At 42.9% G+C, this 57281-nt stretch overlaps 2 protein-coding genes across 2 annotated transcripts; one reads left to right on the forward strand and one right to left on the reverse strand.

The window, feature by feature from the left end:
* The first annotated feature begins 27693 nt into the window (after nt 1-27693).
* On the forward strand, nt 27694-37709 carry LOC139551124 (rhodopsin kinase grk7a-like). The gene is made up of 4 exons (XM_071362529.1): nt 27694-28290; nt 28810-29253; nt 36610-36890; nt 37370-37709. The coding sequence occupies exons 1-4, from the start codon at nt 27694-27696 to the stop codon at nt 37707-37709; spliced, it is 1662 nt and encodes a 553-aa protein (XP_071218630.1).
* A 2805-nt stretch (nt 37710-40514) lies between these two features.
* Nucleotides 40515-49468, reverse strand: LOC139551125 (sodium/potassium-transporting ATPase subunit beta-3-like). Its single transcript, XM_071362530.1, has 7 exons — nt 49207-49468; nt 46963-47091; nt 46234-46332; nt 44974-45167; nt 44306-44356; nt 42801-42887; nt 40515-42466 (listed from the first exon to the last, which is right to left on the reverse strand). The coding sequence occupies exons 1-7, from the start codon at nt 49322-49324 to the stop codon at nt 42299-42301; spliced, it is 846 nt and encodes a 281-aa protein (XP_071218631.1). The 5' UTR covers nt 49325-49468; the 3' UTR covers nt 40515-42298.
* Between the last annotated feature and the right edge of the window lie 7813 nt (nt 49469-57281).

The raw sequence follows: 57281 nt of genomic DNA on the forward strand, positions 1-57281 counted from the left end.
AAATGTCATCAGGTGGTGAAGCTTTTGTTCTTATGTTTGGTTACAAGAACCTGCAGTATAATGCCAGTACTGTACTGTCACTCAACTATCATCTGCAAAGTATGCTGAGCACAAGTAGTCACCTAGTCAGTCTAGTAAAAGCACTGCAGCAGTCACTCAAATGCCGATTCCAGGGGGTGTTTGTGAATGTCAGAATGGGCACTCGGATGAACAGGCAACAAAACTTCCATTTGGTGACAATGTACACTACCGTTCAAAAGTTTGGGATCACTTAGAAATGTCCTTGTTTTCCATGAAAACATACATGAAATTAATTGCAAAATGAATTGGAAATAATATAGTCAAGACTTTGACCAGGTTATAAATAATGATTTTCAATTGAAGTAATAATTGCGACCTTCAAACTTTGCTTTCGTCAAAGAATCCTCCATCTGCAGCAATTACAGCCCTACAGACCTTTGGCATTCTAGTTGTCAATTAGTTGAGGTAATCTGAAGAATACCAGCTGACTGCTTCTTCCCTAAATAGTTATTGCATAGTTTGGAGCTGTGCTCTGGGTCATTGTCCTGTTGTAGGAGGAAATTGGCTCCAATTAAGCGCCGTCCACAGGGTATGGCATGGCGTTGCAAAATGGAGTGATATCCTTCCTTCTTCAAGATCCCTTTTACCCTGTACAAATCTCCACTTTACCACCAGCAAAGCACCCCCAGACCATCACATTGCCTCCACCATGCTTGGCAGATGGCGTCAATCACTCCTCCAGCATCCTTTCATTTTTTTTGCATCTCACGAATGTTCTTCTTTGTGATCCGAACACCTCAAACTTAGATTTGTCTGTCCGTAACACTTTTTTCCAATCTTCCTCTGTCCAGTGTCTGTGTTCTTTTGCCCATCTTAATCTTTTATTTTTATTGGCCAGGCTGAGATATGGCTTTTTCTTTGCAACTCTGCCTAGAAGGCCAGCTTCCTGGAGTCGCCTCTTCACTGTTGACGTCGTGACTGGTGTTTTGCGGGTACTATTTAATGAAGCTGCCAGGTGAGGACTTGTGAGGCGTCTGTTTCTCAAACTAGACTCTCTAATGTACTTGTTCAGTTGTGCACCGGGGCCTCCCACTCCTCTTTCTATTCTGGTTAGAGCCCGTTTGAGCTGTTCTGTGAAGGGAGTAGTACACAGCGAGGTACGAGATCTTCAGTTTCTTGGAAATTTCTCTTATGGAATAGCCTTCATTTCTCAGAACAAGAATAAACTGACGAGTTTCAGGAGAAAGTTATTTGTTTTTGGTCATTTTGAGCCTGTAATCGAACCCGCAAATGCTGATGCTCCAGATACTCAACTAGTCTAAAAAAGGCCAATTTTTTTGCTTCTTTAATCAGAACAACAGTTTTCAGCTGTGCTAACATAATTGCAAAAAGGGTTTTCTAAAAATCAATTAGCCTTTTAAAATGATCAACTTGGATTAGCTAACACAACGTGCCATTGGAACACAGCAGTGATGGTTGCTGATAATGGGCCTCTGTACGCCTATGTAGATATTCCATAAAAGATCAGCCATTTCCAGCCACAATAGTCATTTACAACATTAACAATGTCTCCACTGTATTTCTGATCAATTTGATGTTCTTTTAATAGACAAAAAATGTGCTTTTCTTTAAAAAGTGGATAGCAGAGAACATGTCGACTTCTGATTCAGGGGGGCTGGTTTAAATGCAGAAGACACATTTCAGTTGAATGCATTCAGTTGTACAACTGACTAGGTATCCCCCTTTCCCATTTACCCTCACGCTTGGCCTTAGATATGCAGTTTACATTGCAACGCAGGAATTTTGCTGGCACACAGGGAAGCAGTGGACAAGAGTAGGGATGGAAAGATCTCCTTTATGGTCAAAGTATTGCATGAATATATCATCGTATTTGCAGGTCTGAGAGAAACTTGCCTTTTTATAAAAATGTCATGCAATTCTATGTAATTTTACATATGAACAGAATATTCATCTTATATTTCTGCAATGCCAAATCAGTGTGTCTTGTCTGCAACAAAACTTTCCCAGTTTGCAAATAATAAAATCTAAGACATCATAAGGAATCGGAGTATGGCGTCAGGCCCACCTTTCCACCCCAGACAGAGTAGGCCTACCAACGCAGAAAAATGTATGCTTTTAACTGCTAGCTAAACTGCTAGCTATTCTTCCTCCATGGCTTAACCCAAAGAGAGAAGATCACAAGTTTTTCCCTTAAAGCTGTCTGGGTTTTAAAATGTTCTATTGTACAGAAAGTGAATAGCGTAATCAATTGATTGTGACAGAATTAGATTACTTCCCAAGCAAATTCAATGTTTTGTCTCCTTGGCTAAAGAAGGTTGTAGCTCAGCCTCAATGTCAAAGAAACCAAATAATGATATCACCATATGCATCGAAGTCACGTCTTTCCCGCGTATTTTACAACTTCTGTCTAGCATAAAGCATCACGGACCAAAGCGTTGTTATAGATACGTTTATATAATGGAATCTGTTGAATTTTCTCCAAAATCTTATGTTAACATGGGGTAGACCTGTGCTTTTAACAATGTCATGTTTTATAAAAGGTAGGCTTATGGCATACCCTCTCACACCCCCTCAAATAACTTAGCCTACCTCCATGTCAGTGACAGGCTGTTATTTCAAGAGCCTTATTTCATCTGTCATACAGGTAGGCCTACCTCTTCTTAAATAGGAAGAAATCGGCTCCAACACAAAGCCCTCTCGTTAGTTAAGTGTAATTAAAATGAAGACGGTTGACATGTTGATTTTCCTACTCAAATTTAGTAGGTGCATTTTTCTTTGACTCTCCTCCCGAACTGCCCCTGTAGACATACACAGCACAGCCATTGGTACAGCAGCACGTGTTTGATCAGCAAGAGCAGAGCAGGCTGTGGCTCAAGGTTGGAATATCCATTGCAGTGTGTAATGCAACCTAGTTGTAGTTACACCATCCCAGCAGCTATCTTAGAAATAGAACTTTGCTCTGTGCTTCTCCAAGCATGCACTTCATAGCCTAGATGCTATGGATCATTTCATTGAGATCACACTAAATAGCATATGGGTGCCCAGCGGAGAATCAGAGATGAGGGGCGGCACACATCGATATACAGTGCCTTTCGGAAAGTATTCAGACCTCGACTTTTTACACATTTTGTTACGTTACAGTGATATTACAAAACAGATTATATCGTTTTTTCCCCTTATCAATCTACACACTACCCTATAATGAAAAAGCAAAAACAAGTTTTTGTTTAAAAAAATAAAAAACAAACAAAAAACAACTGAAATATAACATTTACATAAGTATTCAGACACTTTACTCAGTACTTTCTTGAAGCACATTTAGCAGCGATTACAACCTTGAGTCTTCTTGGGTATGACGTTACAAGCTTGGCACACCTGTATTTGGGGAGTTTCTGCCATTCTTCTCTGCAGATCCTCTCAAGCTCTCTGTCAGGTTGGATGCGGAGCATCGCTGCACAGCAATTTTCAGGTCTCTCCAGAGATGTTTGATTGGGTTTAAGTCCGGGCTCTGGCTGGGCCACCCAAAGACATTCAGAGACTTGTCCCGAAGCCACTCCTGCGTTGTCTTGGTTGTGTGCTTAGAGTCATTGTCCTGTTGGAAGGTGAACCTTCACAACAGTCTGAGATCCTGAGCGTTCTCGAGCAAGTTTTCATGAAGGATCTCTCTGTACATTGCTCAGTTCATCTTTCCCTCCATCCTGACTAGTCTCCCAGTCCCTGCCGCTGAAAAACATCCCCACGATACTGCTAACACCATGCTTCACCGTAAGGATGGTGCCAGGTTTCCTCCAAAGAGTTCAATCTTGGTTTAATCAGACCACAGAATCTTATATATATACCCTCATGGTCTGAGAGTATTTTAGGTGCCTTTTGGCAAATTCTAAGCGGGCTGTCGTGTGCCTTTTACTGAGTGGCTTCCATCTGGCCACTCTACCATAAAGACCTGATTGGTGGAGTGCTGCAGAGATGGTTGTCCTTCTGAAAGGTTTCCCCATCTCTACAGAGGAACTCTGGAGCTCTGTCAGAGTGACAATCGGAATCTTGGTCACCTCCCTGACCAAGGCCCTTCTCACCCGATGCTTAGTTTGGCCGGGAAACCAGCTCTAGGAAGAGTCTTGGTTGTTCCAAATGAATTGCATTTAAGAACGATGGGAGGCCAATGTGTTCTTGGGGATCTTCAATGCTGCAGCCATTTTTTGGTACCCTTCCCCAGATCTGTGCCTCGACACAATCTTGTCTTGGAGCTCTACGGACAATTCCTCCGACCTCATGGCTTGGTTGTTGCTCTGTCATGCACTGTCAACTGTGGGACCTTATATAGACAGGTGTGTGCCTTTCCAAACCATGTCCAATCAATTGAATTTACCACAGGTGGACTCCAATCAAGTTGGAGAAACATCTTAAGGATGTTCAAAGAAAACAGGATGTACCTGAAATCAATTTAAGATCTCATAGCAAAGGGTCTGAGTACTTCTGTAAGTAAATAAAGTATTCCAGTTTTTTATTCGTAACACATTTGCAAAACAATCTTTAAAAAACTGTTTTCGCTTTGTCATTATGGGTTATTGTGTGTAGATTGAGATATTTGTTTTTTAAATCCATTTTAGAATAAGGCTGTAATGTAACAAAATGTGAAAAAGGGAAGGGGTCTGAATACTTTCCAAATTTACGGTATAGTCTAATAAGCAACTAATTCTGAAAACACTGAGAAATATTGACTTTATCAATTACAAATTACATGACCCTCCCCTGGAATAGTTTTAAACTAATTATAAATCCTCCCCTTGACTGGAATGAAAATGTTCTCTAAAGGTGTGGGAATGTTTGTTTTTAGCTGTGTCACTGCCCACCTGCTCACTACTAGCTAGCTAGATGGTAGTGAAATAAGCCTTTGCCCTCGAGTAAAGCGAATTACCATGCTAAAAATGACTGCATTGATTGTAACCCAATCAACCCCTGATTAAATGACTCTATTACAGTCGTCTTAGTCAGGCAGTGTCTGCTTGGTCGGCTAAGTCAGGCAGTGCCAACATGGTTTAGATTCACAGGTGTGTCAGAAGGGCAGTTTCCAGGAGGGCAGAGGTCCTAGAAATGCAATGGTCTAGAGATTGTGTCCATTTATAATGTTTGTACCATGTTTTGTGCTGCTACCATGTTGTCTTCCTACCATGCTGTGTTGTCATATGGGGCTGCCTTGCTATGTTGTTGTCTTAGGTCTCTCTTTATGTAGTGCTGTGTTGTCTCTCTTGTTGCGATGTGTGTTTTGTCCTATATTTATATTGTATTTATTATTAATTTTGAATCCCAGTCCCCTTGCCCCGGGCGCGAACCAGGGACCCTCTGCACACATCAACAACAGTCACCCACGAAGCATCGTTACCCATCGCTCCTCAAAAGCCGCACAATTTTATGAATGATCTTTCAAAGATCACAGATCTTCATTGTAAAGGGTTTAAACACTGTTTCCCATGCTTACCGACGGTAGGCAATTAAGGTCACAGTTATGAAAACGTAGGACACTAAGGAGGCCTTTCTACTGACTCTGAAAAACACCAAAAGAAAGATGCCCAGGGTCCCAGCTCATCTGCGTGAACGTGCCTTAGGCATGCTGCAAGGAGGTATGAGGACTGCAGATGTGGCCAGGGCAATAACTTGCAATGTCCGTACTATGAGACGCCTAAGACAGCGCTACAGGGAGACAGGATGGACAGCTGGTCGTCCTCGCAGTGGCAGACCACGTGTAACAACACCTGCACAGGATCGGTACATCCGAACATCACACATGCGGGACAGGTACAGGATGGCAACAACAACTACCCGAGTTACACCAGGAACGCACATTCTCTCCATCAGTGCTCAGACTGTCCGCAATAGGCTGAGAGAGGCTGGACTGAGGGCTTGTAGGCCTGTTGTAAGGCAGGTCCTCACCAGACATCACCGGCAACAACGTCGCCTATGGGCACAAACCCACCGTAGACAGGACTGACAAAAAGTGCTCTTCACTGACGAGTCGCGGTTTTGTCTCACCAGGGGTGATGGTCGGATTCGCGTTTATCGTCGAAGGAATGAGCATTACTCCGAGGCCTGTACTCTGGAGCGGGATCGATTTGGAGGTGGAGGGTCCGTCATGGTCGGGGGGGTGTGTCACAGCATCATCGGACTGAGCTTGTTGTCATTGCAAGCAATCTCAATGCTGTGCGTTACAGGGAAGACATCCTCCTCCCTCATGTGGTAGGCTTCCTGCAGGCTCATCCTGACAGGACCCTCCAGCATGACAATGCCACCAGCCATATTGCTCGTTCTGTGCGTGACTTCCTGCAAGACAGGAATGTCAGTGTTTGGCCATGGCCAGCGAAGAGCCCGAATCTCAATCCCATTGAGCACGCCTGGGACCTGTTGGATCAAAGGGTGAGGGCTAGGGCCATTCCCCCCCAGAAATGTCAGGGAACTTGCAGGTTCCTTGGTGGAAGAGTGGGGTAACATCTCACAGCAAGAACTGGCAAATCTGGTGCAGTCCATGAGGAGGAGATGCACTGCAGTACTTAATGCAGCTGGGGGCCACACCAGATACTGACTGTTACTTTTGATTTTGCCACCCCCTTTGTTCAGGGACACATTATTCCATTTCTGTTAGTCAGATGTCTGTGGAACTTGTTCAGTTTATGTCTGTTGTTGAATCTTATGTTCATACAAATATTTACACATGTTAGGTTTGATGAAAATAAACGCAGTTGACAGTGAGAGGATGTTTCTTTTTTGCTGAGTTTAGCTAATTAGGATAACACTTTACTAGTTAGGCATTTTACGATTCAGGGTGTGTTCTTAAATTCAATCTGGATTGCCAGAGTGCGCTTGTAAATTCAGATAATTTCGCTCTCGTAACGCACACTGGATGCTCGAGCCGAGGAGTGTGGTTGATTTGAGCGTTCTGACCTTACAACGGCAGTCAAGCACTCGCTTGCTAGCTACTTCCAGACACAAATGAGAGTGACCATTTTACTCGCCCTATCAGAGTTGGTTAGGCAGTTTTCATGTAATCCAGAGTGTTGGTGACTACCTGTGTTGCTGGCAACAATTTAATAACGCTTTTTTGCCTACGTTAACTGACACCGGCCATATTCTTACGGTGTTGAGCGCTCATAAATTCATTATTCTGCGCTCTAGTACGCTCAGACAAGAGTGCTCTGAAATCGTAGTAGATAGCCAGAGCGAATTTACGAAAGCACCCGAATGTCCATTGAGAATGCACAATGTTGATAATTGGATATGGAGAAGGGTGAGCCGGTCAAGGATCGATTCAGACAAGGTGGTAAATTGTATGACAAGTGACAGTTTTATTTAAGAGTAAAGATATCTGGTACAAGCGTATACGGACTCGTTCATTCAGCTCATAAGGAACCAGCAGAAATAAGCCCAGATAACAGAGTGCATAGACATTTTATACAGCACAGAAAGTAGGTTGAGTCTGGAAGTTCTGGTCCTCTGGTTGGTCCTGATGAGTTGGGCGAGGTCCCCTTCAGGCTAGTATCACTGTCCCATTGGCTCTGAGTAGAGTTCTTTGTCTTCAGAAATGTTCAGCTAAAACAGGAGATTAGGTGTGTGCGTAGATGTGCCTATTTTGACATTTCTGTGTGTCTCTGTAAAATGTTCAGACTGAAGAGGAGATTTTGTGTGTGCGTAGATGTTCCTGTCTTGTCAGTGTTTATAAAAGGTTTATGTCAGCCCTCTGTCCTTGGGTATGTGTGTGTCTCAGTATCTCGTGAAATGCAGTACCAAGCACCCTTTTCTTGTCAGTGTTTATAAAAGGTCTATGTCAGCCATCTGTCTCTGGGTATGTGTGTGTCTCAGTATCTCGTGGAATGCAGTACCAAGCACCCTTTTCTTGTCAGTGTTTATGAAAGGTCAGTGTCAGGTTTACGTCAGCCCTCTGTCCTTGGGTGTGTGTGTGGGTCTCTGTATCTGTTTATGAGTTTGTGAGAAACCCTGTTTTGAAAGAAGTTAGTTATAACAATGTAATAGCAATATGCTTGTGTTATTTTAAATGGTATTTATTACAACAACGACTATACCATTTAGCTAAACTAAGATTTACGGGGATTGTCAAGTCAATAAACGTTGGGTAGTTAGATAGTTTATAGTTAATATACTGGCAAGTTTGATGTGTAAGTAGACAACTAACGTTAGATAGCTAGCTAACATACCGGTACATACTGCTGTAATGATATGCTTTGTGATTCGTAAGGACAGCGTAGCTAACAAATTGTCAGCCAACATAACATGTAAGGTTACTTATTTGAAAAGTAATTACTTTATTACATTGCTCAACATTTTGTTAGTTAAAGCAATTCATTTTTATCCGCTATCGTTGGACTTTGGCTGCATATTTTCCGCCATTTTCTTCAAATCTGCAAATGATGTGAAGCCACGCCCATTTTCTGTAGAATTGCATAATGGACCCTAAAGTACGGAAATAGTGTTCTCTGCATGTATACTTCATATTTTGAGCGGTTAGAGTGAGTAGTATGAGTATTCGAACACAGCTATGGTCTACAACGCACTTGTAACAGGCTCTGGCTAGGTTGGGCAAGGGGCTAAGTGACCCTGTTGACAGGTACTGTCTGAGTGATGGTTTCCCAGGTCAGGTCAAATTAAATCAAATTTTATTGGTCACATGCATGAGTAGCAAATGGTATTGCGAGTGTAGTGAAATGCTTGTGCTTCTAGTTCAGACAGTGCAGCAATATCTAACACTAACATGTAATCTAACAATTCCACAACAACTACCTAATACACACAAATCTAAGTAAAGGAATATGAATATACAGTATATATAAAAATATATGAATAAGCAATGACAGAGCGGCATAGGCAAGATGCAATAGATGGTATAAAATACAGTATATACATATCAGATGAGTAATGCAAGATATGTGAGTGTGGTGTTTGGCCCATGGATCCTTCAGTTCAGCCAGGCACTGTGTCAGGCCCACTATGACTACCTGGAGCGTCTGTCAGTTTTTGCTTGTGTGGTTTAAACCCCTGATGATTATTTAACTGAATGATTGACCGCAAACCCTTGTCAGCTATGTGATTTGGAGGTGTTCTGGGTGCAAGTGGTGCAGGGCCACTTTGGCTGTGTTGGCCAAGCTGCAGACACTGATCAGCCGCAGGAGGCAGAGAAGCCAGCAACTCTGTACAGACCCAGAGAGCTACGATGTATACACCATTGTGGAGCGCAGCGAGGACGCAGAGATCTGATATAGAGCCAGGTTCCGAGCAACGCTGGGGGCGTAGCAGTTCTGTAAAGACATGCGGCGCTGTGTGGTGACTGGGTCAGAGTGTGTCACAGGGGGACTCAGGTTATGGAAGAGGGGACTGGAGCTCTGATTCAGGGACCTCATTGAAATTAGTTTTTTGTTTGATATTTTCACTCTATATAGATTCCTTGAGGTTTCCATGCAAAAAGGACTAGAGGTTGGGATTGGTCTCGGATGGAGACTGTACAAGTCATTTTTGACAAATATGATGACTGCTGAATGTTTGATAAATTAATGTTTTATGTTTGATGAATGAATGTTTGTTATGCTAACAAACCAGGCTGCTGCTTTTGGATGGAAATTTGATGCTGCTACAAAACCATGTTTGTTTGTGTTTGTGTTTCATCTTTGATAAGAGAATTTTGTTCTCCAGGTACATAACCCAATTTAATTATATTACTCAGTCTGCAAACCAGAATTTGTAAGATCCTGGTCGAATGTAACAGACGGAGGCCCAGCTAAAATAGATAGTCAAAAAGATGTATTCACGGGAACGTTCTAAAGTCAAGAATACAAAACAATACATTTTATACTGACTTCTCACGCCCACACATTCACATACACACAAACAGACGCACACACATACACACAAACATGTCCTGCTACCCAGCCGCCAGAGATTAGTGACCTTGTCCTTGAGACATACTCCCTCTTCTCTCCCAAATCTCTAGTCAGGTCGGCACCAAGCTCAGACAGTCTGTGTTTAATATACCATAAAGACATATGGTCTTTACCCTAATTCTGACTAGACTACACATTTATTGATTATGATTTTATACATTCTAATCAATTCCATACAATTATATGTTTCAGGGCGGAAATATTCTAATCATTCAATTAACAGATCATTTTCACCTAACAATCTTTCAGTCAGTACAGTGGCTGTGTTGGAAGAGGGTCAGCTGTATTGCAGCAAAGGATGTTGTGGCAATGATTGGAGATGTTAAAATGCATTTCTAGCTGCTGTTGCTGTGTTGCACATGTGCGACAGTCTTATGCCCTATACATTATTGCACGAGCAGTACTACCATTTGGTGGAATGATTCAGGGAGTGCATGTTTCTGAAAATACAAGGATAAAACCCTGTACCTCTCAGCTGTGTCCTCATAACATAACTTTATTCCTAATTTATTTTGTAAATGTACACGTATGTTTACAATATCACAATATTTTAAACATTCTCATGACCTAGGCCTATATTCCATTGAATATCCTTATCTAGGCTAAACAACTTGAGGACCAAGAGGTCCAATAATTTTAACATCCTCAATATTTATTTATTAATGAACATGTACAAACATGGTAGTAGCTAACAATAGGGAAAGTGATTCAGCCTGACTTCTATTCCACTTATGGAGATTCACTGTCACTAACCCTCCTGATGCAGGTCGGGTGTCCTGTCTCACATACACATAGCACAGGCCTACTTGCTTGACCTACTGTTAAATATGGTATTGTTGCTATGCTGAGAGGCAGGTGTTGACTGAACAATTTATTCCACTAAGCCAATCGATTTGGAGGCAGTTGATAAAGAATCTATAAATGCATGAAGAGGGTGACACGTGACAGAAAAAGTGGGAGAAGGATGGAGAAGATAACAGTTACCTGAAGCAAAGGGCTAGCAGCCACGGCTCCCATAGATAGACAGCCATAGTTGTTGGCAGTGGCACCATTACCCGGGTTTGGTGAATTCCCAATTTGTTTTTCACCGCTGTGACCTGACAATCAGACACAAGCGATGTCAAATGACTCCAACTATGATGTGGATCTCATGTGGATCTGACAGCTGCCTGACCTGCTGGGTCCTCTTTGACTTCCAGGCGTCTCTGGGCCATGGCGTGGGCATCACCCTCAACATCTACCTGTCCATCCTGCGGCTGTTCCACTACCTGTACTCACTTGTACTCACATTCAGGCTGACGGCCTAAACCGGCCAAACCCGGACGACGGTGGGCCAATTGTGCGCAGCCCTATGGGACTCCCAATCACAGCCGGTTGTGATACAGCCTGGTTGTATTGACTGGAAAGATGTAGTCGAAACCCGCTGCATGCATCATATATGGATTTATAGCCATTTTTTTCATGTGTGGTCTTTATATTTTTGGAGAGTATTCACAGTGCAAATTATAGAACGTGTTACCAATTCAATACATTTTTATAAGCAAGGATTTCCTCATTTTTTATGCATTTAAAGGCCCAGTACATGGTCAAAAAGTTATATCTAAATCTGAAATGCAAGAATAGATCACTCTGGGGTCAGGTGTTAAAATAATGTGTAATTTAGCCTATTCAACACAAAAACTATGCTTCAAGTGAGAATTAGGCAGGTCTGGTGCTGAAAAAGAAAGGAAAGGATTGCCTATTTCCCCCATATTTTCTTCTCTTTTTGTTGTTCCAGTAGTTAGCTACACTGCTACGTGGCAAAAAGTTCTTAACTACTGAAAACACTAACAAGATTTCAATGTAGTTCAACTGCCACCAAGCTACTGCAAAATGTAGTTTAATTACTGGTTAAACTACATGTAGTTCACTTCTCCCCAACACTGATCATTTGCAGATTTGCATATTCATCATGAGTTGAGTCGCCAACAGCTGCAGGTAACACTCAATACACTTGCCTTACAATTTGACAGACTGTCTAACTATAAATCTCAGGCCTTGAGTTTTAAAGATGACCCAATATGACCTTTTTGAATATTCGTGAATATCCCAAAAGCTCTGGATCCAGTTTCAACTAATTGAACTAGCTTGTCCCAGATTCTTGGGCTGGACTTTCCAAAGACCCCCAGTCCTAAGCAGGTTAACGTTCTTCGCCATTAATCTTGTTCTGGATGCAGCTCTGAAGAGTGGTCGCTAGCTGGCACAGCCACAAAGTCGTAAAATCTGATTTTAAACCTAACCCTAACCTCAAACCTAACCTTAACCACACTGCTAACCCTAATGCCTAAACCTAACCTTAAATTAAGACCAAAAATAAAAATGTTGTTGTCATGAATTTTTACAATATAGACAATTTTTACTTTGCAGCTGGCCTATTTAAGGGAACATTGCTCAGTTCTGCCTCTAGGACAAGACTCATGACAATAAACATCAACCTGCCAGCGCAAGCCTCCTTATCCACTCCAATGACCCTCTCCTCCCTGGACATCACTATGCGTCTTCCACTGTTTGTGTGGGCCAGGTGTCCTGGCTGGACTGACCAGGTGGCCCACTCTGCCGTTTTCTTCCAATCTCCATAAGGGAATAACACAATATGTTATGTATAAATAGAAACTGTTACATCTCACATACAGTATCTACTAAAGGTTGCGAGTGGGTGTGTGTCACATATTAAATGAACTACATTACATTTCAACTTGGAAAAGTGTAAAGGAGGCCATAGGAGGCTGTAGAGGAAATATATGAATAACGTTCACAGCAAATTCACATCGACATTTAAGTCAGAAAGTGTTAATAATAACACTTCACAGAGCACATATGAGAACCACTAATCCAGTTAACACTTGTGAGTGTTGAAAAAAATATATTTGCCTTCAGTGTTCGTGTGAATGGGCCTCATTTCTGGCTTGCATTATTCTCTTGAAGTGATCTTATAGTACCTGTCACGCCCTGATCTGTTTCACCTGTTCCTGTGATTGTCTCCACCCCGTCCAGGTGTCGCTTATTTTCCACAGTGTATTTATCCCCGTTTTCCTGTCTCTCTGTGCCAGTTTGTCTCAAGTCAACCAGCGGTTTTCCCGTTCTCCTGCTTTTTGCATTCTCCTTTTTCTAGTCCTCCCGGTTTTGACCCTTGCCTGTGTCTGGACTCTGTACCCGCCTGCCTGACCATTCTGCCTGCCTTGACCACGAGCCTGTCGGCCACTCTGTACCTCCTGGACTCTGATCTGGTTTTGACCTTTTTGCCTGTCCACGACCATTCTCTTGCCTACCCCTTTGGATTAATAAACATTGTAAGACACCAACCATCTGCCTCCTGTGTCTGCATCTGGGTCTCGCCTTGTGCCTTGTTAGTACCCTAAACCTCTGCCAGCTAGCCCAGCCATAAAACAGGTGTCCATCAGATTATCTCTTCACTATTTGATTGTCCTGGATCTGTTTATAATCCTGGTCTTTAATACACCGTATTCCTTGAATTTCCTTTTAGCATTCGATAATCTGTCTCACTTGTGACATAGGATTATGATTGGTACTTCAGCTAATGAGCGTCTGGACTGCAAATAGGCCACTAGAGGGCATACACTTTCAGCCAAAGACTGGGATCTATTGGATCCATAGCCATGGTTAGTGTACCACAGAGTCAGAATGTATTAGAGCCCTAATGGGAGGCTAGCATGCTCTGGCAGGCACTGTCATACACGAGTTGGGTTAGTTGTTAGAGCATTATGAGAGCTGTCTGTCAACACACATATGTCAGATGAAGCAGCGTTGTGATGGTGATGAGGTACCATTCAAAGCTTATAAAGTGACTGTGCAGGTGTGTGTGTGTGCACTTGTGTGTGTGTTCATTTGCTGAAGTGTGTGACCAAAATATTTGTGGATCTACAAGTGTTTGAAATAGTGAGAGTGGATTTGTGTGTGTGCAAAGTGAGAGACCAGTGTTGTGCTCTTTCAAAACCTTACAGTTATAAAACTCTGCTGGACTGGAGGCCGCAAACTCACCCTGATGTTTTGGGAGGGGTTGCTGGAGGGCACTCCAGACCATGAAGCAGATGGGGAATTGGTGGTCTGATTCTTACCTCTCCTACCCCCAATGAATTCCTCCCAGTCAGCTAACACTGTTAGTCAGCTGAGATGACAGGTCAGCACTAAGCATTCAGTTAAAAGTGAGAGGGAGAGCATGAAACGACCAAAGTATATATCTCTTAGCATGTGTGCATGCTTACAATGTGTTAGTGAGTGTACAGTCGTGGCCAAAAGTTTTGAGAATGACACAAATATTAATTTTCACAAAGTCTGCTGCCTCAGTTTGTATGATGGCAATTTGTATATACTCCAGAATGTTATGAAGAATGATCAGATGAATTGCAATTAACTGCAATGTCCCTCTTTGCCATGCAAATGAACTGAATCCCACAAAAACATTTCCACTGCATTCCAGCCCTGCCACAAAAGGACCAGCTGACATCATGTCAGTGATTCTCTCGTTAACACAGGTGTGAGTGTTGACGAGGACAAGGCTGGAGATCACTCTGTCATGCTGATTGAGTTTGAATAACAGACTGGAAGCTTCAAAAGGAGGGTGGTGCTTGGAATCATTGTTCTTCCTCTGTCAACCATGGTTACCTGGAAGGAAACATGTCCCGTCATCATTGCGAACTTCAAGGAGAGCGGTTCAATTGTTGTGAAGAAGGCTTCAGGGCGCCCAAGAAAGTCCAGCAAGCGCCAGGACCGTCTCCTAAAGTTGATTCAGCTGCGGGATCGGGGCACCACCAGTACAGAACTTGCTCAGGAATGGCAGCAGACAGGTGTGAGTGCATCTGCACGCACAGTGAGGTGAAGACTTTTGGAGGATGGCCTGGTGTCAAGAAGGGCAGCAAAGAAGCCACTTCTCTCCAGGAAAAACATCAGGGACAGACTGATATTCTGCAAAAGGTACAGGGATTGGACTGCTGAGGACTGGGGTAAAGTCATTTTCTCTGATGAATCCCCTTTCCGATTGTTTGGGGCATCTGGAAAAAAGCTTGTCCGGAGAAGACAAGGTGAGCGCTACCATCAGTCATGTGTCATGCCAACAGTAAAGCATCCTGAGACCATTCATGTGTGGGGTTGCTTCTCAGCCAAGGGAGTGGGCTCACTCACAATTTTGCCTAAGAACACAGCCATGAATAAAGAATGGTACCAACACATCTTCCGAGAGCAACTTCTCCCAACCATCCAGGAACAGTTTGGTGATGAACAATGCCTTTTCCAGCATGATGGAGCACCTTGCCATAAGGCAAAAGTGATAACTAAGTGGCTCGAGGAACAAAAGATTGATATTTTGCGTACATGGCCAGGAAACTCCTCAGACCTTAATCCCATTGAGAACCTGTGGTCAATCCTCAAGAGGCGGGTGGACAAACAAAAACCCACAAATTCTGACAAACTCCAAGCATTGATTATGCAATAATGGGCTGCCATCAGTCAGGATGTGGCCCAGAAGTTAATTGACAGCATGCCAGGGCGGACTGCAGAGGTCTTGAAAAAGAAGGGTCAACACTGTAAATATTGACTCCTTGCATCAACTTCATGTCATTGTCAATAAAAGCCTTTGACACTTATGAAATGCTTGTCATTATACTTCAGTATTCCATAGTAACATCTGACAAAAATATCTAAAGACACTGAAGCAGCAAACTTTGTGGAAATTAATATTTGTGTCGTTCTCAAAACTTTTGGCCACGACTGTATGTGCAAGCACTGAAATTTTGTGCTAATTATAGTTCATTTGTCATGGTTGATATTAATTATACAGTGCCTTCACAAAGTATTCAAACCCACATTCTACATTTTGTTGTTTTACAGCCTGAATTAAAAGTGGATTAAATAGATTTTTCTACACACAATACCCCATATTGACAAAGTAAAAACATGTTTTTAGAAATGTTTGCAAATGTAATACAAAAATATCTAGTTTACATAAGCATTCACACCCCTGAGTCAATAATGTTAGAATCACCTTGAGTCTTTCTGGGTAATTCTCTAAGAGCTTTGCACACCTCAATTGTACAGTATTTGCACATTAATCTTATAACATTCTTCAAGCTCTGTCAAGTTCGTTGTTAATCATTGCTAGACAGCCATTTGTAAGTCTTAGCATCGATTTTCAAGCCAATTGAGGTCAAACTGTAACTAAGGCACTCAGGAACATTAAATGTCGTCTTGGTAAGCTACTCATGTGTCTATTTGGCCTTGTGTTTTAGGTTATTGTCCTGCTGAAATGTGAATTAATCTCCCAGTGTCTGGCAGAAAGCAGACTGAACCAGGTTTTCCTCTAGTATTTTGCCTGTGCTTAGCTGCATTACGTAATTTTTTTATCCTGAAAACGACCTAGTCTTTGCCGATGACAAGCATACCCATAACATAATGCAGCCACCACCATGCTTGAAAATATGAAGAGCTGTACTCAGTGATGTGTTGTGTTGGATTTGCCCCAAACATAATGCTTTGTATTCAGGCCATATTTTTTGCAGTTTTATTTTAGAGCCTTATGCAAACAGGATGCATGATATGGAATATTTTTTATTCTGTACAGTCTTCCTTATTTTCACTCTGTCATGTAAGTTAGTATTGTGGAGTAACTACAATGTTGTTGATTCATCCTCCATTTTCTCCTTTCACAGCCATTAAACTCTGTAACTGTTTTAAAGTCACTGTTGGCCTCATGGTGAGATCCATGAGCGGTTTCCTTCCTCTCCGGCAACTGAGTTAGGAAGGACGGTTGTATCTTTGTAGTGACTGGGTGTATTGATGCACCATCCAAATTGTAATTAATAATCATGCTCAAAGGGATATTCAATGTCTGCTTTTTTATTTGTACCCATCTACCAATAGGTGCCCTTCTTTGTGAGGCATTGGAAAACCTCCTTGTTCTTTGTGGTTGAATCTGTGTTTGAAATTCACTGCTCGACTGAGGGACCTTACAGAAAATTGTATGTGTGGGGTACAGAGATGAGGTGGTCATTCAGAAACACTATCGTTGCACACAGAGTGAATCCAGAGTGAATCCATTCAAATGATTATGTGACTTGTTAAGGCCATGCACCACAGGAAAAATAGTTGATTTAGCTTCAATTTGTCCATTTTCAGATTTTGGGATATTTTGCAATTATAACTTCCGTACTTTCATAAAATATACAAATAAATCGTCAATAATGTATATACATACTTGATTTATATCATTTTAACCCAACTCTGTCAACGACATCTAGCATAAATGTAGTTATTGCTAGCATGTTTCATGTAGAACTTCAACTGCAATTTTAAAACTCTGCATGTTGAATCATATATCATTCAAAAGCTTGTTTTCCAAGAGCATATCGTTAGCTAGTCCATACAGGGCTATATCCTTTGTAGATGTGGTGCTTAGTGTTGAAAGGTGAGTCATTTCCTGACATCCGACTGGTTACTGGCATTTAAAAGCCGTTTCTGGCAGCACTCCCTTTTTTGAAAATATATCCTGCAAAGAATCCACTTCAAATCTCAAATATACCTACAGTATGTGAATAAAAATGATCAATCTCAGTTAGCCAAATCGAGAAAAGCAGTGAATAAAATAAAAAATGAGCCTGATCAGCCGATCGAGGCAGTGGCAGTACAGGTAGAGGAGGAAAAGGAGGTAGCCGGTAGCAGCGCATCGAGATCCAAATTGGTTGAGATGAAGATGACAGCTAGCAGCGATCAACCAGACAGCAGCCAGGCAGCCAATAGTGGTTTTTATTCCAGCCAGCCAACAGTGCAGTTTGAAGGAAGTCCCTAACTAGCGCTTGCGCAATTGCTAACTAGTTGGCATTGGCTCGCAAAAATACCTCTTAATTTCATCCTTGACACAGAGACATACAAATGGTATCCACAAGTTCATCTGACTCTGGGGAAGTAGATAAAGGGCTTCCTTGCCAAAATTCTGAGGTATCCCTTTATGCAAATTTTTACTCCTGAAATTATTTTTCATATAGGCGGCCACAGTGGGAATCGAACCCACAACATTGGTGTTGCAAGCACCATGCTCTACCAACAATCCATTTGTTGTGAAAGGACGTAAACTGACCTCTTAGCATCTGTAGTTATATTCATGAGAGCAAAATGTTCAATTTCATTAATAACATATCAATAACATAACATACGTAATATTACATGATATACCACTAAGAAAATATCACAGATTTTCTACAGGAATTTGTGTCTGCGTATGCTAAATCAGCATAAAAGGACATCTGCCCAAGTCTATGCAAACGTCAAAGTTAAAGGCATCCACCGTAGCTTCAATGTCTGTTACAACAGCATAACCTTTGGCACTGACACAGGCTCTCCCCCACTACCCCCACTTAAGTGCATCATGGGCAAGTGATTGGCTTGTGTACAACGTGACACTGGAGAGAACGGGGGCCGCAGCTCCTAGCTAGAGCGTACTAGCCATGGAAAAGACGTTTACTCCCTGGTCTTACGCACTGCACTGGGAGCCGGGGACACTTTGGGCGTGGATAAGCTCATATTAACTTAGGTTTATCGGACTGAATTAGCCTATATAGCTCCATAGCCTTAGGTTGAGGTTTCTGCCAACCAATGGGACCAGTAATGATGATGTAATTTGCCCCCGTCACCTGCCTCTGGTCGCAGGGGTAAACATGAAATCCCCCTGTAGGTGGCATCATTAATGACTAATCAATTGATTAGGTTTGAATTAGAGCATTGGAACATTGGCCCGTTATCCGTTGTAACTATGGGGTTGCTGTAAGTCAGCTTTTGTGTGGCCACTGACAGATGTAGTTGCCCCTGTAAGAATACAGACAGAGAGTGAAAAAACAGAGAAACTGAGATGCTGAAAATGAGAAAGAAAGCTAGTGAATCTTTACACAAACACAGCTTGGCCCTGGTGTATTAATTGGCAGTAATGGAGAGAGTGGCAGAGTGACGTTAGAAGTAGGCTGACAGTGTAAGGTGGCCCCAGGGTAAGAGCATCAGTTTGGGGATTTGGGGCATGTCTGACAAAATAGCCAAATACACAAGGCAAGATGCCATATTCAGAACAGCATGCAAATAGTGCTTGAATTTTGTTTATGAACTAAATGGCATACAGTGGGGAGAACAAGTATTTGATACACTGTCGATTTTGCAGGTTTTCCTACTTACAAAGCATGTAGAGGTCTGTAATTTTGATCATAGGTACACTTCAACTGTGAGAGACGGAATCTAAAACAAAAATCCAGAAAATCACATTGTATGATTTTTAAGTAATTAATTTGCATTTTATTCCATGACATAAGTATTTGATACATCAGAAAAGCAGAACTTAATATTTGGTACAGAAACCTTTGTTTGCAATTACAGAGATCATACGTTTCCTGTAGTTCTTGACCAGGTTTGCACACACTGCAGCAGGGATTTTGGCCCACTCCTCCATACAGACCTTCTCCAGATCCTTCAGGTTTCGGGGCTGTCGCTGGGCAATACGGACTTTCAGCTCCCTCCAAAGATTTTCTATTGGGTTCAGATCTGGAGACTGGCTAGGCCACTCCAGGACCTTGAAATGCTTCTTACGGAGCCACTCCTTAGTTGCCCTGGCTGTGTGTTTCGGGTCGTTGTCATGCTGGAAGACCCAGCTACGACCCATCTTCAATGCTCTTACTGAGGGAAGGAGGTTGTTGGCCAAGATCTCGCGATACATGGCCCCATCCATCCTCCCCTCAATACGGTGCAGTCGTCCTGTCCCCTTTGCAGAAAAGCATCCCCAAAGAATGATGTTTCCACTTCCATGCTTCATGGTTGGGATGGTGTTCTTGAGGTTGTACTCATCCTTCTTCTTCTTCCAAACACGGCGAGTGGAGTTTAGACCAAAAAGCTCTATTTTTGTCTCATCAGACCACATGACCTTCTCCCATTCCTCCTCTGGATCATCCAGATGGTCATTGGCAAACTTCAGACGGGCCTGGACATGCGCTGGCTTGAGCAGGGGGACCTTGTGTACGCTGCAGGATTTTAATCCATGACGGCGTAGTGTGTTACTAATGGTTTTCTTTGAGACTGTGGTCCCAGCTCTCTTCAGGTCATTGACCAGGTCCTGCCGGGTAGTTCTGGGCTGATCCCTCACCTTCCTCATGATCATTGATGCTCCACGAGGTGAGATCTTGCATGGAGCCCCAGACCGAGGGTGATTGACCGTCATCTTCAACTTCTTCCATTTTCTAATAATTGCGCCAACAGTTGTTGCCTTCTCCCCAAGCTGCTTGCCTATTGTCCTGTAGCCCATCCCAGCCTTGTGCAGGTCTACAATTTTATCCCTGATGTCCTTACACAGCTCTCTGGTCTTGGCCATTGTGGAGAGGTTGGAGTCTGTTTGATTGAGTGTGTGGACAGGTGTCTTTTATACAGGTAACGAGTTCAAACAGGTGCAGTTAATACAGGTAATGAGTGGAGAACAGGAGGGCTTCTTAAAGAAAAACTAACAGGTCTGTGAGAGACGGAATTCTTACTGGTTGGTAGGTGATCAAATACTTATGTCATGCAATAAAATGCAAATTAATTAGTTAAAAATCATACAATGTGATTTTCTGGATTTTTGTTTTAGATTCCGTCTCTCACAGTTGAAGTGTACCTATGATAAAAATTACAGACCTCTACATGCTTTGTAAGTAGGAAAACCTGCAAAATCGGCAGTGTATCAAATACTTGTTCTCCCCACTGTATGTGACATACTAAACACACGTATTTCCACTGAGCATTTACCCCAGTGTTTTATTCAAAAAGCTCAGACTTTTCTGTTTCCATCTTCGCCGGGCCGGCACCCGTGTCTCACTGGACCATGGCTCTGGCGGACCTGCATTGACTTGGAGCATTTACATAAGAATGGCTAACTGTGAACTTTAACACCTTCTCACAAAGCAAGGGTCTTGAATGATGCAGAGATTGTTGATTCTGCTTGCCACATGTCTTTAGTGTCACACTCCTGATGGAAACACTAGAGCTGACATTAACATTAAACACTGGTGACACCCTGGTGTGGGGGTAAGTCTATAGGTGGAAAAGCACCATGAGATGTTTTTTTGGGGGGATTTGACACTTTAAACATTCAAAGGCTGTTAAATGGGAATAACATGGAAACTGAGAGCTTTTGACATTGGACACTGGATGTGAAAAAACATGCCTATAAAATTATTTTGCAGCGCTAGTGTCAAACGCACTTTAGTTTGCAAGTCATGTAAAAACTGGCACAATGGCATTTTCCAGCCCTAACGATTCAGTAATTCACCAGTCTTATATGGCCGGGGTGGAAATATTTGAGGTGTGTCCTTAAAAACATGATCCAAAGTGCTAATTTCATGCAGCGCTGATAGGGATATTTAAGACCAACTAAATGCTGGTTTTAGCAGTAACGCCATGAATTTTTACAGTGGAAACACAGCCTATCCAGCCTACACAGCCTATCCATCAATACCTAAAATGTAGCTGGCTCAATTCGGTCTTATGTAGCAAAATGTGAAATGTTTTTTTTTTACATTGGATAAAAGTAGAGAAAATTGTATATCATACACTACAGTTGAGGAACAATGGAAAAGCAATTCTGCTTTGAAAGTTTATAAACTTGTACCTCACTTCTGAGAAAATGGCCCTTAAATGTTTTGGTAAACGTACTGGAGAGCTATTCTTTGTTTACACCCATTCAGCATCATTCACACCCTCTTAAGCCTTAGCCCCACCCATCTCTTTAAGGACTCACATGTGAGGCCATGTACTAAACAACCAAAGACTTCAAGACTAAAGGCTGGTTTATACTATGGGTATTTTCGTAAATTCAATCTGGAGTGCCAGAGTGTACTCTGGGTGTTCGTAAACTCAGAGCGTTGTCAGATTGTCCATTCGTAAATTCAGAGCTTTTCGCTCAAGGCCAAGGAGTAGAATTGATCCGAGCGTTCTGACCTAACAACAGCAGTCAAACACCCAAGCTAACTGGCTAATGTTGGCTCGCTTGCTAGCTACTTCCAGACACAAATGAACAGCTCACTCTGACCATTTTACTCGCACTAGCAGAGCTGGTTAGGCTTTTTATGTTATCCAGAACGTTGGTGACTGCAATTGTGCTGCTAGTAACAATTGAATTACATACGTAACGTTAGCTAGCGAGCCAGTCAGTTAACGTTAGCTAACAATACGCTTTAACTTGAAATGAAAATTACTTTCTGACAAATTAGAAACGTGTAGTATCTGAAAATGTAGCTAGCTAGACTATCTTACCCTAACGATTCAGTAATTCACCAGGATGAATTATGGATGGATGCTTCGTCCTCTGTCACAGATGCCATGATTGCCCTTAGTTTGAAGATGTAATCCGGAGACAGGTGTTTTGTCCAACAGCCTTCTGTGTTCTCTTTTCGACTCCCTCTGCATATTTGCAATCAAATGGCAGAATTTTCTCCATCTCCTTAGCTATCATACTCTAATTCCACTGATTTCAAAACTCGGTCCTCCAGAAAGTGGAGAGCAACACTTTTGCAGTTCTACTAGGAAGAGTCTTGGTTGTTCCAAACTTATTCCATTTAAGAATGATGGAGGCCACTGTGTTCTTGGGGACCTTCAATGTTGCAGAAATGTTTTGGTACCCTTCCCCAGATCTGTGCCTCGACACAATCTTGTCTCGGCGCTTGTACTGAGAATTTCTTTGATTTCATGGCTTGGTTTTTGCTCTGATATGTTCCTCTTCTTCTTCTTCTTCTTCTTCTCTTGTATATTGGTGATCACACAATTTAATGTGCATCCCAACAACCTACTATGCGTGATGGAAACAGGACTCCCCAAAAAACCTGAACTACCAAAACTACCAACAAAAAAAACAATATAAATCAAACAACTTTTCTGTCAAAAATAAATAAATTAATAAAACAGATCTGATCCCTACACAGGCTCAAGGGGAACCTGGGATGCAGGGTCTTCCGGTGCCAGTAACCCTTGCAGGTCTTTCGATGTAAAATCCTTGAATCCTAAAAACTTTTCTGTTGCAGCCACAATAATGTCTAGGTTCTTCAACTTCTTTGAGACTTGTGCTGTACAGTTTATAACTGTGGCAATGAACAAAACAAAATCCACCTTTTTAACACACAGGGTATGTTTTGTCTGGCAGAAAACACTTACTACACGCTGAGGTGTATCCACTACCATCTCTTCACTAGCACTTGTTTTCTCAATTATTTTAATCGCCTCCACATAGGAGATTCGATTGACCGCTCTAACTTTTGCCACCACAATTTCCTTCACCCTTACAGGGCACTCCATGAACTCACGATAATGATCACCACCACATTTGCAACACCGTCATCCTTCTACACACCGTTCTTCAGTATACTCCGTTCGTCTGCACACACTTGAAACATGGCCAAATCCTTTACAATTCTTACACTGCAGTGGTTTGGGGACGAAAGCTCCTATGGTGTATCTTACATAACCAAGCTTCACATGCGTAGGTATTTGCTCTTTATCAAAAAACAACAGGACCGACAGACTTTCTGCTTTTTCTCCATTCACCAAGCGGGTCAGACGCCGGGAGCCAACAACACCAGGGATTCTCTTCGGGTATTCAACCTGAACATCAGTCGTCACCTCTGAGATGACTCCTTTGATGGGTGTTCTATTACGTAAAGTTCAAAACACAAAACTTCTGTTGTCCGGATTCTTTTAAGGCCCACTGCAATCTTCCTCTGCTCATCAGAAATCCAATGAATCAAAATAAGACCACTCCTGGTCACTCGGACAGACTCCACTTTTCCAAGCACATACATCACCATTTTCGACACCTCAAACGAGTTTCCCACATACGCATCCTTACCCAACAAACGCATCCCAACAAGAAGCGATTCATTATCATTTACACATGTATCCTGCACTCCAATTTTAGACAATTTCCTTTTGTTCCAGTTTTCAATATTAATGTTGTCCATTCAGAACATTCGTCTTCACAAAATTGACTTGACGCGCTGCTTAATTCGAACTCAGCATCCACTTCCGCCATCTTCCTTTCTCTGACATGCACTGTCAACTGTGGGACCTTCTATAGATAGGTTGTGTGCCTTTTCAAATCATGTCCAATCCATTGAATTTACCACAGGTGGACTCCAATTGTCACGGCCGTCGAAAGTAGTGGACCAAAGTGCAGCGTGGTAAGTGTACATTTTCTTTTTTATTTAAAATGTCGCCAACAAAATAACAAACGAAGAAACAACCGTGAAGCTTACAGGGCTATAGTGCCACTAACAAAAGTCAACTTCCCACAATGACAAAAGAGGAAAAGGCTGCCTAAGTATGATTCCCAATCAGAGACAACGATAGACAGCTGTCCCGGATTGAGAACCATACCCAGCCAACACATAGAAATATTAATAGAGACATAAAATAGAGACATAAAAAGGCTCTCTAAGGTCAGGGCGTGACACCAATCAAGTTGTAGAAACATCTCAATGATGATCAATGGAAACAGGATGCACCTGAGCTCAATTTTGAGTCTCATAGCAAAGGGTCTGAATACTTATGTAAATGTGGAAAAAGTCAAGCGGTCTGAATACTTTCCCGAATGCACTGTATTTAGCAAAGATGGGATTTTGTTATTTTGTTTCTGTAAGCCATTTAACAAGCAATAATGGACTAACATTGGTATTGGAATTGATTCCAAGGCAATACATAAACGACAATGAATACACAACCTGAAACAACCACATGTAACAGGTAGGAAATACCTTTTCTTGTAGGGTTTTTCTCCGTTTTTCTCAGACAAACAGAGCTGATTCCCTGTTGCCCAACACATTTAACCTCACCCCAGTATTTAGTAGTAGTGGCACCTTTCCTAATAGTATAGGGTGAACAGTTAAAAATAACTAACTGTATGCAGCCCCTCAGATGATGTGGTTAATATCATGGAGCATCCACCTGCAATACATCCCAAAACCTAAGACAGGTTAGACCCCCTACCCCAAGGCAGTAGTAATGAAAAGACAGCTCTGCTTTAAAATAATGAACATATATTGTCAGTTTTAGGCAACAACACAACAGGCACAATTTCACAGTTCACAGAATAGCCTACTGTAACCTACCTCACGTGCACGTGTAGCCTAACTTGAAGACAACCAATGAAAACATAGCAATACAACCTCGCAGTCTTACAGCATTTATCTCAGATATCACAATAACAAACAAACAAAAATTAAAAATGACACCCATTACTGTGTTGATGCAGTCTGTATGAGGGGACTAAATAATAGAAGTAGTCCGCACATTGTCGCAGTAAAATTATTTTCCTTTGAATGGCTAATTAGGCCTGAATGTTCATTATTAACAATGTCCCTTATCCTTGCACTACTATGTAATGTCAAACAACTAAAAAGTACACAACTTTGGATGTCCTCTTCTTTCAGGACGTAAGCAGAAAGTCCAATTACTTCCACGGGAATCTTTTATAACTGGATCACTTCCGGAAGCAACGTCAGCACAAGAACTGCTCGTCGGGAGCATCATGAAATGGGTTTCCATGGCTGAGCTGCCGCACACAAGACTAAGATCACCATGGGCAATGCCAAGCGTTGGCTGGAGTGGTGTAAAGCTTGCCGACCATTGGACTCTGGAGCAGTGGAAATGCTTTCTCTGGAGTGATGAATCAAGCTTCAGCATCTGGCAGTCTGATGGACAAATCTGGGTTTTGGCGGATGCAAGGAGAACTCTACCTGCCTCAATGCATAGTGCCAACTGTAAAGTTTGGTGGAAGAGGAATAATGGTTTGGGGATGTTTGTCATGGTTCAGGCTAGGCCCCTTAGTTCCAGTGAAGGGACATTTTAAGCTACAGCATACAATGACATTCTAGATGATTCTGTGCTTCCAACTTTGTGGCAACAGTTTGAGGAAAGCCCTTTCCTCTTTCAGCATGATAATGCCCCTGTGTAGAAAGCAAGGTCCAAACAGAAATGGTTGGTTAAGATCGGTGTGGAAGTACTTGACTGGGTTGCACAGAGCCCAGACCTCAACCCCATCGAACACCTTTGGGATGAATTGGAACGCCGACTGCGAGACAGGCCTAATCGCTCAACATCAGTGCCTAATGCTCTAGTGAATGATTTGAAGCAAGCCCCATCAGCAATGTTCCAACATCTAGTGGAAAGCCTTCCCAGAAGAGTGAAGGCTGTTATAGCAGCATAGAGGGGACCAACTCCATATTAATGCCCATGATTCTGGAATGAGAGGTTAAACGAGCAGGTGTCTACATTATTTTGGTCATGTAGTGTATTTGATACTTGGTTTGGCAAAATGCCTGTATGAGCAACATCAATATCATGTCCACGTGGTTCACTGTATTTAAGTGACATTGACACAGCAAACAGGGATCATTAGGAGATCAATCTGTTCTGGCTCCACAGTAAAAATGTTCAATCATTCCCAAACGATATGAATCGTTCTGATCTGTTGCCGATCTGATATCCCCCATTTAGCCTGTCACATGGCTGAGGCCAGAGGAGCCCTGGGAGGTAAGAGTGCTCAAGGTTTAACATTTACTTTCACATTTTCATAAGAGGATAAACTGTCATATTCATTGTAAGGGTATATGTGGGAAAGTATAGCTATATTATGAGATAAATAGAACATTTAGAATGTTTTAAACTATGTGAGGAGTTTTAAGAAACAGATGCAAATAATTGTATGTTTCTGTATGTTAGCTCAAATGAAGAACAAGTTGTCCCATGCAGTCAACAATGTGTCTCTGTGCTCTGAGTTCAGTGTGTGTGTGTGTGTGTGTGTGTGTGTGTGTGTGTGTGTGTGTGTGTGTGTGTGTGTGTGTGTGTGTGTGTGTGTGTGTGTGTGTGTGTGTGTGTGTGTGTGTGTGTGTGTGTGTGTGTGTGTGTGTGTGTGTGTGTGTGTGTGTGTGTGTGTGCGCGTGTGCGTGAGAGAGAGAGAGAGAGAAAGAGAGAGAGCGGTGGGGAGGAAGGAGAGGCAATCAGATTACGAGTAAGCTCTCTGAAGTGAACTGCTGATACTGGGAGACAGAGAGAGAAAAAGTCAAGAGAGCTACCTTTGTTGACCTGGTTCTTTGCAAGGCCATTGTTTAGTCTACTCTACTTACAACTCTTGATCCCTCGTTTTCAATAAATGTTGGTTTGTGGAAAACAAAAGGGCATGTGGATGAGGGATGTGTTAGTGAGTATGTGTGTTGTTTGTGTGTATGAGTGTGTGCAGACAGATCTTCTTCTTTCTTCACATCATCTCGCCCTTAGTTTTTAGTCAACAGAACTCAATGGGCCCCGCAAGTCACAGGTCGACAACGGGCCAAATATAGAGAGCCATAAAGCCTCTTAGGAGAGAACCTTCTTACGATTCCCTTTCCGTGACCAGCATCTACAAATAGAACACACAAATATCCTTAAGTCAAAATCCCTCCCAGGTATTTAATTCTGAATGAGTAATTACTGGGTGTGTCAGTGTGTCTTAGGTCTGCAGGTACGTGTGGTGTAGTCGCTCATTCACACCCTGGCTTTGGAGTGAGTCGCACACCCACACAGACACGCACACAGACACGCACACTCAGAAGCCCACTGCACCGAGCAAGGGATCCGAAGGAACCGCTGAAGAACCCAGTCACGTAGGTGGGACAGATCAGACAAAGCCGCCAAGATGTGTGACATGGGGGGATTGGATAACCTGGTGGCCAACACGGCCTACCTGAAAGCCCAGGGTGGCGACGACAAGGAGATGAAAAAGCGTCGCCGAAGTCTGTCACTACCTAAGGCCGAGCAGTGTGCCGCCATCAGGGAAACTGTGGATAAGAACTTTGAGTCGCTCTGCGAGAGGCAGCCGATCGGCAAGAAGTTCTTCCGGCAGTTCCTGACTGCTACCCCAGAGTACATCAATGCCGCTGAGTTCCTGGACGAGCTGAATGACTGGGATCTGGCGGAAGGCGCTGACAAGGACAAGCAGAGGACGAACATGATGAACAAGTTCTGCAAGGACGCCTCCAAGAACTTCCTGACCTACCTCACTGCGGAGGTCGCCGACAAGTGCAAGGCAGTGACGGACAATGACTTTGATGAAGTGATCAATGTTAAGGTGAAGGAAGCCACACGGGAGTTTCTGAAAGGCAAACCCTTCACGGATTACCAAACTAGCCCCTTCTTTGACAAATTTCTGCAGTGGAAGGAGTACGAGAAGCAGCCCATCACTGATAAAACCTTCTACGAGTTCAGAACTCTGGGCAAGGGAGGTTTCGGAGAGGTAAGCATGTACAAACCAATAGACTAGCAGCATGTCTTGGCGACGTGCAAAATGTGTCAGTAATATTTATCGGCAATATTATCTATTTAATGAATATGTAAAACCTTTGTGACAACAGGAAAATGCACACAAGAACTATGCACAAAATAAACGATTAATCCAATGTAGTCTTTCCCATAGTTTCACTGATGCACAGTGTCTATTAGTACAAAATACACCTCAGTTAGCACCTCAGTTTGTCTTTGCAAAGAACTAATCTCTCTCTCTAAAAGTTGATCCACAGATCTTAATTTTTTATCAGTTTCATCACACCTTACTCTTCTATGCATACTTTCAAGGTTGTATCATTATCGAGTTGTTCCGAAAGATGAGAATTGTCAATAAAAACTAAATGTCTCCTTGTTAGAGCACAGGGGCAGTATCAAAGCTTAGTGTCATGAGGTGCCATTTATACAACCCTTAGGGAGCTTTCCTGAGGTATTCAGGAGTCCTCTTAACCCATGGCCTCCCTCTGTCCAGGTATGTGCCGTACAGGTGAAAAACACAGGCCAGATGTACGCCTCCAAGAAGCTGTGCAAGAAACGCCTGAAGAAGAAACATGGTGAGAAGATGGCCCTGCTGGAGAAGCAGATCCTGGAAAAGGTCAACAGCCTGTTCCTTGTCAACCTGGCCTACGCCTACGACACCAAGACCCATCTGTGCCTTGTCATGACTCTGATGAACGGCGGTGACCTCAGGTACCACATCTATTACGTCAGTGAGAAGACCAAGGGTATCGAGATGCCACGTATCATATACTACACAGCACAGATCTGCACAGGCATCCTTCATCTGCATGAAATGGATATCATATACCGTGACATGAAGCCAGAGAACGTGCTGCTGGACAGCTTTGGCCAGTGCCGACTCTCTGATCTGGGTTTGGCCGTGGAGCTGCCCGCCGGAAAGACCATCTCCCAGAAGGTAAGCCTGTTGAAGTTGGATTTTTTAAGAACTTGTAGTTGACTGTGACAATGGGAAACTATCAAAAGTCGGTAGCACGAGGCCTCCCGGGTGGCGCAGTGGTCTGGTTTCGAGCCCAGGCTCTGTCACAGCTGGCCGCGACCGGGAGGTCCATGGGGAGACGCACAATTGGCCTAGCGTCGTCCGGGTTAGGGAGGGTTTGGCCGGTAGGGATATCCTTGTCTCATCGCGCACTAGCGACTCCTGTGGCAGGCCGGGTGCAGTGCATGCTGACCAGGTCACTAGGTGTACAGTGTTTCCTCCGACACATTGGTGCGGCTGGCTTCCGGGTTGGATGCGCGCTGTGTTAAGAAGCAGGTTGGGTTGTGTTTCGGAGAATGAAGAAATGATGAGAATGTCATGACAATGAAGGAAATAAGACAGAGAGTTGAAGACGTGAAAGGGTCCTTTACGATTGCGATCTGATAGCAAGGTTGCAGAAAAATGACAACCAAGCTGTCTTCATCAGGGTATCATTATTACTCATCATTATACCCTGATGAAGACAGCTTCGGCTGTCGAAACGTTGGATATTACATTTTTGCTTCTGAGCTCCTAGAGTTCCCTCTCCTTTATTTTCAAGTTTTCTACTCCGCTAGCCAGCACCTCGCCTAAATAGGTGTGCGTTTCTTTTTCTTCTAGACAATTTCAATGGTTAACATGTCTGTAGCTTCTAATGTATTTGCAAAGGACTTCTGATGAATTGTCAATGATGCCTTACTGACATGTCAGCCACAGCTTTAATTTAAAAGTCAGGCTAACGTTTTCATATGTGATCAGAAGCGACACGCTATGTCTCACTAAAAGGATGAGCAGTAAATTAGGGAGAGGGAGTGGGTGAGTTTATGATAAGACCATGGTATTGTCAAATCAAATCAAAGAGTATTTCTCGCATGCTTCATAAACAACAGGTGTAGACTAACAGTGAAATGCTTACAGACGAGCCCTTCACAAACAATGCAGAGAGAAAATAGAAAAGGAATAGAAAAAATTATATTACGACGAATAAATACACAATGAGTAAAGATAACTTGCCTATATACACAGGTTAGCAGAGTCGATGTGCATGGATACAAGGTAATTGAGGTTGATATGTACATACAGTGAGTGTTCAAAACCTTAAGGGCACCTGCTCTTTCCATGATATAGACTGACCAGGAGAATCCAGGTGAAAGCTATGATCCCATATTGATGTAACTTGTTAAATCCACTTCAATCAGTGGAGACAAGTTAAAGAAGGATTTTTAAGACTTAAGACAATTGAGACATGGACTGTGTATGTGTGCCATTCAGAGGGTGAATGGGCAAGACAAAATATTTAAGTGTCTTTGTAACTGGGTATGGTAGTAGGTGCTAGGTGCACCGGTTTGTGTCAAGAACTGCAACACTTCTGGGGTTTTCACGCTCAACATTGGAGTCAACATGGGCCCGCATCCCTGTGGAATGCTTTCAACACCTTGTAGATTATGTGCCTCGACAAATTGGAGCTGTTCTGAGGACAAATGGGGTTGGGGGGATGCAACTCAATATTAGGAAGATGTCCATAATGTTTTGTACACTCATTGTATAGGTAGGGATAAAGTAACTAGGCAACAGGATAGATAATAGACAGTAGCAGCAGCGTATGTGCAAAGAGTTAGTTCAATAAAGGTCTATGCAGATAACCCGGGTAGCTACACGACATGACCAAAGGTATGTGGACACCTGCTCATCAAACATCTCATTCCAAAATCATGGGCATTAATATGGAGTTGGTCCCCCCTTTGCTGCTATAACAGCCTTCACTCTTCTGGGAAGGCTTTCCACTAGATGTTGGAACGTTGCTGCGGGGACTTGCTTCCATTCAGCCACAAGCCACAAGAGCATTAGTGAGGTCAGGCACTGATGTTGGGTGATTAGGCCTGGCTCACAGTCAGCGTTCCAATTCATCCCAAAGGTGTTTGATGGGGTTGAGGTCAGGGCTCTGTGAAGGACAATCAAGTTCTTCCACACCGATCTTGAAAAAAACATTTCTGTATGGACCTCACTTTGTGCACGAGGGCATTGTCATGCTGAATCAGGAAAGGGCCTTCCCCAAAGCACAAAATCGTCTAGAATGTCATTGTATGCAGTAGAGTTAAGATTTCCCTTCACTGGAACTAAGGGGCCAAGCCCGAACCATGAAATGTTTCATCACTCCAGAAAATGCCTTTCCACTGCTCCAGAATCCAATGGCAGTGAGCATTACAGCACTCCAGCCGATGCTTGGCATTGCATATGGTAGTCCTTGGCCTGTGTGCAGCTAGTCGGCCATGGAAACCCATTTCATGAAGCTCCCGACGAACAGTTCTTCTGCAGACGTTGCAGTTTGGAACTCGGTAATGAGTGTTGCAACCGAGGACAGACGATTTTTACGCGCTAGGCGCTTCAGCACTCAACGTTCCCGTTCTGTGAGCTTGTGGGGCCTACCACTTCGCGGCCAAGCCATTGTTGCTCCAAGACGTTTCCACTTTACAGTAACAGCACTTACAGTAAACCCTGGCAGCTCTAGCAGGGCAGAAATTTGACAAACTGAAAGGTGCCATCCTATGACGGTGCCACGTTGAAAGTCACTGAGCTCTTCAGTAAGGCCAATCTACTGACAATGTTTGTATATGAAGACTGCATGGCTGTGTGGTCGATTTTATATACCTGTCAGCAACTGTGTGGATGAAATAGCCAAACTCACACATTTGAAGGTGTGTCCACATACTTTTGTATATATAATGTATTTGGTTAACTATGTAGCAGTCTTATGGCTTGGGGGTAGAAGCTGTTCAGGGTCCTGTTAGTTCCAGACTTGGTGCACCAGTACCACTTGCCATGCAGTAGCAGAGAGAACAGTCTATGGATGGCTGGAGCTTTTGACCATTTTAATACCTGCCTTGGATGAGCTATTAGATGATGGGGCTAAATATGTTTTCCCTGGAAATGGGGTCCTGCCAGGGTTAGGGTTAGTGACTTTTGACCCCATTTATATTCTATCTGGACCCTCTCTCTGTCTCTGAAGCATTTGCTGTAAATCGAGAGAGGGCTTACTGGATCGTTAAGGATCTGTCCAAGAGGAGACTCTGCCTTCATTATATAATCCATTTGATCCTTAGTGGTTATTATAGCCCAGCCAATTATAGGATGAACATTTTGGGGGCTGAGTGACTGCGTTGAAAGTCAAGTTGGGGGTTTGGTTGGTTTGGGCGGGGAATATGTCAAGGGGTGTCCTCTTGCAACAAACCCTGATCTCAACAGTGAAAAGGGGATTCTGGGATCGTTTGTGTACATGTCTGTACATTCTGTCCAGCCCCTCAACTCCTTAGGTACTGCCTAAACTTGTGTACAGCCCCTTTGTGCTATTTAAAGATAGGCTATACTTATGTAGCCTATTGAGAATGTAGAATGGTCTCTATGGAACATGTCTGTTTTCCCAACAAACCAGGATTCAAAAATCTGACCAATCAAAGACACAGTACAGGAGTTTGCAAGTCAAAGAACAAAAAAAACAGATAGTTTAGAAGCATCTCTTCAAATCAAATCAAGTCAAATGTTATTGGTCACATTCACGTGTTTAGCAGATGTTATTGGGGTGTAGCAAAATGCTTATGTTTCTAGCTCCAACAGTGCAGTAATATCTAACAAGTAATATATAACAATTTCACAAAAAATACACACAATACACACAAATATAAAGCAAAAGAATGGAATTAAGAATATATAAATATTTGGATGAGCAATGTCGGAGCAGCATAGACAAAGATAGAGTAGAATAGAATACAGTATATACGTATGAGATGAGTAATGCTAAATATGTACACATTATTAAAGTGACTAGTGTTCCATTATTTAAGTGGCCAGTGATTTCAAATCTATGTATATACAGTATAGGGAAGCAGTCTCTAAGGTGCTACTGATGGCTATTTAACAGTCTGATGGCCCGAGAGTCTCTCAGTCCCAGCTTTGATGCACCTGTACTGACCTCACTTTCTGGATGACAGTGGGGTGAACAGGCAGTTGCTCGGGTGGTTGTTGTCCTAGATGATCTTTTTGGCCTTCCTGTGACATAGGGTGCTGTAGGTGTCCTGGAGGGCAGGTAGTTTTCCCCCGGTGATGCGTTGGGCAGACCGCAACACCCTCTGGAGAGCCCTGCGGTTGTGGGCGGTGCAGTTGCCGTACCAGGCAATGATACAGCCCGACAGGTTGCTCTCAATTTTGCGTCTGTAAAAGTTTGTGAAGGTTTTAGGCACCTTCTTCACCACGCTGTCTGTGTGGGTGGACCATTTCAGTTTGTCAGTGATGTGTACGCCAAGGAACTTGAAGCTTTCCACCTTCTCCACTGCGGTCCCATCGATGTGGATAGGGGGGTGCTCCCTCTGCTGTTTCCTGAAGTCCACGATCAGCTCTTTTGTTTTATTGACGTTGAGTGACAGATTATTTTCCTGACACCACACTCCCAGGGCCCTCACCACCTCCCTGTAGGCTGTCTCGACGGTGTTGGTAATCAGGCCTAATACTGTTGTGTCGCAAACTTGATGATTGAGTTGAGGCGTTCATTGCCATGCAGTCATCGGTGAACAGGGAGTACAGGAGAGGGCTGAGCACGCACCCTTCGGGGGCCCTTGCGTTGAGGATCAGCGAAGTGGAGTTGTTGTTTCCTACCTTCGCCATCTGAGGGCGGCAAGTCAGGAAGTCCAGGACCCAGTTGCACAGGGCGGGATTGCATCGTCTGTGGATCTATTGGGGCGGTAAGCAAATTGAAGTGGGTTTAGGGTGGCAGTTAAGGTAGAGGTGATTTGATGCTTGACTAGTCTCTCAAAGCACTTCATGATGGCAGAAGTGAGTGCTATGGGGCAATAGTCATTTAGTTCAGTTACCTTTGCTTTCTTGGGTACAGGAACAATGGTGGACATCTTGAAGCATGCGGGGACAGCAGACTGGGACAGGGAGAGGTTGAATATGTTGGTAAACACTCCAGCCAGCTGGTCTGCACATGCTCTGAGGACGCGACTAGGGATGTCAGCAGCCTTGCAAGGGTTAACACGCTTAAATGTCTTACTCACGTCGTCCACGGAGAAGGAGAGCCCACAGTCCTTGATAGCGGGCTGCATCGGTGGCACTGTGTTATCCTCAAAGCAAGCAAAGAAAGTGTTTAGCTTGTCCGGAAGCAAGACGTCGGTGTCCACGACATGGCTGGTTTTCCCTTTGTAGTCAGTGATTGTCTGTAGACACCGCCACGTACGTCTCGTGTCTGAGCCATTGAATTGCGACTCCACTTTGTCTCTATACTGACATTTGCCTGTTTGATTGACTTGCGGAGGGAATAACTACACTGTTTGTATTCGGCCATATTCCCAGTCACCATGGTGACTTGCCATGGTTAAATGTGGTGGTTTACGCTTTCAGTTTTGCGCGAATGCTGCCATCTATCCAGTGAACAGTGGGTTAACTGCCTTGTTCAGGGGCAGAACGACAGATCTTTACCCTGTCAGCTCGGGGATTCGATCTTTCGGTTACTAGTCCAACGCTCTAACCACTAGGCTACCTGCCGAATCAGTTCAACTGCCCTGGACAAAGGATCCAATTCGGGAAAGTCGTATTCCTGGTCGTAATGTTGGTAATGCTGGTGAGTTACCGCCGCTCTGATATCCAAAAGTTATTCCCTGCTGTATGTAATAACACAAAAACATTCTGGGCTAATAATGTAAAAAATAACACATAAAAAAAACGAAATACTGCAAAGTTGTCTAGGTGATTCAGAGTAGACAAGGCTAATTGTGTTAATTGTTATAATTGTGTTGGTACCTGGGTGTTTAACTGATACTTGATGAAAAGTGCATATGTGGAAGACATTTTCCTGTGCTAGTTCCTATGATGATGTGTGTACGTGTATCAATCATGTGAACCAGACTACCATTAGCTTTCCTGTAAAATTATTCGTTAGAGAGTTTTACAGATTGCGGCATCTCTGCAGGTCAATAGTGGCAAAGAGTAAGTTGCAGGCTCTATAGAATCCCAGTAAGCTCATTATCCAGTGATCTTCTCTGGTCCTTCTTGGCAGACCAGGGAGCTGTGGCTAACCCCCCAGAGGCTTGGCTGGCTTTGGCCTTCTAAGCCTCTTACTTAGCAGGCATTACACAAATCTGTTCCCTGATCAGACTGGTAAAATCAGGTAAACCATACATTAAAGAATGTATGTGTAGCGTTGTTATTTCTTGACTATGTATTAGTGAGCCCCAAAAAATAACTTTGCCTGTGGAGTTTCATGTAAAAGCATACATATCCACATTGTTGGGCAGTTTTAAAGTGATTTAGACTTACATTTTACTACAGTAAAAGTTGAAAAGGTCATTCAGAGTACCCAAGGTACTCAATGGAGTAAGCAAGGTGATCTCTCCCTTGTCCATTGCCCTTGGATCTACAAAAAAGTAAAGGAATTAGAGGACAAAGTTTCCCCCAGATGTTTGGCCAATGTCCTCACTGCGTCAAGGCTGGACCAATCAGGTGTTTGGAGGGCTTTGATTTGACCAATCACAGGGAGTATTCCATAGCTGATGAAATGAAAAATCCAATGCAATCCATGTTTTGGAGAGGTGCTTTCACCGTGCTTAGCATTTAAGCCCCGGGTCAATAGTCAACTTAAGAATGGGAGTGGCAAGTCCATTCCTCTTAAATAAGTGTACAAGGAGAAACCTTGAAATCATGCTAAAGATCTAATTTATAGGGCTGTGGTAGCAAGCACACTTTGAAGGTATCATCCTCTACAGCAGGGTTCCCCAACTGGTGGCCTGCAGGCCGAATTTGGCACGCGGGGGGTTTTATTTGGCCCCCCAAGTTTTCTAAGCAAAAATAAATAAATCATTTGTATTTTATTTTATGTTCATTGTTGGCCATAAAAGACTGTAAAAACATCAGGAAATTAGCCCCAAGTGATTTTAATTTTGGAAATCTGTTCCCAAGTATTCCCACGCATAATAGAGAGATACATGTGATCGTATACAAAGCAAGGTTTGAAATTATTATGTTTTAGTCAAGAAAAAGTTGATGATCCTTGCTCCACAGTACAAAACCACAGGTTTGTACACAGGATGTGTTACTACTCACATTTGTAATGCTATGATTGTGCATGGTTATCCATATAGATGTGTGTGTGTGTGTCTGTCTGTCTGTGTGTATAGAAAATGTGCCAAACTAAAACTAAAACGTATATTTCAAACATACTGTACAATGATGAGTTGTCCTCTTATTGTCTCCTTCATCTTTCTACCCTACTCCCTGAATCTCTCTCCTACCTCCCCTACCCCGTCCCAGGCTGGAACCGGAGCGTACATGGCCCCTGAGATCCTACAGGATGTTCCCTATAGGACGTCCGTGGACTGGTGGGCCCTGGGCTGCAGCATCTACGAGATGGTGGCCGCCTACACCCCATTCAAGGGTCCCGAATCCGGGAAGCAGAAGGTGGAGAAGGAGGAGGTGCAGCGTCGCATCATCAATGATGAACCCCCATGGGAGCACAAGAACTTTGACGCGCCCACCAAGGCCCTCATCCAGGAGTTCCTCAAGAAGAAGACTGATGAACGCCTGGGCTGCAAGTAAGAGCATCGGTCCGTCCAGGCTACGACTAATATTTGCAATAATAACAATTCTCTATTTTCTACTGGTGTTGTCATTTATGAAGAAACAGCCCTTTCAAGTCAGGTAGCTCACCATTGCTGGGATAATAGTGTTTCGGCTAGCTGGCTAGCTTGATGGCAAGGGTTGGCCATTCCTTTTCAATTCCATTCAATTCCCAGTTCCAAATGTTCCTTATTGAATTGGAATTTCAGTGTACTTCCTGAATTGACAGGAATTTAAATGGAACCCTATTGATGGCAAACATGCTTGCATGCTGATACAACATAGATTTTCAACTCAGTTATTAGTCAACTACCTACATTACAATTGATAAAGGCAGAATCAAGACTATCCAATGCACTCTGAAAACAACTAGTCAACTGTGTAGTAAGCCTAGTTAGCCTTCACCTGCCAGTATGATCCTAATGCGGAAGTGTCAAAATTCTGTCCTCTACAGGGGAGGAGGCGAGGATCCCCGAAAACACGAGTGGTTCAAGGCCATCAACTTCCCTCGTCTGGAGGCTGGTTTGATCGACCCCCCTTGGGTGCCCAAGCCCAACGTGGTGTACGCCAAAGACACTGGCGACATTGCTGAGTTCTCTGAGATCAAGGGCATTGTGTTCGATGCCAACGATGAGAAGTTCTTCAAGGAGATTGGCACGGGAGCCGTGGCCATTCCATGGCAACAGGAGATGATCGAAACGGGACTGTTTGACGAGCTCAATGACCCCAACAGGAAAGAGTGCGCTGGGGGGGGTGACGACGAGGGAAAGTCTGGCACATGCACACTGCTGTGAGCAACCAAAGTTGGCACATATACACATACCAGTATGTCACCAACACATCAACTGATTCGCTCATGTTCTGTAAAATTACAACAACAAAAAATGACACACAATAATTATTTTACAAGGGAGGAGAGCAGCAGGAGAGAGAGAGAGGAGGTATCCTTCCCTGGAACGGGTTGGTTGCCATTGATTTTAGTAGCCAAATGTCCCCTGAGCTGCAGAGCAAATAGGAGGGTAAAAGGTGGCTTTACCAAGATTGGTATTGTCTCTTCAGATTGCAGCTATTCCCAGATGTTTCACATGATGTAGTAGTGCCCTCCTGGCCAACAGGGGTCGCTAAGAGTAAAATACAACAAATTAATATTGTGGATACAAAAACATTATATGATTAATGGATAAATACAGGCCTCTGGTTACATACAACCTGCACCAGAAAGATTAGCATATGCAGACAGCAGTGCTAGCCCTCAAACCTAGGCATTGGCCACAATGGAGCACGATATGCTGAATTAATTAGTTCAGGAATATGGTTGGGATCTCGTCCTTGATTGTGGTGCATTAATTTTATTTGATACGGCTATGTTTTTCTTCCGCTCCCCCCACCCCCCTACATTCCTTTTGCCTCTCTAAAGGCAGAGGTGATAACTTTTTTGGGACACATCACCTTATTACAAATTTCACCTGGAAGCAATCAAAAGCAAATAAAGTATCATTTCTACCAACATAAATTATTTCAAATGAAATGTGGTGGAGGTAACATTTACTTACCTACAGTGACTCTTCACCTTTAAACCCAGTGAAGTCAATCACTACATTTCCAAGCAGATGGACTTCACAGTCCAGCATCTAGTTTTATTTTAAAACGGTGTTGTATATGAATATAAATATGTATATTTATGCACTGAGAAGGGAGAAATCCACAGATTAGGTGCAAGTCAGGACTGGAAGAATGCTCAACTCTTGTGTTTGGAAAGGTTCTATGCCCTGGTTTGTGAGGAGAGAGAGAAAGTTGAACATTTAGAGGAGTTGGGCTAGGCCAGCAATGTGTTCTTGTACCAGCACCCCCAAAATGTGAATTTTTAGGGCTTTCTTCCTCCCTGAGATATAACTTTAACTAGAACATTGCTTCCATTGATGTGATTTGTCTGAAGTTCGAGATATATGTACAAATCTCAAGTTAGAATCTAGTTTGCTAGCTAGCCTTCAAAACGTTCAAAAAAAATCACATTTCCCTTTTGTCTTGTCTCAAGACTTATTTCATATAACTTTAAATTGACAAACTTTCCAGATCTTGACCAGTATTATGTTTTTACAGTAAATGTGTTAATTATACTATGAATATAAATATACTTGTAAATATAATATGAGAGAAAAACATTACATATGCTACTGTAGGAATGTCAGACATTTATCAGGGACTTGCTTGAATCTTGAATTATTTGAATTAAAAAAAGATGTGTCTTTTACAGCTTGTGTTTTTTCTTACTACCTGCGGTGGTCAACCCTAACCCGGACGACTTGTGCACCACCCTATGGTACTCCCAATCACGGCCGGTTGTGATAGAGCTTGGAATCAAACCAGGGTCTGTAGTGACACCTCTAGCACTGAGATACAGTGCATTAGACCGCTGCACCACTCGGGAGCCCCAAAATAAATGCATTACAAAATGACATTTAGCTACTGAAAAGGATAGGTGGGGAAAATAGAGCTCAACCCTGAGATTTGTTTAGGCGACCAAATCAATAGACTACTGGAGGGGAGTAAGCACAGGGTGAAAGAGACATGGAAAAGAAAAGAAAGAGTGGGAGAGGAAGCAGAGCAAGAGATGTATAAAGAGAAAACAGTGTGTTTTTTATTCGTTTTTGAGTGAAACAGAATGGGTGGAGGGGACATCCCTGACATTTACCCCAGTGCGGCATTTCGCTCCCTTACTGCAGAGACGATATTCCAAGGGCGGGGCTTAAGGACCATTAAGGGAGTGACAAAGGTAGAAGAAGCAACTAGAGCTAAAAGCAGAGAGATTATCTGTTAAGGAGCGGGACTCAGGTATTGACAGCTATTAATGGTGAAGGACAGTGCCTCAAACTGTTGTAGAGTTCAACATTGTATCGCCATTGCCTGTCGCAGGGATTTTACTGATTCATTAGAAATTCAAGCTTTTCTGATCATGACATTATCCTCCAAGATTGAAATGTACTTATCCCCAAACCAATATCCTATTTTTCCTGATGTTCTATGTTGTAATCACATTCCTGCATCAGCCTTTGAACATAGGCCTACTATATAAGTAGTGTAATACCTTGGCTAAACATGTAGCCAATAGAGCTAGCAAGTGCTGGTTTATGTGTAAGGTTCTGAACATATTAGTTTGCTCCAATATCCATACAAACAGTGTCACGATGACTGGAATCAATAGCAAGCAAGAAACATCATATTTCTCTCAGCAAGCCCCTTCAATTAATGTATTCCTCTATATCACCGTTTGTTTAAGGTAAATTACTTATGGTAATCAAAGTAATTATCTAATTGCCAACCAAGCTCCTTTAATTGAAGCTGATGCATATGATCTACTACTCGTGAAAATGGGTGATTAAACACAATTATCGCCTGAGAGCAAACCATTAGGTTACTACTATGCTAAATATCACCACTGGGTGGCACCATCGCAAGATTCCTTCCAGCAAGCAAGGAAGGAATCTTCAGTCGACACATCTCTGTCTTAATGCTGCTGCCCTCTTGTGGTAAAAGTAGAATATCACATGTTACTTGCACCTGGACAATCAATAAATAACCACACTTAAGTGGACCACAGGTTCGATTTTTTTCTTCTCCCAAATCACCTTTTAATCCATAATTGTTGCACAGGTCTTAAGGCATCCTGCATATGAAGTTGTTCCTTCAAGATGTAGGTTCCATTTCAGACTGTATAAACATAGCTTTGAATATGATCACATCCTGTAAATATTTGTTTAAATTATTTCTTTACAGTGCTCAGACATTGTGTTCTGTGACAGAAAAAAAATACAGTGTGAATCCATTAAATATATACATTGAGAAAGGCAGACACAGACGGTAGAGAGTAGGAGAGAGAATATATAGACAAACAGACAAGCATTCAAACCCAAAGATAGGTACATATACATACAAGGCTATACAGTACATAGATACAATGGATTGCATTTACACAGCGCTTTCTCACAGGTCTCCAAGCGCTTTACATTGCGTGTGTGTGTGTTGTGTGTTGGGGTGGTGTGTGCGTGCGTGAGGCACGTATAAGTGATGTGGTGTGTACGTGTGTGTACGTGTGGTAGGATAACTCCCCCTCATCCACCATCAATGTATAGCACCCACCTGGGCGTTGCGCAGCAGCCATTTTGCATTTGAACGCTCACCAAACGATGGCTATTACAGTGGCGAGGTAAGGGGTGAAGTAAACAGACACATAGACATGCAGCCGGACAGACAGACGGCACAAGACTGGGTTGTGTTCAGACCACACCACACATACTTATCTACAGTTCCCTATTATTATAAGTTCGAAGTTCAAAATGTGGTCCCAAGAGGAAAAGGGTTCTCAAAGACATTTAATTGTTGAGGTCATCTCGGTTTGACAGTGTTCAACTGTCTCTGACCTCATGATTTAGTGGTCCCTATGTGATTTTGAGGAATAATTGTTGGTGAGAGGGTCAACTGTAAACATGATTGTATTGGCAGTGGATGGATGAAAGTGAAATACAGATTGAGGCTGACTCCTGACTGTTGATCCAACCCATGGCACTAAGCATGGATCTAGGTTCAGTTCACCACATCTAAGCTCCAATCTAAACCATTGGGAATAGAAAATAAGCTCTGATCCGAGATCAACACTAGAGCACTGGGTCAGACAACAAAAGCCGACTAATAGAAGGGAATGATGGCCGTTAGGTTGGTGAGTCGTGAAAGACTCCTGCTAGAATGAGATAATGAAGGATAGGAAAAAGATGATGCCATATTATAGTAAACATAGAAGCAAACAAGAGAACTAGATGTTCCATTGAATTTGGCAGGATTACCGGTTTTTCCAGGAGATACAGTAGTTAAAAATTGATGACATCACTGCCCTATCCTTCTTTGACCCAATCCCAAACCGATCTCTCACCCCCCTACCACTAGGCACTATTCTAGGCCCGTTTTGGGTGTGACGTACTGTAGATCTCAAAGGAATGGTATCCTCTATTAGATGATAATTGCTCCATCTAGCACTCTTGCTATGCTTACACATATCCAACCCTATCAGAAATACAAGATCGCGTCAACAAGAACCTAAAAGAAAGTTATTCAAATCCAGGATTCAGGGTTCACAGCACTGCTGTTTTTTAAGCTTTCCCTATCACACCTAACCAGAGACTGACCTGTAACACCAGACGAGTAGACTATCTGGCCAGTCAATGAACTACCAAGGCAGTATGAAAAATACCAGATTTGAATGTCCCTCGCCTAGGATATGGAGCAACGGTGGAGGGATTGGTTTGGAATTAGGCCCATTTTATTCTAATAGGAATCGTCCGGGGAAGGTCAGAACCACATTTCTCCACACTAGCCTCCTCCTCGCTACTCCCTACTCTTTGACTGTGATTCGGAAGGTGACACGGCCCAGGAACTTGTCTCGATCGTCGTTGTTGCGCAAGTCAGACCCTTCGATCCGGCATTCGATGGTCAGCTCTGTGTTGTAGTCGTCCTTGTTCAGCAACAGCTTAACCGCAACCAGGGGCTGCACATACCTCTCCTACAGACAGAGAATGGGGGGGTGGCGGGGGTAGAGAGGTGGGGAGGGAGAGAGAATGGGAGTAGAAAGAGAGAAAGGAGAGGGGAGAGAGGGATAAAGGCAGGGCCAAAAAAGAGGGAGGGTGAGACACAGTAAGAGTGCCATAGGGTGGTAAAGAAAAGAGGGGCAAAGGAGTAGAAGGGGAAAAAATGATAATTGACCAACAAAAACTGTTGTTGTTCATCCAACGGTCTTCCAAATTCTTGCATCATTGTATAATAATGCTTTCCGATATAGCACCAACCGGTACGACAAGACAGAAATGGATAAACATTGACCTTTCACCCAAACTTACATGAAGCTTATTGCCGTAGTAAGGGAAATACATTTTATCGAAGCGCCCCTCACTCGGGAAGTACTGCATCTGTATGGGGGTGTCCCTCTGAAGAGGCAAAGGAGGAAGAGAAAGAACAATAGTCAACACAGAAAAATGATAGAAGAGCAAGACTATGTGTATCCTATCCCATGTCGACTGTTGGGACTTCATATAGATCTGAAAGGGTTGGATTGAACAGCTGAATGAACCATACGTCCATCCAATGGTCTTCCAAATTCTTGCATCAGTAGATAAAATGCAGCGGTGAAAGTAGATTTATTTATTCCCGGTGTGGGACCTCCTATGTAGCGCACGCACACATTTTTTTTTAATGAGCCTAATAGTTCAGACATGTCATTTAACTGTCAAAATGTATTTACCTTTCAATGGGGCAAGAAGACAACCAGTCATGACGTTTTCATCTGATTGTCAAACAAATTATTTTCAAAAAAGTAGGCTACATGTTCGTCCACTTGCCTAAATAGTTCCAGCACCTATTAAAACACTGAAAAGTGTAGGCTAATCACATTCAACAGTTGTCATTACATTAGGCACACTTGAAGCCAGAATTGATTGATGCGTCCACTGCTGTCCACTGCTGTCTGTGCGCATCCCAGTCCTGGCCAGTCTTCTCTGCTTTCGCAAAGTGTTAGTGTTCATGTCGAACCACAGCGCATTTTGGAGTGTGGCTGACAAGTGGTACTGATACATTATTGTGTAATAACCTACAGTTTTCCTGCCATCTTTGTATTAATTATTGTGATAGGCTCATATTTAACCGGTACACCGTACCTGCACTATTTCATTTGCCGGTACTCTGTGCCAGACCGGCTTACTTTCACCCCTGGTAATAGCCCTCTGATATGTTGTGTGTCAATTTTGCCATATTGCGCACGCCTATCAAACCTTTTCAGATCTACACAAGTTCATATGAGTATGCAAGAATAATATATTATCGAAGATTTTTTATATATTCCTAAAGCTGCATTCACTGTAATGTAAAACCATCAGCTTTTACATTAAGCAACACCTACTCTTTCTGGCATCCATGAGAGATCAGAGTCAATCAGTTCGTATAATAACACTGGTAGGTTCTAAAAGGTTCCTAATATAATGTTGGTACGCTGCATCAAGCAGGACCAAAAGAAGCAAAAGCAACTTGAAAATCAAGCCGATAACACAATAGAGCACTTAAAAAGGGGGGGAGACAACAAAACAACCCTGTAAGTTGCTCGTACAATGCAAGTTATTTCCACAAGGTAGTAACTTGCATACTGTATAAACATACACACTTCCACATCGCTAAGCTTACCCTAAAGCTTCAACTGGAAGCACGCAGAAAAACAAAATCAAACCAAATCAGGAAAAAAAGAAAACACAAATGTCAACATAAACAATGAATAACAAAAAAATGATATAAAGGTAACCAGAGTATATGACTATCTTCAAACACAGACACATACTGAAATCATGATGACACTTACCTTTGCTGTGCAGTTGACATAGGGATCGCCGCGCGGCTTCAGCCCAATGATCTGTGAACGGAACACCAATTAACCAATCAACAAATCAGAGAGCCGCAGTCACACAATCGGCTGATTTAAATCATTGTTATCAATGTGGTCTACTCTGAGCAATCCAATGGGATAGAAACATATATAAGGAGAGGGTGAAAAGGACAGCAAAACATAATAATAGAGAATGGTAACAAAGCAAATGGAAGCAAATGGAAATAACTAGATTGAGGAGGAGAGAAATCCACTATTGGCTAATGTCGTCTACTGATACATGCAAGGCTCTTGTGAATGTGTCCGTGAACAATGTATTTGAATTGGGACTGGTGAACTACACAGCACTGCCCTGAATTTAATTGGGTCTGCACTTATCCAATGTGCACTTCATCAGGAGCGGAGTGTAATCAAGTCAATGACATGCGTCTAGTGAGTATTGGCTTCATCCCAATTATCTACCATTTTCCCAAAATGTGCACTTCCCTGTAAAGGATTGAACAATGGTGGAAACTCCATCCAGCCAACGCTTAAACCAATCCAATGCTTTTAGATGACGGGGAGTGTGCAAGTACACAGTTTGGAAAGAACGAGAATTGGGACACAAATATGTATCCAAAGAGAAGAGGGAAAGGAGGAGGTACCCTATTCATTTTGAGGAGGACACAGGGTCTCCCCTCGGTGTAACCGAACGTGGAGTCGGACAGGCCGGAGCAGAGGCTCAGATCGCTCCTCTTGAACTGACACGCCTTCCTCTGCTCGCCCACCTCGCCCTCCTGCTCAAAGTAGCCCCCCGCCGTGCACGCCACATTCCTCTCCTGCTCCGTGTCATTGTAATCTGAGAAAAAAACGATAATGACAGACTTGTATGACTTTTTATTATTGGTCTATTAGTCTCGTGTTGCCATACCTCCAAAATCACGTCAATGTCACACCTCCCTTGGAGGTCTGGTGAATTTTGAATGATCGGGCAAGATTTTGATTGGATGTAATAACCTTTTCAATAACCTGAAAAAGGGACGAGTTTATTAACTAATTTACCGTCTGGTGATGTCACCAGGCAGGCCATAACTCCATTCCGCTAAGACAGGCTGTAATTTAAGGCAGTCTTTTCAAACAGATCTTACACAAAAAGGGCATTATCATCATTTTCACAATTTCACAGTATCATTCCAACCTCATAGTGTGGAAATATACAGTAGCTTGTTATGTGGGATTGTGAAAATATTTAGAGCCCGTCTATCTAAGGGCAACAGGAACCAGCTGCTTTTACACTATGGTTTGACTATTTTCACTATGGTTTGACTATTTTATAGTTTAATGTTTCTTTTGAAAAAAATATTTTAAATGGAATAGTTTCACCATATTGAAATGTGAGGTCAGGTCACGTAACAGGGAAGACCGTAAAATGAGGGAAAGATTGTTGTTTTTTTCCTTGAAATGAATCCCTAATCACATTAAAGAAATAAGAATCTTCAGAAATGACTTTGTCAAAGCAACAAAAATAACTACGGCTTTACAATGATGGTGAAACGTTGGAGAAATGTTGGGGTTAAGTGGGTTAAAATCTTCCTAGAGGATGTCAAAATGCTGAATTTGGGCACTTTATCAAGTCTTTATTCATATTATTGAATTTATTAAGTTTATTTATTACGTTTTCAAAATGTGTGCACAAGTTCTACTTAAAATGTCAAAGGGGCTCAAAAGGCACTCATTTATTTTTGGAACGACCCATAACGCAACATTGTATTTCATAGATATGCCAATAAAGCATTATTGAAAAGTACAAAGAGAGAAAGAAAGAGAGAAAAAGGAGAGAAAGAAAGAGAGAGAAAAAAGAAGGCAAGTTAGAGAGAGAGAAAAGGGCACAGATTTTGCAAGGAGACAACAAAAACCATACTCACGTTGCAGGAAAGACTCTAAGGTCTGGACATATGGGGCAAACTGGAGAGGTTGGGATCTGTTAAACAGCATGTCCAATTGCTTGGGCCGGATGACCAACCCTAAGAAACAGAGAGTACAGTATGAGACGACTACCTTCATGAAAAATACCTGCTAAAACATAGTTAAATCTACTCACAAAGAAATCAGGGTCACCAATGTTGTGTGGTAAACTCAGAAACATACAGTAACCCTTAATTTAAAGGATACCAACATTAGGGCTTCATAACACATTCATAACCCATACATAACACATTCATAACCCATACATACCACATTCATAACCAATACATAACACATCCTTATATAGGTACCCTTTAAATAAAGCGTTGCCAAACAGACAGTATATAAAGAGTTTGGCCATTACTATTACAGGTCAAACCAGAAATCTCATCATTCAACAGTGGCTGTATAGTGCTGGGCAATATTGACCAATCGTAGTCCACAGGATTCTCAGGATAAAAAAAATGCTAACTACCTGTCCTTAACCGACAAAGCTTGTGCTCAAATCCGCAAAATACAACAATTCTTGGATATTTCAGTTCCGTTTTCCCTCAGAATGACCTCGTACGCAACAAATGTCCCAATAATAAATCACCTGTCGATCTGACCCAATTGACTGATTGGTTGATTGATTGGTTAGTTGGTTGATTGATTGATTGAATAAATCATCTCCCTGTGGTGCTACTCACCTGGGTGTGGCACCCGGTCGCGGTACTTTGGCACATAGTCGTCCAGTGTCAGCAGCATGACCCATATGGTGAGGACGAACATCCCAGCCAGGAACGCATAGAACACCAGGTAGAACAGGAGAATGAGGCCTGTAGAGAGAAAGAGAGAGATTGATCGAGAGAGAGAGATTAGCACGATTCCAGACTATGTTAGCCCTCCGAGCTAAAAGCTAGGTCTACACACCTGATCAGACGAGGGTCGTTTGGTGAACTGCCTCTGCCATATTAGCATATCAACGTGTATTTAGATCATTCATCCATGTAAACGTTAGTCGTTTCAATAAGGACAGCTTTCCATGTGAATAACTGGATAGGTAGGAAAGGATAGATGAGGACCAATTTCCAGCCTCGACATTTTGTTGAGCAAAGGTACGCATTTTGTTTTCTTATGATGATAGGCAGAATGATCAGAGATGACAGAACAGCCTTGCATTTTGACTGAGAGGTCCAAGTCTGAAGCCTTATCAAATGACAGGGCTGCCCATGGGTGCTAGGTGCTGGGCATTGAGCAACCCATAAGCTTTAGAAATATCCCCTGACTATACAAAACATCTTCCCATGACAGATATTGACCAGGTGAATCCAGGGGAAAGCTATGATTCCTTATTGATGTCACTTGTTAAATCCACTTCAATCTGTGTAGATGAAGGGGAGGAGACAGGTTCAAGAAGGATTTTTAAGCCTTCGAGACAATTGAGACACGGATTGTGTATGTGTGCCATTCAGAGGGTGAATGGGCAAGACAAAAGATGTAGTGCCTTTGAACAGGGTATAGTAGTCCTAATGTTTGGTATACTCAGTGTATTTCGATCCAGCCCATCCCCAAGAATTGGTACATAATTCAAATCCTGCATAACTGTAATGTATGTTAATGCATATTAATGTCTATTGCAGAGACCATATAATGTTATAATGGATGTAAGCAATTCATATGAATCCATTGAACGACATGGGCTATAACATAAGAACTGGGCCTACGATGCAAACAGACAATCAGGTTGTTCACCACACACGAGGCCTACAGCCCACACCTCTCGTATAACCCGCAGAGAATAGAGGATTCCAAAAGATTTGCCTGCCCTGTCCTACCTCCCCCTCCCTCCACTCTCCTACAACACATTCCCATCATGCACCTGCATCTTGATCAAGGGGAAACCCATTTGACCTTGACAAGCGTGCTAATGTCGGCACGCCATGCAGCGTAGAGGCAGGAGGTGTTGTGACAGAGTGAGAGAGGAGAGGAGCATCCCACTGCACAGCACCATACAGGGTCTTAATGCTAGCTGCTAGCTCGCATAGATTTAGCCGAGCTTGCTCACCATCTACAAAGTAACCATAGATTACTGGTGTAAATTGATGAGATAAATTCCATAAATGCGAATACTTTCATATTTTCTGTGTGTGTCAGTGGTGTATCTCACTAGTAACACCAGTGAAGGTTTTAACATCAAGGTCTTCACATAATCATGCTAGCTGGTTGTTAGCCCTGAATTGGTCTGTTCCAGAGGATTCACATGCACATACACGTGCACACACACAACCACACACTGCAGATTTTTTTTGCATACTACTGATGTAGTACGATACACTACAGGGCAGATAGTGATGATTTCTGGTCAAATTGTTCTGAAAAGGGCACATTCATTTAATGTATGATCTAATCTGAATGAATATAATTTGCATATAGTTTATAATTCCAAATTGGGGGGTTACCGAAGAAGACCTAGACAAGGTATAGCTCACCTTATATATCATAAACCGTGTATTTGAGTTGTAGACTATATGTCTATTTGTGGTCTCAATGGAAATACACTGGTTTTGGTTTCTAATTATTATGCTTAAAGGTGGGCTAGTCTCATTCATCTGTCTTGAGCTAATCAGTGCTGAAATGTACAAGGTGTCACACACACGCACCATGCACGCACGTACGCGCGCGCGCACACACACATCATGAGAGGCTGACAATATGATGCTTCAAAACCAACGAGACAGAAATAGAATCATTGTCACACTATCAGGCCACCATTGCCTCGCAATGCTAGAGACCATGAATGAATGGGTGGATAGAATATCATATTACTATCCGATATTAGGATGTGACAATATGCACATCCAAATCGAATAGCCTGCAATTATATTAATACAAATAAAATAAAATGTTTTCGACAGTGGGCTATGCCCCAGCCCCGGTCCAGGTTTTCTTACCCCAGCTCTTCGCTGTGCGCCCACAAAACTCTCCGGTCCTTGGGTTGAAGATAGAATCTTTCCAGCTTCCAGCATTCTCATCCTCTTTCGCCACCGGTTTGTCTTCATTACTTGCCATTGTGGAAATTTGGGGATGCCTTTTTCTTTCAAAATACGAGGAACACCGGGCAATGGTATGTGGCGAAATCAGGGATGTAGGCGGTATGTGGTTGGGTCAATTGTTGGAATGGAATGGGCGGCACAGTGAAGCAATGATGCTCTTGTTGATTTTTTTTTGTTGAAAAATCTGTGACGTTTTCTGCCACTAGTGGCAGCCTCTCTCCGCTACTCAAAGCGCTGCGGCTACAGTAAAAATAGTCATGATAAAAGAGCGGCTTGGACAGAGTAACCTAGATAGCCTAGACACTAAACGAAAACGCTCTAATAACGCTGGATTTATCCATTTATCATGACCTGAGAAAATTTGAGTATATGGTGTACCTAACAAATAAGATGCAAACTGGAAATATCTGGAGATTATGACGATGACAATGATAGGCCTATGCTTTCCATACAGTAATAGGCTATTCATGAATTCCGGCTGTGGTAGCCTAGCACACCTAACATGGAGCCTATTCAGTCAGACTACATGGAAAAATATGTGTGAGTTGTGTTGACAATGAGCATCAACCTGCTCTCTGGTGTGTGTGTGTGTGTGTCTGGCAACCATAAGGTGTTTGTTTTCTGTACCCCGATATCGCAGTGAGAGACACACATTCTTTCCAGTGTTATTTAATCAAAGTTACCCACTTATTTCAAATTCAGAAAGATTCATGCTGAATTTGCAATTAAAAGAAAATAATACGGAAGTGTGTCACAACCAGTGTTGTTAGGAGTCCCCACTCCCTCCCTCCCCGCGCGCGGGCACACACACACACACACTGACTATTCATTCAACTTTATTGAACTGACTTTATTGAACTGACACACACACACACACACACATTGAGTATTCATTCAACTATATTTGCTTTGCGAACCTAGAGTTTTGTACTTACTTGAAAAAAATAATGACATTATTCATTATATTGTGTTGTTGTAGCCTAGGGAGGATACATTCCTTGTCCCTTAAAAAAACGGAATCAATAGGGTAGGTAGCTTTTCGAGTAGTGTGCCAGGGGTCTGGGTAGCGCAGCCTCGGGAGCTCACAGTAGGCTACCTATGATTTCGTCAGACTATCTGATCACATTTTTTTCTTTCGCTGTGTAAATTGACTGGATATATTCACTGCAGTAATAAACCCAAAATTGAGTTGATGTATTATAGTGTAGCTTCTAACTATATCTTGAGCTTGTCCTCGTTGTTCTGTTGCACAATTATGCACCTGGCCTTTCTGCTACCTCGGCTATTCCTAATCAATCTCGTGGAGTCCCAGGAGAAGCCAAACTACAAAAGCTTGTTGGACACTTATTTCAACTTATTTTCTTTACTAATAGCCCATTAGGTGAGATATGCACGATACAGCATTAAGAACGGGTGGGGAGTTGGAAAGGAGAAGCCCATATTCTCCTGTAGTAGGCCTATCTTAACACCAATAGGCTACATCCTGACAAAATACACCATATGAGTGGCCTGCTAATGTACCTTTCTGGACCTTCGAAACTGTCGAGAATAGACCCAAACTGATCCAGATGGTTGCAAAATCAGGCCCAGGCTGTATGCAGTTATTTCTGCATGAAACAAAACAGGAAGTTTGAGCGGTTATTCAAATTAGCCTACATCACTGCAGTTTACAGCCTAGAGACAATAAGTGTGTACTCACTTGATAACAATAATACATTTCGCATTGCACTGGTGTTGTAGCCCAGGGAGAATAATTTTATTGTCTAAAAACATTGCCCTAGGCCTTTGACATAGTGGAGTTTTGCATGTGCGGGGACAACAGAGCACAGCATGGAGAAACAGACTGATCTGCCATTTCATAATCTGTTAAACGTTTTTTTTTATTGCACTTTGACAGGTAAATATTTAAACTATAGCCCTAATATTTAGCTAATGACTGACCTAATATCTAGCTAATAAACTCAGCAAAAAAGGAAACATCCTCTCACTGTCAACTGTGTTTATTTTCAGGAAACTTAACATGTGTAAATATTTGTATGAACATAACAAGATTAAACAACTGAGACATAAACTGAACAAGTTCCACAGACAGGTGACTAACAGAAATGAAATAATGTGTCCCTGAACAAAGGGGTTTCAAAATCAAAAGAAACAGTCAGTATCTGGTGTGGCCACCAGCTGCATTAAGTACTGCAGTGCATCTCCTCCTCATGGACTACACCCGATTTGCCAGTTCTTGCTGTGAGATATTACCCCACTCTTCCACCAAGGTACCTGCAAGTTCCCGGACATTTCTGGGGGGAATGGTCCTAGCCTTCACCTTCCGATCCAACAGGTCCCAGACCTGCTCAATGGGATTGAGATCCGGGCTCTTCGCTGGCCATGGCAGAACACTGACATTTCTGTCTTGTAGGAAATCACTCACAGAACGAGCAGTATGGCTGGTGGCATTGTCATGCTGGAGGGTCATGTCAGGATGAGCCTGCAGGAAGGGTACCACATGAGGGAGGAGGATGTCTTCCCTGTAACACACAGCGTTGAGATTGCCTGCAATGACAACAACCTCAGTCCGATGATGCTGTGACGCACCGTCCCCAGACCATGACGGACCCTCCATCTCCAATTCGATCCCGCTCCAGAGTACAGGCCTCAGTGTAACGATCATTCCTTCGACGATAAACGTTAATCCGACCATCACCCCCTGGTGAGATAAAACCACGACTCGTCAGTGAAGAGCACTTTTTGCCATTCCTGTCTGGTCCAGCGACGATGGGTTTGTGCCCATAGGCAACACTGTTGCCGGTGATGTCTGGTGAAGACCTGCCTTACAACAGGCCTACAAGCCCTCAGTCCAGCCTCTATCAGCCTATTGCGGACAGTCTGATCACTGATGGAGGGATTGTTCGTTCCTGGTGTAACTCGGGCAATTGTTGTTGCCATCCTGTCCCTGTCCCGCAGGTGTGATGTTTGGATGTACCAATCCTGTGCAGGTGTTGTTACACGTGGTCTGCCACTGTGAGGACGATCAGCTGTCCATCCTGTCTCCCTGTAGCGCTGTCTTAGGGGTCTCACAGTACGGACATTGCAATTTATTGCCCTGGCCACATCTGCAGTCCTCATGCCTCCTTGCAGCATGCCTAAGTAACGTTCATGCAGGGACCCTGGGCATCTTTCCTTTGGTGTTTTTCAGAGTCAGTAGAAAGGCCTCTTTAGTGTCATAAGTTTTTATAACTCTGACCTTAATTGCCTACCGTCTGTAAGCTGTTAGTGTCTTAACGACTGTTCCACAGGTGCATGTTCATTAATTGTTTATGGTTCATTGAACAAGCATGGGAAACAGTGTTTAAACACTTTACAATGAAGATCTGTGAAGTTATTTGGATTTTTACGAATTATCTTTGAAAGACAGGGTCCTGAAAAAGGGACGTTTCTTTTTTTGCTGAGTTTATTTAGATTCTTCTTCGGTCTCAACGTCAACAGCAAAGAGGCAACTCCAGGATGCTGGCCTTCTAGGCAGAGTTCCTCTGTCCAGTGTCTGTGTTCTTTTGCCCATCTTAATATTTCATTTTCATTGGCAAGTCTGAGATATCGCTTTTTCTTTACAACTCTGCCTAGAAAGCCAGCCTCCTGGAGTCACCTCTTCACTGTTGATGTTGAGACTGGTGTTTTGCAGGTACTATTTAATGAAGCTGCCAGTTGAGGGCTTGTAAGGCATCTGTTTCTCAAACTAGACACTCTAATGTACTTGTCCTCTTGCTCAGTTGTGCACCGGGGCCCCCCACTCCTCTTTCTATTCTGGTTAGAGCCAGTTTGCGCTCTTTTGTGAAGGGAGTAGTACACAACGAGGTACGAGATCTTCAGTTTCTTGGAAATTTCTCGCATGGAATAACCTTCATTTCTCAGAACAAGAATAGACTGACGAGTTTCAGAAGAAAGGTCTTTGTTTCTGGCCATTTTGAGCCTGTAACCGAACCCACAAATGCTGATGCTCCAGATACTCAACTAGTCTAAAGAAGGACAGTTTTATTGCTTCTTTAATTAGGACAACAGTTTTCAGCTGTGCTAACATAATTTCAAAAGGGTTTTTCTAATGATCAATTAGCCTTTTAAAATGATAAACTTGGATTAGCTAACACAACGTGCCATTGGAACACAGGAGTGATGGATGCTGATAATGGGCCTCTGTACGCCTATGTAGATATTCCATTTTAAAAAATCAGCCGTTTCCAGCTACAACAGTCATTTACAACATTAACAATGTCTACACTGTATTTCTGATCAATTTGATGTTATTTTAATGGACAAAAAATTAGCATTTCTTTAAAAAACAAGGACATTTCTAAGTGACCCCAAACTTTTGAACGGTCTGGGTGCCTTGTAAGGATCCAATGGCGAGTGGGTAATCTGCCTTTACTGTCGATACTATTAGCCAATGTACAATCACTGGAAAATAAAATAGACGAACTACGAGCACGTATATCCTACCAACGGGACATTAAAAACTGTAATGTCTTATGTTTCACGAGTGAATGACGACATGAATAACATACATCTGGCGGGTTTCATACTTTTTCGGCAGGATAGAACAGGGGTGACGGTCTATGTATATTTGTAAACAACAGCTGGTGCACGTAATCTAAGGAAGTCTCGAGGTTTTGCTCTCCTGAGGTAGAGTATCTCATGATAAGCGTAAGACCAAACTATTTACCAAGAGAGTTTTCATCTATATTCTTCATAGCTGTCTATTTACCACCACAAACAGATGTTGGCACTAAGACCACACTCAATGAGCTGTATACGGCCATAAGCAAACAGGAAGACACTCATCCAGAGGCGGCGCTCCTAGTGGCCGGGGACTGAAATGTAGGGAAACTTAAATCTGTTTTATCTCATTTCTACCAGCATGTTAAATGTACAACCAGAGGGAAAAAAACTCTAGACCACCTTTACTTCACACACAGAGATGCATACAAAGCTATTCCTCGCACTCCATTTGGCAAATCTGACCATAATTCTATCCTGCAGATTCCTGCTTACAAGCAAAAACTAAAGTGGGACGCACAAGTGACTCGGTCAATAAAAAAGTGGTCAGATGAAGCAGATGCTAAGCTTAAGGACTGTTTTGCTAGCAAAGACTGGAATTCGTTCCGGGATTCTTCTGATGGCATTGAGTAGTACATTACATCAGTCACTGTCTTCATCAGTAAATGCATCTATGATGTCATCCCCACAGTGACTGTATGTACATACCCCAACCAGAAGCCATGGATTACAGGCAACATCCGCACTGAGCCAAAGGGTAGAGCTGCCGCTTTCAAGTAACAGGACTCTAACCTGGAAGCTTCTTAGAAATCCCGCTTTTCCCTCAGACGAACCATCAAACAGGCAGTGTCAATACAGGTCTAAGATTGAATCGTACTACACTGTCTCCGATGCTCGTCGGATGTGGCAGGGCTTGCAAACTATTACAGACTACAAAGGGAAGCACAGCCATGAGCTGCCCAGTGACACGAGCGTACCAGACGAGCTAAATTACTTCTAAGCTCGCTTCGAGGCAAGTAACACTGAAACATGAATGAGAGAATCAGCTGTTTCAGATGACTGTGTGATCACGCTTTCCATGGCCGATGTGAGTAAGGTCAACATTCACAAGGCCGCAGGGCCAGACAGATTACCAGGACGTGTACTCCGAGAATGCGCTGACCAACTGGCAAGTGTCTTCACTGACATTTTCAACCTGTCCCTGAATGAGTCTGTAATACCAACATGTTTCAAGCATACCACCATAGTCTCTATGCCCAAGAAGATTAAGGTAACCTGCCTAAATGACTACCGACCGTAGCACTCACGTCTGTAGCCACGAAGTGCTTCGAAAGTCTGGTCATGGCTCACATCAACACCATTAACCCAGAAACCCTCGACTCGCTCCAATTTACATACCGTCCCAACAGATCCACAGATGATGCAATCTCTATTGCACTCCACACTACCCTTTCCAACCTGGACAAAAGGAACACCTATGTGAGAATGCAATTCATTGACTACAGCTCAGCATTCAACACCATAGTTCACTCAAAGCTCATCACTAAGCTAAGGACCCTGGGACTAAACACCTCCCTCTGCAACTGGATCCTGGACTTCCTGACGGACCGCCCCCATGTGGTAAGGGTAGGTAACAACACATCTGCCACGCTGATCCTCAACATGGGGGCCCCTCAGGGGTGCGTGCTCAGTCCCATGCTGTACTCCCTGTTCACTCATGACTGCATGGCCAGGCATGACTCCAACACCATCATTAAGTTTGCCGATGACACAACAGTGGTAGGCCTGATCACCGACAACAATGAGGCAGCCTATAGGGAAGAGGTCAGAGACCTGGCTGTGTGGTGCCAGTACAACAACCTCTCCCTCAACGTGATCAAGTCAAAGGAGATGATTGTGGACTACATGAATAGGAGGACAGAGCACGCCCACTTTCTCATCGACGGGGCTGTAGTGGAGCAGGTTGAGAGCTTCAAGTGTCCACATCACCAACAAACTATCATGCTCCAAACACACCAAGACAGTTGTGAAGAGGGCACGACAAAGCCTATTCCCCCCAGGAGACTGAAAAGATTTGGCATGGGTCCTCAGATCCTCAAAAAGTTATACAGCTGCAACATCGAGAGCATCCTGACTGGTTGCATCACTGCCTGGTATGGCAACTGCTCAGCCTCCAACCGCAGGGCACAACAGAAGGTAATGCGTACGGCCCAGTACATCACTGGGGCCAAGCTTCCTGCCATCCAGGACGTCTATGCCAGGCGGTGTCAGAGGAAGGCCCTAAAAATTGTCAAAAACTCTAGCCACCCTAGTCATAGACTGTTCTCTCTGCTACCGCACGGCAAGCGGTGCCAGAGCGCCAAGTCTAGGTCCAAAAGACCTCTTAACAGCTTCTACCCCCAAGCCATAAGACTCCTGAACAGCTAATCAAATGGCTCCCCGGACTATTTGCATTGCCCCCACTCTTTTATGCTGCTGCTATTCTCTGTTTATTATCTATGCATAGTCAGTTTAACTCTACCTACATGTACATATTACCTCAATTACCTTGACTAACCGGTGCCCCCACACATTGACTCTGTACCTGTACCCCCTGTATATATCCTCGCTATTGGTCTTTTACTGCTGCTCTTTAGTTATATGTTACTGTTATTTTTTATTTATCTATTTTTTCCGAAACACTTATTTTTTCTTAAAACTGCATTGTTTAAATTGTAAATCAAGTTTATAAATTGCCTGGCTGGGCTGATGAGACAGTGGATTGCACAGTCAGATGGAACAGAGTAAATAGGTATTTGAGGAAGGAATACCTAGGATAGGATAAAGTAATCCTTCTAACCCCCCCCCCTTAAAAGAGTTAGATGCACTATTGTAAAGTGGTTGTTCCACTGGATATCATAAGGTGAATGCACCAATTTGTAAGTCGCTCTGGATAAGAGCGTCTGCTAAATGACTTAAATGTAAATGTAAATGTATTTGAACATAATAGATTTAGGTCGGTGGTAACTTGTGGAATTGACACAGGCTGGAATGCGGTTTTAACCAATCAGCACTCAGGATTAGACCCACCCATGATATAATTAACTCAACAGATATTTGGGGCTTTTAACAGTTGTGGTTGCCATGGAAGTACAGCTTCACTGAAATGCAATGCCAGCAAACTGAGCAAGAGGGAGAGAAAGATGATAGAAAGAGAGAATACAGAATTTCCTCAAAACGTAGGATTTGTGGACCCGAGGGAGAGTGAAGTAAAGCTATAGAAATAATTACCTAAGGCCCCACACACAACACCCCGACACCCACGCACGCATTGATGCACAATGACAGAGCACAGTTTGTGTATGTGTGTGTGTGAGAAAGAGAGAGAGAGAGAGTTATATAACATCCATTGATTTAGTGTTCTGTGGATAGATAGGACCGTGGGGGGGGCT

This window comes from Salvelinus alpinus, chromosome 23, assembly GCF_045679555.1.
Source record: "Salvelinus alpinus chromosome 23, SLU_Salpinus.1, whole genome shotgun sequence".
NCBI lineage: Eukaryota > Metazoa > Chordata > Actinopteri > Salmoniformes > Salmonidae > Salvelinus > Salvelinus alpinus.

What these genes read in the sequence shown, in the direction of transcription:
- LOC139551124 (XM_071362529.1), top strand. Translation starts at nt 27,694, where the DNA reads ATGTGTGACATGGGGGGATTGGATAACCTGGTGGCCAACACGGCCTAC. An exon ending in GCAAGGGAGGTTTCGGAGAG is followed by an intron (nt 28,291 to 28,809) that starts GTAAGCATGTAC and finishes CCCTCTGTCCAG; the next exon opens with GTATGTGCCGTACAGGTGAA. An exon ending in GATGAACGCCTGGGCTGCAA is followed by an intron (nt 36,891 to 37,369) that starts GTAAGAGCATCG and finishes TGTCCTCTACAG; the next exon opens with GGGAGGAGGCGAGGATCCCC.
- LOC139551125 (XM_071362530.1), bottom strand. Translation starts at nt 49,324, where the DNA reads ATGGCAAGTAATGAAGACAAACCGGTGGCGAAAGAGGATGAGAATGCT. An exon ending in TCCTCCTCAAAATGAATAGG is followed by an intron (nt 44,357 to 44,973) that starts GTACCTCCTCCT and finishes TTCCGTTCACAG; the next exon opens with ATCATTGGGCTGAAGCCGCG. An exon ending in ACTACGGCAATAAGCTTCAT is followed by an intron (nt 42,467 to 42,800) that starts GTAAGTTTGGGT and finishes CTCTGTCTGTAG; the next exon opens with GAGAGGTATGTGCAGCCCCT.